The sequence below is a fragment of the Ornithorhynchus anatinus genome, chromosome 10 (assembly GCF_004115215.2).
Source record: "Ornithorhynchus anatinus isolate Pmale09 chromosome 10, mOrnAna1.pri.v4, whole genome shotgun sequence".
In the NCBI taxonomy this organism is placed as follows: Eukaryota; Metazoa; Chordata; class Mammalia; order Monotremata; family Ornithorhynchidae; genus Ornithorhynchus; species Ornithorhynchus anatinus.
The window spans coordinates 52,585,967-52,643,762 of NC_041737.1; the positions used below are offsets into that span (position 1 = coordinate 52,585,967).

The 57,796-nt window shown below is 60.2% G+C and overlaps 5 protein-coding genes across 10 annotated transcripts; 3 read left to right on the top strand and 2 right to left on the bottom strand.

The window, feature by feature from the left end:
- The first annotated feature begins 993 nt into the window (after positions 1 to 993).
- PPP1R12C (protein phosphatase 1 regulatory subunit 12C) lies at positions 994 to 14,965 on the top strand. The gene is made up of 23 exons (XM_029072884.2): positions 994 to 1,062; positions 4,638 to 5,087; positions 8,475 to 8,605; positions 8,696 to 8,814; positions 9,113 to 9,272; positions 9,390 to 9,534; positions 9,670 to 9,744; positions 9,976 to 10,049; positions 10,425 to 10,570; positions 10,652 to 10,731; positions 11,103 to 11,270; positions 11,400 to 11,482; positions 11,643 to 11,717; positions 11,879 to 11,969; positions 12,119 to 12,211; positions 12,309 to 12,390; positions 12,577 to 12,662; positions 12,795 to 12,862; positions 13,136 to 13,193; positions 13,411 to 13,515; positions 13,625 to 13,675; positions 13,820 to 13,870; positions 14,019 to 14,965. The coding sequence occupies exons 1-23, from the start codon at positions 994 to 996 to the stop codon at positions 14,103 to 14,105; spliced, it is 2,547 nt and encodes an 848-aa protein (XP_028928717.1). The 3' UTR covers positions 14,106 to 14,965.
- Positions 14,939 to 26,295, bottom strand: EPS8L1 (EPS8 like 1). Its single transcript, XM_039913283.1, has 21 exons — positions 26,096 to 26,295; positions 25,238 to 25,287; positions 25,001 to 25,041; positions 24,648 to 24,706; positions 24,368 to 24,529; positions 23,992 to 24,141; positions 23,360 to 23,442; positions 22,573 to 22,796; positions 22,488 to 22,537; positions 22,165 to 22,291; positions 20,961 to 21,049; positions 20,675 to 20,749; positions 20,181 to 20,329; positions 19,178 to 19,319; positions 18,602 to 18,630; positions 16,781 to 16,901; positions 16,533 to 16,679; positions 16,334 to 16,430; positions 15,927 to 16,104; positions 15,517 to 15,649; positions 14,939 to 15,416 (listed from the first exon to the last, which is right to left on the bottom strand). The coding sequence occupies exons 2-21, from the start codon at positions 25,252 to 25,254 to the stop codon at positions 15,324 to 15,326; spliced, it is 2,166 nt and encodes a 721-aa protein (XP_039769217.1). The 5' UTR covers positions 25,255 to 25,287; positions 26,096 to 26,295; the 3' UTR covers positions 14,939 to 15,323.
- A 9,495-nt stretch (positions 26,296 to 35,790) lies between these two features.
- CDC42EP5 (CDC42 effector protein 5) lies at positions 35,791 to 38,111 on the top strand. 3 transcript variants are annotated; one of them, XM_029073774.2, is made up of 3 exons: positions 35,792 to 36,023; positions 36,631 to 36,678; positions 37,534 to 38,111. In XM_029073774.2, exon 3 carries the CDS (start codon positions 37,537 to 37,539, stop codon positions 38,041 to 38,043), a length of 507 nt encoding a protein of 168 aa, XP_028929607.1. In that variant the 5' UTR covers positions 35,792 to 36,023; positions 36,631 to 36,678; positions 37,534 to 37,536; the 3' UTR covers positions 38,044 to 38,111. The 3 variants fall into 3 exon arrangements, with proteins under 3 accessions (XP_028929609.1, XP_028929607.1, XP_028929610.1); XM_029073776.2 differs by lacking the exon at positions 36,631 to 36,678 and having other exon boundaries at positions 35,791 to 36,023; XM_029073777.2 differs by lacking the exons at positions 35,792 to 36,023; positions 36,631 to 36,678 and adding an exon at positions 36,754 to 36,991.
- Positions 38,112 to 40,494: 2,383 nt separating this feature from the next.
- Positions 40,495 to 42,348, top strand: LENG9 (leukocyte receptor cluster member 9). The gene has a single exon (XM_029073641.1). It carries the CDS (start codon positions 40,590 to 40,592, stop codon positions 42,099 to 42,101), a length of 1,512 nt encoding a protein of 503 aa, XP_028929474.1. The 5' UTR covers positions 40,495 to 40,589; the 3' UTR covers positions 42,102 to 42,348.
- A 417-nt stretch (positions 42,349 to 42,765) lies between these two features.
- Positions 42,766 to 54,511, bottom strand: LENG8 (leukocyte receptor cluster member 8). 4 transcript variants are annotated; one of them, XM_029073640.2, is made up of 16 exons: positions 54,447 to 54,511; positions 53,584 to 53,681; positions 53,229 to 53,403; positions 52,435 to 52,539; positions 52,090 to 52,203; positions 51,589 to 51,841; positions 50,643 to 50,787; positions 50,238 to 50,441; positions 49,681 to 49,989; positions 49,458 to 49,595; positions 48,807 to 49,110; positions 48,237 to 48,338; positions 47,996 to 48,064; positions 47,761 to 47,890; positions 47,420 to 47,627; positions 42,766 to 43,577 (listed from the first exon to the last, which is right to left on the bottom strand). In XM_029073640.2, the coding sequence occupies exons 2-16, from the start codon at positions 53,619 to 53,621 to the stop codon at positions 43,502 to 43,504; spliced, it is 2,370 nt and encodes a 789-aa protein (XP_028929473.1). In that variant the 5' UTR covers positions 53,622 to 53,681; positions 54,447 to 54,511; the 3' UTR covers positions 42,766 to 43,501. The 4 variants fall into 4 exon arrangements, with proteins under 4 accessions (XP_028929473.1, XP_028929472.1, XP_028929471.1 ...); XM_029073639.2 differs by having other exon boundaries at positions 42,766 to 44,337; XM_029073638.2 differs by lacking the exon at positions 42,766 to 43,577 and having other exon boundaries at positions 47,079 to 47,627.
- Positions 54,512 to 57,796: the final 3,285 nt, after the last annotated feature.

Consider the following 57,796-nt stretch of genomic DNA (forward strand, 5'->3'; position numbering starts at 1 on the left):
TTATCAGTTCTTTCTCTCCTCACAATCTGCCCTTTGCTCCTTGCAAAACTGGAGCAGAGCACTAAAGACGTCGAGAAGCAGTGTGGCTTAGTAGATAGAGCACAGGCTTGTGAGTCCGAAGGACCTGGTTTCTAATGCCAGCTCTGTTTATAAGCTCTGTGACCTTGGGCAAATGACTTAACTTCTCTGTGCTCCAGTTATCTCATCTATAAAATGGGGATTAAGATTGTAACCCTCGTGTGGAAGAGGGCGTGTGTCCAACCTAGTTAATTCATTCAGTCATTCATTTAATCATATTTACTGAGCACTTACCGTGCTCAGACCACTGTACTCAACGCTTGGGAGAGTGCATTACAACAATAAACAGTCACATTTCCTGTCCACAATGAGTTTACAGACTAGAGGCAGGGAGACAGCCGTTAATAGAAATAAATAAAATAAAATTACAGGTAGGTATGTAAGTGCTGGGGGCCTGGGAGAGGGGAAGAGCAAAGGGAGCAAGTCAGGGTGATGTAGAAGGAAGTGGGAGATGAGGAAAAGTGGGGCTTAGCCTGGGAAGACCTCTGGAAGGAGATGTGCCTTCAATAAGGCTTTGAAGGGTGGGGAGTCTGTCGGACATGAGGAAGGAGGACGGTCCAGGCTAGAGACAGGATGTGGGCGAGAGGTTCGTGGCGAGATAGATGAGATCGAAGAAAAATGAGGTTAGCACTAGAAGAACAAAGTATGCGGGCTGAGTTGTAGAAGGAGAGAAATGAGGCGAGGGAGGAGTGGACAAGGTGATGGAGTGCTTTAAAGCTAATGGTGAGGAGTTTTTGTTTGATATGGAGGTGGATAGGCAAGCACTGGAGTATTTTGAGGAGCGGTGTGATATGTCCTGAATGTTTTTGTAGAAAAATGATCCGGGCAGCAGAGTGCAGTATGGACTGAAGTGGGGAGAGACAGGAGTCCAGGAGGTCAGCAAGAGGGCCGATGCAGTAATCGAGGCAGGGTAGGATGAGTGATTATATGAGTGGTACCAGTGTGGATGGAGAGGAAAAGGCAGATTTCGGCGATGTTGTGTGGGTGAGACCAACAGGATTTGGTGACCGATTGGATACGTGGGTTGAATGAGAGAGAGAGAGAGGAGTCAAGGCTCACGCCAAGTTTACAGGTTTGTGAAACAGGAAGGATGGTGGAGCCGTCTACAGTGATGGGAAAGTCACGGGGAGGACAGCATTTGGACGGGAAGATACGGAGCTCTGATTTGGACCTATCAAGTTTGAGGTGATGATGGGAGGACATCCAAGTAGAGATCTCTTGAAGGCAGGAGGAAATGCGAGACTGGAAAGAGGGAGAGAGATCAGGGCTGGAGATGCAGATTTGGGGATCATCCACGTAAAGGTGGTAGTTGACGCCATGGGAGCGAATGAGTTGTCTTGTATGGGAAGCAGCGTGGCTCAGTGGAAAGAGCCCAGGCTTGGGAGTCAGAGATCATGGGTTCGAATCCCGGCTCCCCACTCATCCGCTGTGTGACTGTGGGCAAGTCCCTTCACTTCTCTGTACCTCAGTTCCCTCATCTGTCAAATGGGGATGAAGACTGTGAGCCTCACGTGGGACAACCTGATGACCCTGTACCTCCCCAGCGCTTAGAACACTGCTCTGCACATAGTAAGCGCTTAACAAATACCAACATTATTATTACCGCAGCACTTAGTACAGGGCCAGATACATGGTAAGCACTTAACAGACACCATTAAAAAGCCAAAGCCCTCTCCCCATAAAAGGGTCCCCGGAGAATTTCTTCGCTCCCCCTCTTGCCCCTTGTGCGTGCGCATAGTAAGCGCTCAATAAGTACTATTGAATGAAGGAAGGAAGGATGGATGGATGGATGGATGGATGGATGGATGGATGGATGGATGGATGGATGAAAGGATGGATGAAAGGATGGATGGATGGATGGATGGATGGATGGATGGATGGATGGATGGATGGATGGATGGATGGATGGATGGATGGATGGATGGATGGATGGATGAATGAATGAATGAATGAATGAATGAGACCGCCGACCCGCCCATAGCCAGCGGTGCGGACTGCATTTCCCAGCATGCTTTACGGGTGACTGAGAGGGGGCACGGCGTGTGACGTCATGACGCAGCTTCCTTAAAAGAGCAGTTCCCCCTCACCCCCAGGAGGGGGCGGGAAGCGGTCGTGGGACCGCCCAGAGGTCACGACCCCTGAAGGGGGAGAAGAGAGCGACATAGTAATTGCTTAACAAATAGTGTAATTACTAATTATTATCATGATTAAAGCACTGCTCTAAAAGCACTGCTCTAATGTTGGTATTTGTTAAGTGCTTGCTATGTGCTGAGCACTATTCTAAGTGCTGGGGTAGATACAGGGGAATCAGGTTGTCCCACGTGAGGTTCACAGCCTTAATCTCCATTTTACAGATGAGGGAACTGAGGCCCAGAGAAGTGAAGGGACTTGTCCACCGTCACACAGCTGACGAATGGCAGAGCCGGCATTAGAACCCGTGACCTCTGACTCCCAAGCCTGTGCTCTTTCCACTGAGCCACGCTAAGTGCTGGGGGAGTGGGTAGAAGGTGATCAGGTGGTCTCACGTGGGGCTCACGACCTTAATCCCCCTTTGACAGTTGAGGTAACTGAGGCTCAGAGACGTAAAGTGAGTTGCCCAAAGTCACACAGTTGACAAGTGCCAGAGCCGGCATTAGAAGCCATGACCTCTGCCTCCTTCCCAAGCCCGGGATCTTTCCCCTGAGCCACACTGCTTCTCAGCTTGTCTAGACTGTAAGCTCATTGCGTGAAGACTGTGAGTCTCACGTGGGACAACCTGATTACCTTGTATCCCCCTTAGCGCTTAGAACAGTGCTTGGCACATAGTAAGTGCTTAACAAGTCCTAAGATTATTATTTATTATGGGCAGGGAAGTTGTCTGTTTATTGTTGTAGCGTCCTCTCCCAAGCGATCGGTACAGCGCTCTGCACACCGTAGGTGCTCAATAGATGCGATTCAGTGAGTGAGGAGAGAGGGTTCGAATCCTGGCTCTGCCATTTGTCAGCTGTGTGACTGTGGGCAAGTCACTTCACTTCTCTGGGCCTCAGTTCCCTCGTCTGTAAAATGGGGATGAAGACTGTGAACCTGATGACCCTGTATCTCCCCCAGTGCTTAGAACAGTGCTCTGCGCACGGTAAGCGCTTAACAAATACCAACATTATTATTATTATGTGTAAAATGGGGATGAAGACTGTGAGCCTCATGTGGGACAACCTGATGACCCCGTATCTCCCCCAGCGCTTAGAACAGGGCTCCGCGCATAGTAAGCGCTTAGCAAATACCAACATTATTATTATTATGTGTAAAATGGGGATGAAGACTATGAGCCCCACTTGGAGCAACTTGATGACCCTGTATCTCCCCCAGTGCTTAGAACAGGGCTCTGTGCATAGTAAGTGCTTAACAAATACCAACATTATTATTATTATCTGTAAAATGGGGGTGAAGACTGTGAACCACATTACCCCATATCTCCCCCAGCGCTTAGAACAGTGCTCTGCGCATAGTAAGCGCTTAACAAATACTAACATTATTATTATTATTGTGTGTAAAATGGGGATGAAGACTATGAGCCCCACTTGGGGCAACCTGATGACCCTGTATCCCCCCCAGCGCTTAGAACAGTGCTCTGCGCATAGTAAGCGCTTAACAAATACTAACATTATTATTATTATTGTGTGTAAAATGGGGATGAAGACTATGAGCCCCACTTGGGGCAACCTGATGACCCTGTATCCCCCCCAGCGCTTAGAACAGTGCTTGGCGCATAGTAAGCGCTTAACAAATACTAACATTATAATAATAATAATGTTGGTATTTGTTAAGCGCTTACTATGTGCCGAGCACCGTTCTAAGCGCTGGGGTAGACATAGGGGAATCAGGTTGTCCCACGTGGGGCTCACAGTCTTAATCCCCATTTTACAGATGAGGGAACTGAGGCACAGAGAAGTTAAGTGACTTGCCCACAGTCACACAGCCGACAAGTGGCAGAGCTGGGATTCATCATTATTATTATTGTGTGTAAAATGGGGATGAAGACTATGAGCCCCACTTAGGGCAACCTGATGACCCTGTATCCCCCCCAGCGCTTAGAACAGGGCTCCGCGCATAGTAAGCGCTTAACAAATACCAACATGATTATCAGCGTGGCTCAGTGGAAAGAGCACGGGCTTTGGAGTCAGAGGTCATGAGTTCGAATCCCAGCTCTGCCACTTGTCAGCTGTGTGACTGTGGGCGAGTCGCTTCACTTCTCTGTGCCTCAGTTCCCTCATCTGTGAAATGGGGATGCAGACTGTGAGCCCCACGTGGGACAACCTGATTCCCCTGTGTCTACCCCAGCGCTTAGAACGGTGCTCGGCACCTAGTAAGCGCTTAACAAATACCAACATTATTATTATTATTAGAGGCGGGGCCCGAGGCCGCCCGAAGGAGGGCGGCGGGACTACAACTCCCGGCCTGCTCCGGGGGGCGTGACGTCACGACGTCGGGACGTCGTCGGGGGGGTGTGGCGCGGCTGCCCGCGTCGGGCGGGACTACAACTCCCGGCATGCTCGGGGGAGAGAGGGTGCGCGTGACGTCAGGACGTCGCGACGTGGCGGCGGGGGGGGGGTGTGCGGCTGCCGGCGTCGGGCGGGACTGCAGTTCCCGGCGGCCCCCGCGGCGGCGGCGGCGGTCGGGGCTTGGGGCGGGCGGGAAGGCCGGGCCGGTCCTGGCCGGTCCTGGCCGGGATGTCGGGCCCCGGGGCGGACGGGGCGGCGGCGGCGGCGGCGGCCCGGGAGCGGCGGCGGGAGCAGCTGCGACAGTGGGCGCGGGCCGGGGGCGCGGGGGAGCCCGGGGCCCCGGAGCCGCCGCCGCGGGTCCGCACGGTGCGCTTCGAGCGGGCGGCCGAGTTCCTGGCGGCCTGCGCCGGGGGGGACCTGGACGAGGCGCGGCTCATGCTAAGGAGGGAGCCCGAAGGCCCGGCGGCGGCCCGGCCCGCGCCCGCCGTGCTGGACAGCACCAACGCCGACGGCATCAGCGCTCTGCACCAGGTCGGCGCCCTCCCCCCGCACCCCCGCTCCCCGCCGGTCCTTCCCCGACCCTCCTCGCCACCCTTTCCGCCGTGACACCCCGACATGGCACCCTCCCCACCTGCCCCCATCCCTCCTTGAACCCAACACCCCTCCCGTGCACCTGAGCCCCCCCCACATCCCCCCCCCCCCCCCCCGCGCATCTCTTCCCCCGCGGGCTTATTCTGGGGGGGGCCCCTCCGGCCTGGGAAGTCGGGAACCGGGGGGGCGGGGAGAGCGGAGACTCGCCGAGCCTGGGGGTCAGGAGGTAGAAATCTAATAATAATAATAATAATATTGGTGTTTGTTGAGCGCTTATTATGTGCCGAGCACTGTGCTAAGCGCCGGGGTAGACACAGGGGAACAAATCTCCTCTCCTTTCCACTCCCCCTGCCTCCCTGGCCCTTCCCCAGGGCCTGGGAAAGGGATCCGGACTGAGGAGGCCGGAGAAGGCGGAGTGGGGAGGGGGCAGGTCATCCTCGCACCCCCTAGACACACACACACACATACATATATCCTACCCCCCCCCGGGGCAAATCCTTGGACAGCCAGTCACTCCCTGGAAGAGGAGACAGTGACCATCCCCTGTCCCAAATCAGAATCCTCCCTGCGGAGCAGACCCCGGCACCCCCCAAGCCTAGAATTGGCACCCCACCCCACCCCAAAACCTTCCTCCTTCACCCCTGGGCACCTGCCCTGGACCCTTGCCCCCCTCCAACCCTCGCTCCCCGCAGCCCACCAGTCCCTGAGATCCCTCCCAGCCTCCGCTGCCTTTGGGAATTTAGGATTCCTATCCCCCAGCTGTCTGCCCCACCAGTCCCATCCCTGGGAACCAGTTTGGCTCTCCCCCCACCGGCCCCTCACTCCCCTTTATGGGACCGAGCTGATCCAGCCCCGGCCCCGGCCCCGTTCTGTCTCCCGAGCCGTTTTCAGTTCTCCCAGGGATCGGTTCCCTTGCATTCTGGGCTGCTTCTTCCCCCCAGTGACCCTCACCCACTCGACCCCTGGGGTTGGAGTTTGAGGGGAGAGAGAGAGACCACTGGACACCAGTTGGGCGCTCTCACCCAGCCCCTCCAGCTGCACCTGGGGACACCCCCACCCTCACCGCCTCTGGTGCCCCCCAACCTCCGGAGTGGCCCTGCCCGGGATCTCCTGGGGCAAATCAGGAGAGACTGAACCACCTGATGCGGACCGTTAAATGATGGAGAAAGGAGGGAGCCGGAGGGACCCGAGGGAGTAGAGCTGAGCGGCTTCCTCTTCCCCTGTCCCCCCTCCCCGCCCCTGGAGGAACCCGGGCCCCTGGTTCCCCAGCCCTTGGACTCTGTCCTGGGAAGAGGAATCCAGGGGAATCTCCAGGAGTGACCTCTGGACCCCACGTCGGTCACAGGCTTCTTCCCCGACGAGTACCGGGCCGAGAGGGTCCGGTCTGCCTCGCCCTGCTGGGATGGCGCCGAGGGCCGGACCCCCGGGTCCGAGGGGCCGGCGGGAGGGAAAGCGGGCAGGACGTGTGAGTCCGAGGGGCCACGAGGAGAGCGTCAGTCAGTGGTATTTATTGAGTACTTAACTGTGTGCGAAGCACTGTTCTGAGCGCTTGGGAGAGGACAGCGTATCAGTAAACAGATTCGTTCCCTGCCCGTGATGAGCTTTCGGTCTAGAGGGGGTGGCGGGAGAGGATTTCTGGGTCTTGGGGGCCAGAGTGGCCGAGAGGGACCAGGAAGGCCGTGGGTCAGGCCACCTGTGCTGTTGGGGCTTGGAGGAGAGGTGCCCGGGTCCTCCCTGCCTCCGTCGTCCCAGACCCGTGACCTCGCTCGGCTCCCGGGTCACGGGGCCGTCTCTCCCCTCCGTCCCTCTCCCGCCAGGGCGCACAGAACCCGTTCTGCTCCCACTCTGCTGGTGACCACTGGACCCACCCCCCGGTGCCCACAGAGCCCTCCCCGCTCCCCGCCCCCACCGCCCAGGCCCTCTCGGCTCCCACCAGCTCCAAACTGGGAAGCGACGGAGGTGGCCCCGGTCCCGGCCTCGGCCCCGCACCTTGTAGGGGAAGCCGCGGCCGCCCCCCGGCCCTCCCCTCGTTGCCTCGGCGACCGGGAGGAAATAAACGGAGCTGACGGTTCAGCCCGTTCCCAGGGTGGCAAAGAGCCCCAGTGTCCCCCCCCCGCCCCTCCCGACCCCGGGAGACACCGTCTCCCCCAAACCAGCCCTCCCAGGGGGCAGGGGGCTGGGCCCGCCCCCAACCTCCTCCAGGCCGCGGGTTTCCCAACGCTCCCTGAGATACCTCCCGGCCTCTGCTCCCTTTGGGGACTCGGGAGTCCTGTCCCCCAGCTCTCTCCTCTGCCCCACCAATCCTGTCCCTGGGAACCACTTCCTCCGGCTCCGTCCCGGCCGTCCCACCCCCGCCCTCCCTCCCCCGCCCACCCCCCTGCCCTCGGCACTCCGCGCCTCGCCCAGCGGCCCCCTGGCTCCGGGCACCCGTGTCCTCCCCTAGCCCAGCCTGTCCCCTCCCCACCCCGTCCCAGGCCTGCACCCCCTCCCCCCGCCACCCCCAGCCCCTGTTTTCCTCCCCTCCACCGCCTGGAGTTTCCATGACTTCATCCTCTTGGCCCAGGCTGCTTCCTTCCCTCCCCTCCTCCCGCTCCTTCCCCTGCTCTCCCTGGAGCCGCGGGGGGCTGGGGGCGGGGGATGAGCGGCCGGGGCCAGCGTCTCCCTCCCCCGGAGCCGGACGGACGGACAGTCGGACGCCGGGAGCCTGGAAGCCGGCGAGGGGCCGGAGGCGGGGGGGGGGGGGTCCCCCCGTGCCCGCCCCAGCTCCCTGCGTGACCTCCGCCTTACCCTGCTCCCCATCCCGCTTCCCCGCGGGGTCCGGACACACCACCCCCACCCCGGACCCAGGCACCCCCTCTCCCCAGCACTGCACCCCTGAACACAGGCAGCAGTGGGGGCGGCCGGGAATTGGGAGGCCGGTTCCTCCCCAGAAGAGCGCCTCACCATCCCCAGACGCCCAAGTTAGGGGCCCATCCGACCCCATTCCCTCCGTTCCCCCCAGCAGGGAGAGGCAGGAGAGGGGCGGAGCCTCTGAGCACAGTAGGAGCGGATCCCACATTGGGGCTATTTATACCCCCTGACCGCCCCCATCCCCCACCCCCAGGCCGGGGGCCAGATGTCTGGGTCCCAAGGGAGAGTGGGGGCTGGGGCCGGGGGGGGGGGAGCTGGGTCTCCTGGAGGAGGGTGGCGGGGCTGGGCGGGGGGCAGCCGGGGGAGGAGGGGTCCCCTTGGGGATCTAGGTGGGAGCGGGACCCGTCGGTGGAGCCGGTCTGCCTGACCCCCGCCCCGCTTGACCCTGACCCCGATCTGCCCGTCCCCCGGTGGCAGGCGTGCATCGACGAGAACCTGGAGGTCGTGCGGTTCCTGGTGGAGCAGGGAGCCACGGTCAACCAGGCGGACAACGAGGGCTGGACACCCTTGCACGTGGCCGCCTCCTGCGGATACACGGACATAGCCCAGTGAGCTCTCGCGCCCGGGCCCGGGGTGGGGGGGAGGCTTGGGGAGGGGTCGAGGGTGCGGCCCCTTGACCCTCGCCCTCGCTCGGGCAGGTACCTGCTGAGCCACGGCGCCGACATCGCCGCCGTCAACAGCGATGGGGACCTGCCGCTTGACCTGGCCGAGGCGGATGCCATGGAGAGCCTGCTCAGGGCCGAAGTGGCCCGCAGAGGTGACGGCCGGGGCGGGTGTGGGGGGCCGGGGCGGCTGGGGGAGGGGACGAGGACGCGGGCCTGGGGGCTGGGCCCCCAAGCCGCCTAGACTCCCCCCTCGTCCATCTCAACCCGCTCCCAGTCTGATCAGGGTCACGCTGGGGTTCGAGACCCCCCCCCCCCCCCCCCGCACTGGCAAACCCCTGGTTTAGGGCGTGGAAGGGGGTGCCAGCGATTCCTCACATGTGTGCCCACGCCCAGAGACCTGCGGGGCGGGCCGGGCCCCATGCTGATCACGTCCGCCCGCCCCGGTGCCAGGTGTGGACGTGGGGGCGGCCAAGAGGGCCGAGGAGGAGCTGCTCCTCCAAGACACGCGGCGCTGGCTGGACGGCGGGGCCATGCCCGACACCCGCCACCCCCGCACCGGCGCCTCCGCCCTGCACGTGGCCGCCGCCAAGGGCTACATCGAGGTCATGAGGTACTGTCCGTCCCCCGTACGTACACACCCGCACCCGCACACAGATTCCCCAGGACTGATTCCTGACCCCTTTCACCCTCCTCGTTCTGACTGCACACCTCCCCCCCGCCCCCCCAGGCTGCTCCTGCAGGCCGGCTACGACCCCAACGTGCGGGACAGGGACGGGTGGACCCCTCTGCACGCAGCCGCCCACTGGGGGGTGGAGGAGGCCTGCCGGCTCCTGGTGGAGCACGCCGGGGATATGGACACGCTCAACAACGTGGTGAGCCTGCCAGGGCTGGGCCGGAGGGTGACCGGGTGGGGGCCCGGGGATAACCGGGGGTGGCCGGGGAGGAGCTGGGGCTCCCTGTCCCACCGGGCCCCTTCTTCCCCCTCTCCCTCCCTTCTCCCCCTCCAGGGTCAGCGGCCCTGTGACCTGGCGGACGAGGATGTGCTGACCCTGCTGGAGGAGCTGCAAAAGAAACAGGAGGATGTGAGACCCCAGTGCGCCCCACAACCCGCCCCGCGGCATCCATCCCCAGGGGTTCGGCATCGTGCCCGCCCACCCGCCTCCCCGATTCTTATGCTCTCAAGTCCACGGCCGCGTCCCCCGTCCCCTTCCTCCAGCCGCCCCGGTCGTCTCAGAGACTCGGGGATCTTGGCTTCCCCCCGTCTCTCGGCTCCCGTCTTCCCGCCCCAATCTCTGTGACCCTCCCTCCCCCAGCTACGGAACCAGAAAGAAGCGTGTCAGGGTCGGGTGACGGAGCCGCAGCCGCTCTACAGCAGCAAGCACCGGAGGTGGGGGAGGACCCGGCCGGGCCCCCGGGGACGGTTGGGGTCGGGGGGCCGGAGCGGTCATGGGGGATTAGGCGGAGACCCTGGGGCTCGGAGGTGAGGGAGCAGAAGACGCCGGGTGGGGGAGAAGGCGGGGGACGAGCCCCTTGACGAGAGGGAAGGGGAGCAGTTGGCCGCTAACGACTTCAACCGGTCGATGGAGAGCACTGTCCCGAGCGCTTGGAAGAGGACAATAGAAGCGGTAGACGCATTCCCTGCCCTCCAACAGCTTACCACCCTGTCTACCACCATCCGGCTACCCCTCCCCGCCCCCCAGAGCTCCCTCCGTCTGCCCCTCCCCGCCCCCCAGGAGCTCCGTCTGCCCCTCCCCGCCCCCAGGAGCTCCGTCTGCCGCATGAGCAGCAAAGAGAAGATCTCTGTGCAGGATCTGTCCAAGGAGAGGAAGCCCCCGCCGGGAGGAGGACCCGGAGAGACCCCCGCCATCCGGGACGAGGACTCGGGAGACGAGGGCGGGGGCACCGGTGGTGAGAAGGGGGTGGGGGTGGGGGTGGGCGGGGTGGGGGCTCCGGGGCCCGAGCGCTGACTCCCGTCTCCTTCTTGCTTAGAACCGCCCCCCCACAGGCCCAGCGCCCTCAACGGGGTATCTTCGCCCCTCCTCGGCCCCCCCTCGCCCCTCTCCTCCACAGTAAGTCTCTCGGGGGGGCAGCGGGAAGCAGACACCCAGGGCCTAGAGGGGGAGAAGCCGGTGTCTTCTCCTTGATCCCCCCCTTAACTGTCTGTCGCCCCCCTCCTCTCCCCGTATCCCTCCTGTCGCTCCAGCTCCAGACAGGCCCCCCTGGGTGTCAGCGGTGAGGAGACTTGTGCTTGTGGTGTGGGTGTGGGTGTGTGTGTTTGCGTGTTCTTGCACGGTACCCAGGGAGTTGGGGGGCAGCGCCAGGGTCCCCGAGAGCGGCCCCGCTACCGGGGCTCCACCTGTCGGTCTCCCGTGGCCCACCGGGGTTCTGGCCGGCCCTCTCGCCCCGCCCGCCGACCCACCTTCTCCGTCTGTCCCCCCAGGCCCCGGCCCGCCCCGCCCCCGCCGAGCCCGGGGGCCCCTGGCGCTCCGGCCTCCGCAAGACAGGCAGCTCTGGGGCCCTGGGCCCCTCTGGGCGGCAGCGGCAGGAGCCCCCCGAGCTGGGCCTGCAGCGCTCGGCCTCCAGCTCCCGCCTGGAAGGAGGAGAGAAGGTCAGGCCCGGGGAGGGGTGGGCGGTGGGGCGGAGGGAGGATGAGCACCACCCAGAACTTGCGTGGGGCAGGCGCACTGGGCAGCTGCTCCTCCCCAACTCCGTCCCCGCTCCTTCTGTCTCCAACCAGAACCAGGAGCCCCGTCTGGCCCGAGTGCCCCCCACCCCCTCCCGACGGATGGTTTCCCTCCCCGAGAGCCGCCTGCCCGTCCCGTGAGTGTCCCGTCCCGTCCCCCCGCCCACCCCAAAAGTGGGGAGCCCAGGTCCCGGGGAGCCACGAGGTCCGAGCTCCAGGGAGCGGGAGGGGAGAGGACCCGCACGCTGGGCCGCGCCACCGTCCCCAAAAAAGACGGTTTCGGTTTCGGTTCCCCAGGCCCCCTCAGACGGCGGACACCTCCGATCCCCCAGCCCCTTCCATCGCCCCCTCCGACTCCAGGGACCGACGGAGGTGAGAGCCGGGGGTAGGGTGCCCGCGGTCCCCGGGCCGGGGGGAAGGGGCAGGCTTCCCGGACAGTGAGGCAGAACGCCCGGGTTCCTCGAGGGGAGCGGAGGCTGCTGGGGAAAATGGGGGTGGCAGTCCGCCTGGGTTCCCACCTCCGTCCTGCCCAGATCGTACCAGACCCCGGTGCGAGACGAGGAGTCGGAGTCTCAGCGTAAAGCCAGGTCCCGCCTCATGCGCCAGTCCCGGAGATCCACTCAGGTGCGGCGGGGACGACGGGCACCGGCTGGTCTGGCGCGTCCCCCGGGGCGGGGGCCTTGTCCGTCCCAGCGGCCAGAGGGTCGGCCAGAGCCCCGGTGGGCCAAGGGAGACCGACAGGCCGCTCCTCCCTCTCGGACCCCTCTCCCCAGGGCGTGACCCTCACAGATCTGAAGGAGGCCGAGAAGACCCTGGGCCGCTCTGTGGAGCCGGAGAAGGGAGAACCTCCCCCCGCCGACAGCCCGGTAGGCGGGGGATGCGGGGGGCAGGAGGTGGGGGCCGGGGGGCGGGGGGGCCTCGCCTCACAGCCCCGCCCCGGCTGATCGTCCCTGCCCCCCACAGGACACAGCCCATCCGGCCCGTGTGCCCGGGGTGGATGGATCAGACCCGGCCGGACCCCTCCTTGGGGCCCCTGCCCAAAGAGGTAACTGGAAGAGGGGGCGGGGGAGGGACCCAGCTCTGCCCCTCCCTCCACCCTCTGCCTCCTCCTACTAATCCCTGCTCCGCCCGCCCTCCAAACTCCCCCCTCCCCGTGGTTTCTTCGGTCAGGGGGCTGGAGGCCCAGGGCCTCGGCCTAATTTTGGTTCCTTTTCCCCTGCCCTCCGGCCAGAGGAGCCCGAGGGAGAGGGAGGCTGGAACCGGTTGTCTGGGCCGGACCGAAGGAAAGCCCGGAAGGAGAGGCGGGGGCTGGCTGAGGTGAGCGGGGGTCAGGGAGGGAGCGGGGGTGGTCGGTCTCCCGCGGAGGGGCAGGGCGGAGGCTTGGGGGGAGCTGGGCAGGAAGGGGGTAGGGGGAGCCCCCCCGGGGCGGCTCATTCTTGCCCCTTAAAGCTGCTGCGGTTCCAGGGGGAGGAAGAGCCCGTGGAGCCCCCCAACAGTGAGAGGAACCCCCAACCCAGGTAAATATGAAAACTTACACCAGTCCCTCCTCTCCCCTTTCCTCCAAGTCATTCATTCATTCAGTCGTATTTATTAAGCACTTACTGTGTGCAGAGCACTGTACTAAGCACCTGGGAAAGTACAATACAACAGTGACATTCCCTGCCCACAGTGAGTTTAGAGTCTCCCGTAGCCTCCTCCCACCTCCACACCCTCCCTGTTGGGGGGAGGGGCAATGGGAAAGGGGTTTCCTCGTCATCCTCAACGCTCACCCCCATCTGCTGGGCTCCCAGCTCCCCGCCCGCCTCCCGGAGTTCGGAGCGGGACCAGTCCGACGGTGGTTTCCGGAAGGTGAGCGGCCCCCACTCCCCGATGCGGCCCCCACCTCTGGCCCTCCTGCCCCCATTCCCCCCCCCCCCCCCCCCCGCTTCCACCATCTCTCCCCATCCCTCCAAAACCGCGCTTCTCTCCACCTGTGGGATGGACAGGTGGATGGGGACACGCACCCACTCCCACCCACACCATCTCCACCCCCGCACCTTCCCGTTGCCCCCTCCCCCGTCCCCAGCTGTACGAGGGGCTGCAAGCAGAGAACGCGACTCTGCGCGAGACCCTGCAGGAGACCCAGCTGCGCCTCACACAGCTCAAGGTGGAGCTGGAGCGGGCCACCCAGGTGAGGGGGTGGGCAGGGGGCGCCCCCCCCCCCCCCAGGGGGGGCAGGGATGGGGGCCAGTCATGAGGCGAGCGGGGCATTGCAGCCTGGTCCTCCCTCCTTCCCGCAGAGACAGGAGCGCCATGCAGAGAGACCCGCCCTCCTAGAGCTGGAGCGATTTGTGAGTTGGGGACACAATGGGGAGGAGGAAGGCAGCCCCCCACCCCACCCCCGTGCTCCCAGTATCTGTGCTCCAGCCCCTCGTAGGGGCCTACTCCCCCCCGGGGCTCCATCCTCACCCGCCCCCCTTCCCCTCCCTCCCCAGGAGCGCCGGGCACTGGAGCGGAAGGCTGTGGAGCTGGAGGAGGAACTGAAGGTGCCAACTTGGCAGGAGGGGTGGAGGGAAGGGGGGAGGGAGAGGAAAGGGAACAGTTGGGGTGACAAGAGACCTCAGCTTCATCCAGCAGCCCCCCACCCCTCCTCCCCAGCCCTGATTTCCTCTCTCCTCTCCGTCCGGCCCCCAGGCTCTCTCGGACCTCAGAGCCGACAACCAGCGTCTGAAGGACGAGAACGCAGCCCTGATTCGGGTCATCAGCAAACTTTCCAAGTGATACGTTTCCCCTCCACCCCCACCCCCTCCTCCATCGCCGCTGGGACTTCCGGGCCCTGCCCCACCCCTCACGCCCCCGGCCCCACCCCTATTTATGCAGCTGCTTCTGCCACGGTTTTCCTTCATGTGAGAGGTGTGGTGTGTGGGGGTGTGGGGGTTCCCCCAAGGTGTTGGGGGGGCGTGTTGCCTCCTGCACCCCCCCTAAAAAAAAAGCCATGACTCCATTTCCCCCCCTCCCCCAGTAGGCAGCAGTGGGAGAGTTCTGTAGGTTGGGGGGCGAGCAGGTTGAGGCCTGGCAAGAGAGGCTAGGTGGGCAGGGGGAAGCAGCAGGCTGGAGAAGAGGAAGACAGAAGGCCGGAGGAAGGTTCGGCTAGGAGGTCGTCCGTGGACCAGGGGCTACAGAAGGGACCAGGAGCCCGGACCAAAAAGGGTGAGATGGGCGGGGGGAGGCGGGGAGGAGGACCAGGGATGCTTATGAAGGAACCAACACCCTCTCCCCCACCCCCCCACCTCACGTGGCACTGCCTCTCCATCACACTCCCCTGCTCCCTCCCCCCACCCCCAGCTTTCAGGGGGCACAGAAGGTGCCAAGACCCTCCACCCCTGGAATTCAGGGGACGGTCAACCCTCCAGGGCACGGAGGGCCACTTGTACATAGGCAGGGCTGCGCGTTTTGTACTGAGGGGCCAGATCCAATGTGCAATAGGGTGTGGGGGGCGGGGAGGGGGAGGGTAGGACTTCTATTTTTGTTTCCAGGTGGTGGGGGTGAGGGGAGGCCCACCCCACCCCTCCTAGCGGGAGAAAGTATTTTACAGAGAAAACGTCACAGCCACAGACATTCAGAATAAAGACTTGACTTTGCTGCCGGCATCGGTGCCTGGACGAGGGGTGGGGGTGGTGGTCTCCCTCGCAGACGAGATTCGCGCCCGGATGTGTAGCCTCATCACCGGGAGGCAGCAGCGGTCTTGGCTTCCCCCACCCCAAACTGCCCCAACCCCCTCCTTTCCCAGCAGTATAACGTTCCAAGCCCTCTGTCCAATTCCAACACCTCCGAGGGTGGTGGTTAAGGGGTGAGGGCCTCAGGGTGGCTCAGCCCAATGGGAGAAGGAGCTGATGCCAAAGAGTCCATTTCTCTTTGTGGAGGGGCGGCTGCCGGTTTAAGAGCTCCAGGAGCAGTCCAGGCACCCCCCCCCCGCCGCCCGCCCATGGGTGGTGATGCTCACATGATGTCTCCATCCACAGGCCCTGGGCCCTCCACCTTCTTCTTTTGCTTTTCCATCGCAGCCTCGAGCTCTGACACCTTCTCAGAGTCCTGAGGACAGAGGATCAGTGGGTAGGGAGGGAGAGGATTGGGGTTTTGAGGGTCAGCGCCTCTCCCTCTGCCCCTCGGGCCCTGCCCCCCGAGTCCTTGCCTCCAGCAGTGCCCGCTGCACGGTGACCTGGCTGTAGAGTCGGGCCCCCTCCTCGGGACTCACGGCCTTGAACTCCTCCTTCTGCAGGGAGAAGAGCTGGGCTCCCGTCAGCACGCCCAGGGCGCTCACCGTCCTAAGCAGGGAAGACGGGGCAGGCGAGCCCCGGTCAATCAGGGCCAGCTGCTCCCCCAAGTACAGGCATTAGTTCTTCCCCGCCACCAGCCAATCCTGATGCTTTCCCCGCTCACCACTGGGTTGGTCCACCAGCTGGCCGGTCAGTCCACAGGTCTCCCGTCCTCCCCCCACACCTGCTTCAGAGATGGGGGGATTCCCCCACCCTACCCACCCAAGGAGGCTGCCCGAGTAGCCGCTTCCTCCGCCTGCCAGTTTATTAACCAGCGTCTACTCACTGTGGCCCAAAGCCCTTGTGCTCTAGCCAGACGCGGACCTCGGCCGCCCCCGAGCGAGGGCTGAGGTGGGGCTCGGGCGTCCGCGGGGAGGCCGGAGGGCGGGGGCCGCCCCCCGGACGGCCGTGGGCCAGCCGCTCCACCAGTTCCTCGTTGACGCTCAGCAGCTGGGAGAACTTCTCTGACAAGGGAATGGCAGACATGGGGTGAGTTGCGGTTGGGGGTCCAAGCCAGCCCCCCCCCGACAGGCTGACAGTGACCCTAAAGCTTAATCTTTCCCCGAGATTGGGGCCATGTCGATCGACCTCTGGGCGTACCGCTCGCCCCCTGCCCGGGTAAGCAAACATCTTTTCCAACCCCCTACTCTGACCGCCCCCAACCCCTGGCTCTCCGCTCTGCCCCAGTGTTACCCTTGTCAGCGGGATCCAGATAGATATTGTCGCTGCTGCCCCACCGGGGCCGAGATGGGGCAGGGGCCCGGGGAGGAGGTGGCGTCCCAATCTGAGGCTGGGAGGAAAGAAGGTTGGGAGCCTGGGGTGGGTGGGAGGACTTGGGCGCCCTTCAGTCCAGGCCCAATCCTTCCCTCTCCGCGCCCCGCCCTGCTCTCACCACGCTCCTGCCCGGGCTGGGGTTCTGGCCGTGCAGTCCATTGTGGGGGCGGGGGCCCGGGTGGGGGCTCAGGATGTTGTAGGGGACGAAGCCCTCCTTGCCCCACTGGTCCCGGACCTTCCACCACTTCCTGGAATCATCCAGCACCTGAAGAGGAGGAGGAAGATAGGGGGAGAGCCAAGGGGTGGGGAAGAGGTCGGGGAGGGAGGGGCAGGGGCGAGCCCGGTCCCTCCGGGGTCCCGTCTCACCTCCAGCACGTCACGGTGGCTCACGGAGAGTTCGCTGCTGTTCCTGGCCTGGAAGTCATAGTTGCAGCGGACCCACTTGCCCTCTGGCTGCTGCTCGGACCGAGGGTCGGAGTCCGTGTGGCTGGAGGGGGAGGGCGAGGACGGGGCTGGAAATCAGGGGCCACAGGCCCAGACCGCGGCCTGGACGCGGGGGTTGGGGGGGTGAGTGCAGAACTGGGTTAGGGCAGGTCCTGGCCCCAAGCCGGGTAAGGGGGACGGGCAGAGGGGTAAACCAGGGACAGAGGTGGGGAGAGAGAAATAGATGGAGGTCGCGGGCACCAAGGGGAATGGCAGAGGGAGATGAGGATGGGTGGAGGTGACCGACCGAGGCCCATAAGGGGGCGTGCCCCACGACTGGCCAGCAGGAGTGTTGGGGCTCCTGGCTCACCCCCGCACCACCCAGTCTTACCTGTGGAGGAGGAGGGGGAGTCTTCAGGGCCGCGGCGCCCCCTGATTGGGGGTCACAGCTCCACGGCTGGGGCGCGCTCTTCCTGCCAAGACCACCCCCCTCAACCCCGGGCTCTTCCCCAGACCTTGACTCATCCCATCCATCCCTCCTGTTACCTCGGCACCTTTTTCTGCCCTGTTCCTCACGCCCCAAACCCAGGCATCCTAGTCCTCAGGGTCCCAGGCAACCATCATTCCAAGAAGCCGCGTGGCCTAGTGGACGGAGGTCTGGCCCGGGAGTCAAAAGGACCTGGGTTCTAATCCCGGCTCCGCCACTTGTCTGTTTCGTGACCTTGGGCAATTCACTTCACTCTTCCGGGCCTCAATTCCCTCCTCTGGAAAAGGGGGATTGAGACTGAGAACCTCATGGTGGGACAGACTGTGTCCAACCTGATATGCCTGTACCCACCCCAGCGCTTAGTACAATGCCTGACACCTAGTTAAGTGCTTAACAAATACCCCAGTATTATTATCTCTACCCTCTCCCCCAACCCCAGGACCCTGGCATCCAGCTCCTCCATCTCTTATTCTCCTCTTGCCCAGCTCCTTCTCAACTCAAGGACCCAGGAGACAAAGCTTCCAGTCCTATAGCCAAAGGAGGCCAGGCCGGGCCACTCTATCCCCGTTTGATCCCGAGAGTCCACGGAGCCACCTCTCTCTGTGTGGACACAGAGTCTGTGTGTGTTTGGCACCTGGCTCCTGTCCAGGACGGCAGGTCAGGCTGGACAGTGAGCAGGCCCGCCCCAAACTCCGAGCTTGCAGGACTCCTCGGGAGGTCCTCTGTCCTGACTGAGGCCCTCTCAAAGATCCTAAGAGACCAACCCCTCACCTCTGGCTCTCCCCCTCCACAGCTTCCCCTTCCCCCACGTACCCCCCACCTCTCTTGTCTCCAGCTCTCCCCACTTTCCCAACCCTTCAGCCCGGCTTCTGTTGGGGACCCAGGCATCCTCTCTGCTAGCTTCTAGCTCTCTCCTAATTTATGCTCCACCACTGGCTGTTCTCAGCCTCCCCCCTTCTCCCATTCTTTCCCATCTCCCCCCCCCGCCTCCCTGCCCAGCTTCTCTATCCTCCCCCCTGCCCTGTCCTCAGCCCACCCCCCTCACCTCCCACCCAGGGCTCTGCCCTCACCACCGCACCCACCTGCCCGGGGAGAAAAAGAGAAACACAGAGAGGGGTTCAGAACACTTACCTTGTTGGTCCCTTGCCCCTTCTCCCTCTTAGCCCCCCACCACAAACCTCCCCTGGGTGCCCTGCCCTCAAGCCCCACCCCTGCAGCCCCCCAAAAGCCAAGCAACCCCACCCCGGGGGTCCAGGGCCGAGGGACAGCTCACATACCCGTTGGCTGCGATCTGAGGAGCCGATTGCTGATGGGAGAGGGGGTCGGGGGAGAAGGGATCGTGACAGGGTGGGACGAAGGAAAGAGCCAGAGGCGGAGGATGAGAAAGAGATGAAGAGACAGAGGAAGAAAGGGAGAGAAGAAGAGGCAGAGGAGAAGAGGAGGACGAGGAGAGGGGATAAGGGAAAAAGCCTTTAGCATCCCCCAAACTTTCTGATCTCTCTCCCTCCATCCCTGCCCTCCTTAGCTCCAGCCTCACTGCCGTCATCTCTCCCCCATCCTCTTTCCCCAGATTTCGGCCCTTGGACACCCCCCACCCTTCTCCCCCAATCCCATTCTCCCTCCTCCTGCACACCTCTCTCCTCCTCTGGCTCAAGCGAACCCCCTATAGAAGAAAGACCATGTCCATCCTGATTCTCTCTGACCCATCCCAGTGCTTAGTTCCCCAACAAATACCGTTAATTATTATTTTTCCTAGCCTTACCCCTAACTGCAGCCCCTCCCTTCTCTCGGGATCCTGATTCCGGGTGCCACTGTCCCCCAGGGGCCCACCCCCGGCTCCCCAACACACACACCTGGCTGCGCCTCCGCTCATGCTGATGCTGTTTCTCCACCGGATCTTCCCAGGGCTGGCCCTGGGGGTCAGTAGCTGGCGGCTGCCAGCCGCTGTAGAACACAGGGGTGTAGAGGGCGGCCTCCGACGCGGGCAGCTCCAGCCTGGAGGAGAGAATGGGTCGGGGCTTGCTTCCTTCTTGGGGATAAGCCCCCCTCCAACCCAGTCTGGGACCCGGATCGAACCCTAATCCATCGATAGCATTTGCTGAGTGCTTTCAGGGGGCCGAGCTCTGTACTGAGTGCCTACAGGGGTGAAGAGTTCTGTATTGAGTGCCTACAAGGAGCAGAGCTCTGTATCGAGTGCCTACAGGGAAGCGGCGTGGCGCAGTGGAAAGAGCACGGGCTTTGGAGTCAGGGCTCATGAGTTCGAATCCCAGCTCTGCCACTTGTCAGCTGTGTGACTGTGGGCAAGTCACTTAACTTCTCTGTGCCTCAGTTCCCTCATCTATAAAATGGGGATTAAGACTGTGAGCCCCACGTGGGACAACCTGATTCCCCTGTGTCTACCCCAGCGCTTAGAACAGTGCTCTGCACATAGTAAGCGCTTAACAAATAACAACATTATTACAGGGGGCAGAGCTCTATCCCTAGTGCCTAAAGGGTAGAGAACTCTGCACTGAGTGTCTTCAATCGATCACATTTATGAAGTGCTTACTGTGTGCAGAGCACTGTTGCATGTGAGAGTACCATATATTTGGTAGACATGTTCCCTGCCCATAATGATCTTAGAGTCTGGTGGGGGAGACTACAAGGGGCAGGGCTCTGTACTGAGCGCCTACAGTGGCAGAGCTCTGAACTGAGCACTAGGGAGAATTCAAGAGAGTAAGGAGACACGATCCTACTTTCAAGGAACTTCCAGCCTACCCAGGGAGGTAGATATTTAAATATAGCCCTTGGTTTCGGGGGCCCCGGGTCCCCACCCACTGTGACTCCACTCCCACCCAAGACCCCCACCGCTAATACCGGGATTTGGTCCAGAAATCTCCAAGGGAGGCCCAGAGGGCACTCTCCTGGGGGTTTAGGGTCTCCCGCAGCAGCGTCACCGCCTCCCCGGTCAGCTGAGGCCGCCGGATGTCCTCCGCAAATTTGGGACCCCCCGACGTGTCCACCATCTGTGGGGGAGGAGGTCACCGAAGGGATCTCCAGGCTGCCCCCCGGCACCCCCAGTTCCCAGAACTCCCTCGGGGTGGCTCGCCACAGCCGTTCTGCCTCCGTGCCAGCCCAGCCAGATGGGGTTTGCCCTCCCCTAAGATTTTGGTGCAAGAAGGGGCCCAGCTCCTCTCTCTCCACTGGGCCAAGGATTTCTGCTTCCCCTACCCCTACCACGCCCCCCAGCTTCTGCGACGTCACCCCACCCACCGCCCCGCTCTGGTCCTCCCTCCCGAGGGGCAGAACCAGAAGCCCCCCCCCCGCCTCAGACCTTCCCCAGCCCCAACCCCGCCCCGACTTTCCATTACCATTTGCAGGGGCCCGAACAGGAAGTGCAGCAGCTCCTGGGAGGAGGGGTTGGTGATGTTGGATCGGAGCCGAGCCTGAAACACGGGGGTTGTGGGAGACCCCAAGAGGTCAAGGGATCCCTAGTGGACGCTGCCCCCTGACTCCCGGGCCTGAAGGCTCCTTCCTACCCCCACCCCAACTTGAGGCAGGAGACTCCAGCCCTCTGGGTGGTGAACAAATGAGTAAGTCGTCGTGTCCCCTCGTCCTCCATCCCCGTCCCCCTCTCCTGGCCCTCGGTTTTCTCACCAGTAAGCTGAAAGAGTACTTGATCTTCTGCAGGATGTCTGTATACTCGCCCACAGAGGGGGGCTTGGAGCGCAGCGTGAGAAGACCCTCTGGGGGAAGGAGCAGCGGAAGGCACAATCAGGTGGGGAGAGGCAGGGGTGTGAAAGCCAAAGAAGACAAGAAGAGAGAGAGGGGAGGGCGAGGTGCCAGAGGAGCCAAGAGCTTAACAAATACCACACATTATTATTCTTGTAAAACCCAAGAGGCAACAAAGTAATAATAATGCTATTTGTTAAGTGCTAAGCAAATCAGGTTGGACACAGTCTCTGTCCCACAGTCTCACAGTCCCCTATTTACAGATGAGGGAACTGAGGCCCAGAGAAGTGAAGTGACTTTCCCAAGGTCACATAGACAAGAGAGAAGCAGCAGGGCCTACTGGCCAGGCTGGGGAGTCAGAGGTCGTGGGTTCCAATCCCGGCTCCGCCACTTGTCTGCCGAGGGAGCTTGGGTAAATCACTTCACTTCTCTGGGCCTCAGTCCCCTCATCTGTAAAATGGGGATTAAGACTCCGCGAGGGACAATCTGATGATTCATTCATTAGCATTTATTGAGCGCTTACTATGTGCAGAGCACTGTACTAAGCACTTGGAATGTGCAAATCGGTAACAGAGACAGTCCCTGCCCTTTGACGGGCTTACAGTCTAATTAGAGACAGACAAAAACAATAGCAATAAATAGAATCAAGGGGATGAACATCTCATTAAAACAATAGCATATAAATACCCCCCCCCAGCGCTTAGAACGGTGCTTGGCACATAGTAAATGCTAAAGCACATGGGTTTAGGAGTCAGAGGTCATAGGTTCTAATCCCGGCTCCACCACCTGTCAGCCGTATAACTCTGGGCCAGTCACTTCTCTGTGCCACAGTTCCCTCATCTGTAAAATGGGGATGAGGCCTGTGAGCCTCACGTGGGACAACCCGATGACCCTGCATCTCCCCCAGCGCTTAAGAACAGTGCTCGGCACACAGCAAGCGCTTAAATACCAACATTATTATTCCGAAATACCATCAGCATTATGACTACTAAGTGGCAGAGCTGGAATTAGACCCCATGACCTTGTGAGGCTCCATCCCCTGGGCCGTGCCGCTTCCAACGGTTGGGTCCTGGGGAGGAAGAGATTGGGGGGGAAAGCTGGTGGGGGGGTCCGGGCGGGCTTCCCTCACCTCCGGCCGTCCTCCGCCGGGCTCGCCGGCCCCGCTCGCGGTGCTCCAGGACCCGGGAGGCCTCGGCCGCCTTCTGCAGCTTGCCCACGAAGCTCTCCACGTCGTCGAACACGTGGTTGAGGAGGGCCTGGAGGGGGCGGGGCGGGGGCCGGTCGTGGGCGTGGTCACATTCAGGCCACGCCCCCTGGCGGTCACGCCCCCTGGCGGTCACGCCCCCTGGCGGTCACGCCCCCTGGCGGTCACGCCCCCTGGCGGTCACGCCCCCTGGCGGTCACGCCCCCTGGCGGTCACGCCCCCTGGCGGTCACGCCCCGCATCACTCACCACGTCCCTTTCGGCCTGCACACTGGCTGCGTCCGCCGCCGGCCGCGAGGCTCCTGCGGGAGGTGGGGCGGGGCTTAGAGACAACGCCCCGTTGATTGGCTGTCAGGATGAGCCGCCGCCCTCCTATTGGTCCGCCCTCCTGTCGCTCCCCCCTCCCCACCTGCTCTCTCACCCTCCTCCTCCAGGGGGCGCTCCGCGGGCTCCGCGGGCTGGCGGGCGAGGACCACGCGGGTGGAGGCCCGGCGGTGCAGAGGGGAGGCCTCGGCGCTGTGGGGCGCGGGCGGCCGGCTCAGCTCCTCCTCAGTGGCCCTAAGGAGGACGACAGAAGGCGAAGAATAATCATCATCATAATGATGATGGCACTTGTTAATAATGTCGGTATTTGTTAAGCGCTTACTATGTGCAGAGCAGTGGTCTAAGCGCTGGGGGAGATACAGGGTCATCAGGTCGTCCCACGTGAGGCTCACAGTTAATCCCCATTTTACAGATGAGGTCAGTGAGGCACAGAGAAGTGAGGTGACTTGCCCACAGTCACACAGCTGGGGAGTCGAACTCATGACCTCTGACTCCGAAGCCCAGGCTCTTTCCACTGAGCCATGTTGCTTCCCCGGCAGCTTGTTAAGCACCTACTATGTGCAAAGCACCGTTCTAAGCGCTGGGGAGGATACGAGGAGCCCCTGGGACTCCCGGTCTTCATGCCCATTTTCCAGATGAGGTCACCGAGGCCCAGAGAAGTGAGCGCTCAATAAATACTATTGAACGAAGGAAGCGACTTGCCCAAAGCCAGCCAGCTGACAAAAGACAGAGCCGGGATTTGAACCCATGATCAACAGAGAGCCGGAGGGAGACTGGGGCGGAGGGGGGGACCCTACCTGAGGGCGGCCGCTCTCCGGTCTCCGCTGCCGGAGCGGTAAGCCTGCAGGGCTCCGGTGATGTCCTCTCGGATCAGCTCCGCCTGTCGATCAGGCCCTTCAGGCCTCGCCCACCCGACCCTCCCCCGTGCTCAGCCCCACGGGTTTCCCGAGGGGACGCCCACCCCGGGCATCCGACCCTGGCATCCACCCCGTCCTACCCTTCTCTCCTCCCACTGGGTCCCGGGCCCGCCCTGAATACTAACATTGCTGGTATTTGTTAAGCGCTTTCTATGTGGCAAACACCATTCTAAGCGCTGGGGTGAACAAGTGGTTCCACATGGGGCTCACAATCTTCATCCCCATTTGACAGATGAGGGAACTGAGGCCCAGAGAAGTGAAGCGACTCGCCCAAAGTCCCCCAGCTGACCAGCGGCGGAGGCGGGATTGGAACCCGTGATCTCTGACTCCCAAGCCCGGGCTTTTTCCACTGAGCCACGTTGCTTCGCCCTTCACACCGACCTCACCCTCCGCCTCCTTCTCCGCTGCTCCTTCCCCCGTCCTGCCCCCTCTACCCCTTCAGGCCCCGCCCGTCCTCCTCCCCCTCCCCCCAGTCCCTGACCCCGGGGCCCTCCCGACCCCTGACCCCTGACCCCGAGGCTGAGGCACTGGAAGAAATGGACATCGGGCTGAAGCCGGTCGGGCTCCTGGCAGACGAGGAGCAGCAGGGAGCGGGTCTGGCCCGTGGGCAGGATGGTGTCGCAACGGACGATGGAGCTCAAGGCGTAAGACTCCAGCTCCTCCTGCGCCGGGCGGGGGAGGACGAGGTCAGGGGCAAGGAAGGGCCTCGTCGTCCACACCCTCACCCTCACAACAACCTCCTTCAGCGTGGGCGAAGCCAACAAACCCTTCCCTCTCCTCCTCCGTTGGGACACAGCCGCCCCCACCCCCCGAAGACGCCCTCCCGCCTCGGCCGTGCCCCCTTTCAGGCCGCCCCTCCTCACCCCACCCCCTCACCCTCATCCCCACCTTGGAGTCCACGTCCAGCAGTTTGACGTGCGCGCTGGACACCTGCAGCAGCATCTCCTGGGCCCAGACCCTGGCCTGGGCGTCCATGGCCGCCAGTTTCCGGGTGGCGTCCTCCACTGTGTGCACCCCATCATCCTCGCCCAAGCAGAACGTCACCAGATGCTGAGGGGCGGGAGGGGAGATGCGGTCGGAGGGCGACCCTCCCTCACCCACTCTCCCCAAGTGTGTTTCTTCTTGCGAACCCCACCCCCCGGCCCTTGTCATACACACACACACTCACGTTGACTGCGTACTGGGACACATCAGCCATGACCACGGTGGAATATTTCTTCCTCTGTTCTGTGAGGGCGAGGAGGGACGGTGACCCCAGGCAGCCGGGCTCCCCGGCCCACTGCCCCCCTCCCCTTTCCTCTCCTCCCCCGGCCCCCGGGAACGGTCTCGCAGCCAGATGTAGGCGCTGCCCGGGGACCGGTCCGACCAGAGCTTAGTGGTTACCGAGTCCAATTCCCACCTGTGTGTTCTCTCCCAGCGCTTAGTACAGTGCTCGGCACACAGTAAGCACTTCCAAAATACCATGACCTTTAAACTTGCAGGACCCACAGAGCTCCCCGGGGGGTGTAGGCCCACACTCACCGTAGATGGACTTGGCGCTGGGTTTGGGGGCCACATCCAGCCTGGAGGAGTTGGAGAAGAGGCGGGGATGAGCTGACCTGGGAACCCCGAGTGACCCGCTTCCCTCCCACCTCCTGGGTGAGGGAAAGAGTAAGTCTGCTTTGGTCTTTGGAGGGAAAATGCCAGGGATCTGGACCCGGACTTCTGGTGGTCTACAGGGAGTGGGGAGAAGGAGGGAGAAGGGGACAGACCACTCACCCATGTGTGGAGCTCATTCTGCTGTGACCCCAAGGGTCCTGGCTCCCCAGCTGTGGGACAGGGACAGGGTGGAGGAAGAGAAGGAGGAAGAGGAGGCAACGGCAGTGTATTCAGCTCTGCCCCACCCCCAAGTCTGAACCCAGCCTTCAGTTCCCCCCAAAACCCCTGACCCAAGCCCCCAACTTGCTTCTCTCAGAGGCCACAGCATCCTGTCCCTCAGGCCCCCCCACAGAAAACGGGGAGCCCTCCTCCCCTGCCTCAGTCCTCCCCACCCTCAGGGTCCATCTCCCTCACCCCCGCTCCTTGCCCACTCCGTCGCGGGACCGGGGCAGGGGGCGAGGGGAGGGGGACAACTAGGCAACTAACGGGGCAACTTCCCTCGGTCCTCAGAGATTCCAGGGACCCTGAAAGAGTTCTTGTTTCTCTGCTGAAGCAGCGGCCCCCGGGGCCAGGGGACGTGAAGGCCAGCGGCCGGAGGGTCTAGAGCCGGGGCCTGCTTTGGTCCCCACATTCCCTCCATCCTACTGAACCCGCTGAGCCGGAGGAAGAGAGGAAGAGGGACGGTCCCGCTCCCTCCTACTCATCCAGGCTCTGGGACTTCCGTTGCCCCCTTCCCCATTCTCCTGCCCCTGGGCCTGGCCCCGGTCGAGGAGTCTGGCCATTACAGAAGTGGCCAGATGCCCCTCTGTGCATGTTTGGTTGTTGGGAAAAGGACCAGCCTCACGGCAGGGATTGAGGAAGGGGACTGGTACGACCGCCAGCCTCATCCCACAGCCCACCATCCCCCCAGGGGAGCAAGACCCCCCAACGATGAGGGGGGAGGGTCCTCCCGTGTCGTGTCTCCGGCCCAGGACTCACCTGGGGGGTTTGGCGGGGTCCGGCTCAGCCCCTCTGCGGAGAGGCTGCGGGTGTGAGAAGAGGAGACTGGGTTCCTGGGCGTCCCCTGGCCGTTCGGGCCCCTCCCTCCGAGTGTCCGGGGATGTGGCCTCCTCCCTCACCAGTTTGAGGTTTGGGCTCCTGCTCGAAACCGCGTCATTGAGGAGCTGCGGGGCTCCACCCCCGCATACCTGAGCCCTCACCTGGCCGGGAGTGCCGCGGGTGGGGCGGGGGAAGGGGGGAAGCCCGGGTTCCGGGACTGCGGGCGGGGGTGGGGGGGGAGGCTGAGGGATCCGAGACCCCCCCAGCCCGGGGAGGAGGGGTCGGGGGACGGTTGGCTGGGAAGATGCCTGGGTCCTGAAAAGAGGGGACTAAGGGAGGCGAGCTGGGAAGTGGGGCCCGGACGCCTGGGTCCCGGGGGGGGGGGGGGGTGGAGGCTAGGACCGCTAAGAGAAGTAACGTGGCTTAATGGAAAGAGCATGGTCTCAGGTGTCAGAGGTCATGGGTTCTAATCCCAGCTCTGCCACTCGTCAGCTGGGTGACGGTAGGCAAGCTACTTAACTTCTCTGTGCCTCAGTGACCTCACCTGTTAAATGGGGATGAAGACTTGTGAGCCTCACGTGGGACGACCTGATGACCCGGTATCTCCCCCAGCGCTTAGAACAGTGCTCTGCACATAGGAAGCGCTTAACAAATACCAACATTATTATTATTGTTAAGAGCGGTGAGCCGGGAAGTGGGGCCGGACGCCTGGGTCCCAGGCGTTAATGGCTAAACAGGGAGAGCGAGTTGGGAGGGAGGTGGTGGGGACAAGCAAGGCCAAGGTAATTACGTGACCCAAACTGGTCCCCGCCCAGAATCCTGACCTACAACCAAAGAGTCACAACCCAGCGGGGTCAGAAACACACACCCTCCCCCCAATAACAACACACACACACAAACACACGTACGCATCTTCAAAACACACACCTCCTCATCCCAACACACAAACATAAACCCACCTTCACACCGACACACACACCCGCACCCCAAAACATATATAGAAGCAGCGAGGCTCGGTGACGAGGGCTTGGGCGTCGGAGGTTGTGGGTTCTAATTCCAACTCCGCCATTTATCGGCTGTGTGACTTCGGGCAAATCACTTCACTTCTCTGTGCCTCAATTACCTCATCTGTAAAATGGTGATGAAGACTGTGGGACACGTGGGACAACCTGATGAGCTTGTATCTACCCCAGCGCTTAGAACAGGGCTTGACACATAGTAAGCGCTTAACAAAATGCCATTATGTATACATATATATATATATATCTTCACACATACACAATCACACAACCTCACACACGTTCAGACTCGGAGCCACATGCAGATCCATGTCCTTACACAGACTTACTTACTATTGATTATGTTATTGATGCTATTGATCTACTGGTTTCCTTTTGTTGTCTGTCTCCCCCCATCTAGACGGTGAGCCCGTGGTGGGCAGGGATTGTCTCCATTTGAGGCTGAATTGTGCGGCCCCAGCGCTCAGCACAGTGCTCTGCCCACAGTGAGCGCTCAATAAATACGAATGAATGGGTGAACTTACTCCGGCTCGGAGTGCTGAGAAAGGCCCAGAAAATATTTCTCGTTTCCTCGAAGGAGACACCGAGGCGGGCGGGGGAGAGCGGGGCTGCCCCGGCGGTGTCAGCGGCCTTGGTTTCCCTCTCCGAGCGGGAGGAGGGGGCGGAGGGGCCCCCGGGACCCTGACCTCGTCCCGGAACCGGCTCCGGCCCCGCCCCGGCTCCTGTTTGGGCGGCCCGGGCTGCAGGTGGAGACCGAAACCTGGTCCTCTCCCGGCCTCATTCCTTCCGCCCCAGTTTCCTCCTTCCCTCTCCGCCCACTGCGGCCCGGGCCTCGGTGGCCCCGCTGGTCTCCCCCAACCCCTTTCCTGAGCACCCCCCCACCCCCCTTCCTGAGCACTCCCCACCCCTCCCACTCCCCAACCCCCGCAGCCGCACGGGACGGACCTGGGACGCGGCCCCTCCCCAATATCCGACGTCCTCAGCCCCTCCTGGGACCCAAGGTTCATCTGTATTCATGGAGCGCTTAGGGGGTGCAGAGCATTCATTCATTCAAACGTATTTACTGAGCGCTGATTGGGTGCAGATCACTGTACAAAGCGCTTGGAAAGTACAATTAGACTGAGAGAGAGACAGTCCCCGCCCAACAACGGGCTCGCAGTCTAGAAGGGGGGAGGTGGGCAACAAAACAAAGCAAAGAGGGAGCCACACCTCTCCCCACCCCCCGAGGTTCCCTGGACTGGGTTGGGGGCCGGGCCGGCGGCGCTGGGGAGGACTCCCCCGGGGCGGGGTGGACGCCCCTCGGGATGCCCGGGGAGGGCGGGGATAAGAGGGAAGGAAGGAATGCCGGAGTTCCACTTGTTTACTCAGACGGAGCAGGTGCACCGTGTCTCCGGTCCACCCGCCCTCCTATCCGCCCTCTTGTCCGCCCACACGCCCCGGCCCGGTCCCTAAAAGGAGGGAGGGGTCCCGGGGATGAGCCGGAAAGGAGGGGAGCTGATGGGTCCCAAGTTTCCCCAAGCGGACGCGTGGTCTGGGAATCGGGACTTGCGTTCTAATTCCCGCTCCACCACTCATCTGCTGTGTGACCTCGGGCAGCTCACTTCACCTCTCCGTGCCTCAGTTACCTCAACGGTAAAATGGGGACGAAGACTGTCGACCCCATGCGGGACGTGAACTGTGTCCCAACCGATTACCTGCTGTCGATTCCAACGCTTAGACTAGCGCCCGACACATAGTAAGCGCTTAACGCAAAAAAAAAAGGAGGGGGGGGGAGGGTCGGGATTGGAACCCAGCTCCTTCTGCCTTGCAGGCCCGTGCTCTATCCTGTAGGCCACGCCCCTTCTGCACAGTGCTCTGCATAAAGCAGCCGTTTGATACGATCTGTTACAGCGACTGCGCTTGGCCGGGGTCCCCGGGGGATGGTCCCCGGCAGGGGCAGCGGGTCAGGTGGGCACGGAGGCCCCCCTACGACCCCCTCCCCGGCTAAAAGCCCCCTTGGGCCGCGGCTGGGGGGAGGAGCGGGTCAACGGGGCGGGGAAGGACTGGACGGGGGGCGGGACGGGCCGGGGCGGGGGAGGATTGGACGGAGGAGGGGAAGGACTGGACGGGGAGGGGAAGAACCGGACGGGGAGGTGCTGGGCGGAGGGTTGTGGGTCTGGTCCGGTTGTTGTCCGGGGGCGGCAGAGCCCTGTCCTTCCCGCGGCCAGGCCAGGACGGGGTGCAGCGTGGGGAGAACAGCGGGGATGGGGATGGGGATGGGGATGGAGATGGGAATGGGATGGCGAGGGATTCGCGGGGCTCCGCCGAGCGAAGGGGACGGGCAGGGGGAGCCCAGGACCTGGCGCGAAAACCCACTCCACCCCCTGTTCTAATTACGGTACTTGGTAAGCGCTTACTAAGTGCCAGGCACTGTTTTGAGCACTGGAGTAGATAGGGAAGCAGCAGCCTGACTTAGTGGAAAGAGCATGGGGTTGGGAGTCAGAGGTCATGGGTTCTTCTCTGTGCCTCAGTTACCTCATCTGTAAAATGGGGATGAAGACTGTGAGCTCCATGTGGGACAACCTGATCACCTTATATCCCTCACCCCCCTTGTGCTTTGCACATAGTAGACACTCAACAAATATCATTATTATTATTATTATTCTAATCTCGACTCTGCCACTTGTCAGCTGTGTGACCCTGGGCTAGTCACTTCACTTCTCCGTGCCTCAGTTGCCTTGTCTGTAAAATGGGGATGAAGACTGTGAGCCCTACGTGGGATGACCTGATGCCCTTGTATCTATCCCAGCGCTTAGAACAGTGCTTGGCACATTGTAAGCGCTTAACCAATACCAACATTATTATTATTATGGGGGTTAATCAGGTTGGAGCCTCTCTCGGCCCTCGGCACCCCGGCGGGTCCGAGGGTCCAGGCCTGGCTGGACTCCCGGCCCGGGGGAAGCCGCGACCCTGAGCCTCGGGCCCGGACTCTCTGGGATCAGAGAATCACGACCTGTCGGCGACCGGGCCGGGCCGGGCCGGACCGGGGTCCCCGCACCCGTCCGGACCCTGGGTCTCCGTCCCCACCGAGGGAAATCTCGGGGGGAACAGCATCTCAGCTTCTAATTTCTAGCTCCCCTGCCTCCCCTCTCTTTTCTCTAACCTGTAAGCTCGTAGTGGGCAGGGAATGTGTCTGTTTTATCGTTCTATTGTTCCAGGGAAAACGTGGAAGAGGCAGACCAGCAGCTAGATGGATAGAGACCATAACAACCATAACGGAAGAACCGTTAGAGAGGTTGCGGATTATGGCGGAGGACGGGACGTTCTGGAGAAAGTATATCCATGGAGTCGCTATGAATCGGAAACGACTCGACGGCACTTTTATAATAATAAAAACCATATGCACATATTTGCTATTCTATTTATTGTATTAATATTATATAATTCTATTTAACATATTCTATTTTAATGCTATATACATAGTATATATAATTCATTGGGCAGGGATTGTCTACCTGTTGCCGAATTGTAAATTCCAAGCGCTTAGTACAGTGCTCTGCACATAGTAAGCGCTCAGTAAATACTATTGACTGGAATAATCTTATTTATTTATATGGATGCTATCGATACCTGTTGACTTGTTTTAATGTCTGCCTCCCCCCCTTCCAGACTGTGAGCCCGTTGTTAGGCATTGTCTCTGTGGCTGAACGGTACTTTCCAAGCGCTTAGTACAGTGCCCCGCACGCAGTAAGCGCTCAATAAATACGATCGAATGAGTGAATGAACGCAGTGTCTGGCACCTAGTAAGCGCTCAACAAAAACCATTTTGGGAGAAAAGAATGAAAAGATGTGGGAGGGCTGAGACAGGGTGGGTGACTAATGGGGCGGTGGGCCCGGGGGGGGGGGCATTGAGGAATCGTTTTCGGGGAGATGTACGAGCATCGGAGGGGAGGGAAAGAGGGAGGGAAAAGAGGGAGGGAAAGAGGGAGGGGAAGAGGAAGGGAGCCCCCTCCCCAATTCCCCCGAGCCCCGAGCAGGCTGCGCGGAGCTGTGGCTCCCTCTAGTGGCCACCAGCGCCAGGACCGCACCCCACCTGGCCTCTCTGTCGCCGCCTGGTGGCTCCCGGCAGCATTTCTCTGATAGTCCATCAGCGGCCTAACGAGAGTCCGAAAGGCCCCACCCCTTACGGCATCTGCTAAGCGCTTGCTAATAATTCATTCAATAATATTTATTGAGCGGCTACTATGTGCAGAGCACTCTACTAAGCGCTTGGAATATACCATCCCTGCCCAATGACGGGCTCACAGCCCTTTTCCGTCTGCTCCCTCTCTGCCCCCTCTTCACCTCCCCTCAGCTAAGCCTCCTTTCCCTCTGCTCCTCCCCCTTTTCCTTCCCCTCTGTGCTCATTTGTCTATATTTTTATTACCCTATTTATTTTGTTAATAATGTTGGTATTTGTTAAGCGCTTACTACGTGCAGAGCACTGTTCTAAGCGCTGGGGGAGATACAGGGTAATCAAGTTGTCCCACGGGAGGCTTACAGTCTTCATCCCCATTTTACAGATGAGGTAACTGAGGCCCAGAGAAGTCAAGTGACTTGCCCACAGTCACACAGCTGACAAGTGGCAGAACCGGGAGTCAAACCCATCACTTCTGACTCCGAAGCCCAGGCTCTTTCCACTGAGACATGCTGCTTCCCCTAATGAGGTGTCCATCCCCTTGATTCTATTTATCGTGATTAAGTTGTTTTGTTTTTGTCCGTCTGTCTCCCCCGATTAGACTGTGAGCCCGTCAATGGGCAGGGATGGTCTCTATCTGTTGCCGAATTGTACATTCCAAGCGCTTAGTACAGTGCTCTGCACATAGTAAGCGCTCAATAAATACTATTGAATGAATGAATGAATAATCACAGGCTTACACTCTAATAATAATAATGTTGGTATTTGTTAAGCGCTTACTATGTGCAGAGCACTGTTCTAAGTGCTGGGGTAGATGCAAGGTAATCGGGGTGTCCCACCTGGGGCTCACAGTCTTACTCCCCATTTTACAGATGAGGTAACTGAGGCACAGAGAAGTGAAGTGACTTGCCCAAAGTCACACAACTAAGTGGCAGAGCTGGGATTAGAACCCATGACCCCTGACTCCCAAGTCCGTGCTCCTTCCACTAAGCCATGCTGCTTCTTTAAGTCGAGTGATTTGTGCAAGGTCACATAGCAGGCACAATAATAATTAATAATTGTGGCATTCGTTAAGTGCTTATTATGTGCCAGGTACTGTTCTAAGCCCTGGGCAGAGCTGGAATTCTGAACTTTAACGGAGTCAAGTTCTCCGGCCCGAGAAAGCCCTGGACACCGCTCCTGGAATAATAATAATAATAATAATGGTATTTGTTAAGCACTTACTATGTGCCAGGCACTGTACTAAGCACTGGGATGGATACAAGCAAATGGGCAAATTGGGTTGGACACAGTCCCTGACCCACATGGGGCTCACAGTCTTGATCTCTAATTTATAGATGAAGTAACTGAGGCACTGAGAAGTGAAGTGACTTGCCCAAGTTCTTACAGCAAACAAGTGGCAGAGTCAGGATTAAAACCCATGACCTTCTGACTCCCAGGTCCATGCTACTTCCCTTTAACTGGAACTCTGGGATGTCATCCTGTCACCACCACAGCACAGCTCAGAAATGACCAAGCACTTAGTCTAGTGCTCTGCACCTAGTAAGTGCTCAATAGGTAACATTAATTGATTAATTGATCCCAAACAGATGGTCCTTGCAAGCAGCAAGTCTTGCTTCCAGATGCAGTGAGGTTGCCTATTAGAAAAATCACTGACTCAATCAATCGTAATTATTGAGTACTTACTGTGTGCAGAGCGCTTTATTAAGCACTTGGGAGAGTATGCTACAACAGAGTTGGTAGACACGTTCCCTGAACACAATAAGCTCACAGTGTAGAGGGGGAGAGGGACGTTAAAGACATTAATGTAAATAAATAAATTATGGTTATCTGGGGACACAGCCTGGCCCACATCTAGTTAAATGCTTTTTTTCGAGGGAAATGTGAGACTTTTTTTTTCTTAACGCAGGGGGGGCGGGGGTTAAGAATTGCTTCGAGGGGCCCTAGACCAGCCACTGCAGAATACCAAGAGGGTGAAGTCCAGCCCTCCCTCCAAGAATTAGAATAATTGTGGTATTTGTTAAGGGCTTTCCAGCCTGACCATTCCATCTGCCTCCTTGCTGACCTCCCTGCCCCCTGCCTTTCCCCGACTCCAGTCTGTACTTCATTTTGCTGCATGGATCATTTTTCTACAAAGAGTTCAGTCCCTTCCTCCCCCCCTCCTCAAGATCCTCGAAAGGTTGCCCATCCACGTCTACACTAAAGTATTCAATCATCCTCCTCCCTCTTCCTACCTCATCTCACTGTTTTAATAATAATTATAATTTATTATAATAATAATAATAATAGTGGTATTTGTTCAGCAGGGCTGGGCACTGTACTAAGCACTGGGGTGGGTAAGGGCAAACCAGGTTAGACACAGTCCCTGTCCCACACGGGGCTCACAGTCTCAATCCCCATTTTACAGATGAGATAACTGAGGCCCAGAGAAGTGAAGTGACTTGCCCAAGATCACCCAGTAGACAAGTGGCAGAGTCTGGATTTGAACCCATGACCGTCTGTCTCCCAGGCCCAAGCTCTCTCCACTAGCCCATGCTGCTTCTCTACAGCAGTTCTCCTACCCCCGTTTAGACTGTGAGCCCGTTGTTGGGCAGGGATTGTCTATCTGTTGCCGAATTGTACATTCCAAGCCCTTAGTACTGTGCTCTGCACATAGTAAGTGCTCAATAAATACGATTGAATGAATGTATGAATACTCTAGCCCAACCCATACACTTCACTCCAACGCCAGCTCACTTACTGTGTACCGATCTCGCCTATCCCGATGCCGACCCCTTTCCTACGTCCTCCCCCAAGCCTGGAACCCCCTCCCCTTCCACATGTGCCAGACCACCAACTCTCCCCGACTTCAAATCCTTGCTAAGGTCACGTCTCCTCCAGGAGCCTTTCCCTGATTAATCCCTTTTTTTCCCCAGCTCGCCCTCCCTTCTGCCTTGTCTTTGCACTTGGACCTGTGACCTTTGAGCATTTGCTATTCGCCCCACCCTCAACTGCACAACACTCACGTACCTATTTTTATACATTATTTATTGATATTAATGTCTGCTTTCCCTCTCTAGACAGAAAGCTCGTTATGAGCAGGGAATGTGACGTCGACTCTGTCATATTGTACTCTCCCTAGAGCTTAGTACAGTGCTCTGCGCACAGAAGCGCTCGATAAATACCATTGTTGATGATGACAGCTTACTCTGAACTGAAACACTGAACTGAGGGCTGGCTGAGGTGGCTACAAGATAATCAGATCCTGGCTCTGCCACTTATCTGAGGTGTGACCTTGGGCAAGTCACTTCACTTCTCTGGGCCTCAGTTCCCTCATCTGTAACATGGGGAATAAGAACGTGAACCCCATGTGAGATACGGACTGTGTTCAAGCTGATTTGCGCTTAAACCCCAGCGCTTAGAACAGTGTGTGGCACGTAGTAAGAGTTTAACTAATACTTGGCTTTGCACATAGTAAGGACTCAATCAATACGATTGAACCAATGAATAAAATACCACGACTATTATTAAGTCTTAGTACAGTGCTCTACACATGGTAAGCACTTAATAAATACTATCGATTGATTGATTGACTGGGGCACAGTGAGGACCCAGCCTTACGATGTCTGTCATTCCCTCTCCCAGGCTCCCTCAGGTCCCCTGACCCCCAAGATCCAGCGTTCAGGACGTCCAAGACATTTCCCTCTAGATTGGAAGCTCCTTGTGGACAGGGAATGTCTACCAACTCTTTTGGTGCGTATTCTCCCTAGCGCTTAGTACAGTCCTCTGCCCACAGCAAGCGCTAGGTAAATGCGATCGATTCCCTGTCCCCTAATAATCGTGATGGTATTTGTTAAGCGTTCATCATGTGCCAAGCCCCGAACTAAACACTGGGGTAGATACGGTAATTGGAGATGGGCCATAATCTGTTCCCTTCCCCTCCACCTCCCTAAACTTCTCTTTCTCACTTTAGACACTCTTTTTTACCCAATGATTTCTGTTTTTATCTCTTGGGTTCTCTTTCAGTGTCTCCCGGCTTCTCTGTATCTCTGTCTCTTTCCCTAACTCTGGCTGCTTCTGACTCTGCCTCACTGTCAATACTTTTCTCGCCCGCTGCTCCCTCTCTAGCTCTGTCTCTATCTCCTCAGACTCTCTGTCCCGTCTTTATCTCTGCCTCCTTTCCCTTTCCCTAATTCTGCCCCCGTGCCCCTCCCCTCCCCCGCCCCCCTCTCTCCCTTTCTCTCGGTCTTTCTCACATCCTTCCCGGGATCAGCTCAATCTGGAAGAAATTACTATTCCAGAAAAAAAAAAAAGCCAAACTTCCCTAGTTTCAGGAAATTCCAGGCCGGGGACGGGGGAGGGGAGAGCGGGGGGTGGGGGGGAGGGGTGGGAGATGACATTTCCCTTTCTTTGATCCCCCACAACTGCCCCAGCCCCGGTGCCCCGTCCCCCTCCCCACCCCCATCCCCCTTGCCGGGACTCTATGGGGCAGATGGGGGTTCGAGGGTTCCTCGCCCCCCCGGGCCCGGGCTGTCTGGCCCTTTAAATCCCAGAGCCAAAGTTTTTGGGGGATAAGGGAGGGGAGGGGCCGGCGCCTTAACCCTCCCAGTCCCGCACTGGGCCAGACTGGGCGGCGGCTCCGAATCCGGCTCTATCCCCCCTCCCACCATGCGCCCCTAACAAGGGGTGACCCCTCCCCCGCTTCTTGGACCAGGTAAAGTGGGTCCGGCCCTGGAGGGGTGGGCAGACGCCTGGGTCCCAAGGGGGGCGAAGGCGGGGAAGGAGGACCGGGCTTGGAAAGAGGACGCCTGGGACCTGGAAAGGGAGCTCGGGGCTGGGAGGCAGGACGTCTGGGTCCCTGGGACAGCACGGGGAAGGGGCTGGGTTTGAGGGAAGCGGGGCTGGTGGGGAAGGGGTCAGGGGGTGGAAGCCAAATCCTGACGGAGCAGAAGGCCCCCGGGGGGAAAGGGGTTGGAAGTTGGGAAGAGGCGGAGGGAGGCTAGGAGGCGACGGGGCCGGGGCTTCGGGCTCCCGGGAGGGGAGGCTGGGGCCCGGGCCCGGGTCCGCAGCCCCGAGGGGCTTTGCTCTCTGCCAGGTGTGGGAAGGGGGGGAAAAAGGGGAGAAAGGAGGAAGCGTCCGGAGAGAGCAGGAGCAGGAGGAAACGGATCCGGGGGGAGGAGAGAGGCAGGGAAGGAAGGAAGGAAGGAAGGAAGGAGGAGGGAGGGAGGGGGCCGGGGCGGAGGAGGAACGCCCCCTCCCCCTTTTCCTCCCCCTCCCCCGGCCGAGCGGCCACCGTCGGGGTTCCCATTCCGCCCTCCCAGCCCCCCGACCCTTGCCCCCGGACCCGGAGCCCCGCAGAAGGCCGCAGAGTGAGTGGGGGCGTCGGGGAGGGCGGGGGGCATCCGCCTTGGGGGTTGGGGGGCCGGGAGGGGGGTGGTCTCCTCCCGGGGACCGACGGCTCAGAGCCCGAGGGGACCCAGGCGTCCCCAGGCCCAGCCACGTGGAGCTGCTGGGCCCGCAGGAGGAGGAGGAGGAGGCTGCCGCCCCCCGGGATGGTCCTGCCGCGCCCCGGGAGCTGGGGGCGGGAGTGGGGGAGCCGGGACCCCCGAGGTCCCCAACCTTCCTCCCTCCGCCCCGCCCCCCGGACAGAGAGAACCGGTCAGACCTGATCCAGACCCGCCGGTGATTTCCGCCAGGGAGGGGCGAGGAAGCGGGGGGGGGGGGGTCCGAGGGACACGTGGGAAGGAAGGGGGCCCAGCTGCCGGGGGAGGGGTTAGGACGCCTGGGACCCTTGCAAATCCCCGCCCCCTCCCCCTCCCCCATCATTTCGGGCTCTCGGAGTCCCCGGTCTCCCGCCGGACCCCCGACCCAGGCCTCCCCCCACCCCTCCGCCCTGAGCAGGAAACGAATTTCCTGCCGTCGGGAGCGGGAAGCGGGAGGGCGAGGAAGGGGATGCCTTCAGTCCATCGTATCTACTGAGCGCTTACGGTGGGCAGAGCGCTGTAGTAAGCGCTTGGAATGGACAATTCGGCCACAGTTAGAGACCACCCCTGCCCAATAACGGGCTCACCGTCTAAAAGGGGGTGACGGGCAGCAAAGCAAAACAGAACAAAACAAGACAAGGGGATGGGATGGGAAAGGATGGGATGGGAAGGGGAAGCGGAGTGTGTGTGGGTGGGGGGGGTCCTCCGGACGCCCCCCTGAAGTTGGTCCCCGCCCCGTAGACCATGCCGGTCCTGAAGCAGCTGGGCCCGGCGCTGCCCAAGAAGCGGATCGAGCGGGGGGCCATCTCGGCCCCGCTGGGGGACTTTCGCCACACCATGCACGTGGGCCGCGGCGGCGACGCTTTCGGGGACACCTCCTTCCTCAGCCGCCACGGGGGGCCCCCCTCGCCCGCCCCCTCCAACGGCCGGGGACCCCCGCAGCCCCCTCAGCCCCCACCGCCCCCGCCCCGCCCGGGGCTCCCGCCGCCCCGCAGCCCCGCCCCCGCCCACCCCGGGCCCGACCCCGACCCCGACCCCGACCCCGGGCCGCCCCCGGGGGACCCCGCCGAGCCCTTCCTGTCCTTCCAGCTGGACTTGGGGCCCTCCATCCTGGACGAGGTGCTGGGAGTCATGGAGCGGGGGGAGCGGGACCGGGCCGGGCCGGGGGCCCCCGAGGGCGGGGGGCTGCGGAGGGGACCCCGGCTGGGCTTCGGCTCCGAGGAGGAACTGGATGACGTCATCGGCCTGTAGCCCCCCCCCTCCCCAGGGCGAGAGACCCTCCCCCCTATGGGGGCGACGGCCGCCTCCCTCCCCCCTCCCCACCCTCCACCTCAGCTCCTACTGAGCTCCGGCCTCTCCTCTTCTCTCCCCATGCCCTCGCCAGTGGTTTTTCTTTTTTATACGGATGTCCCCTGTATAGCGCCCTCCCCCCCTCCGCGCGTCTCTTCAAATCTTTATATATAAATAAATATCAAAGTTTTATTTCAGTCGCGACTCCCTGTGCCCGTCCCGGAGGCCCTGCGGCGCAGCAGAGAACCAAGAGGCCTTCCGCGCTCTTAGGGACCCCGATGTCCCGCACCCCCCCTCCTCCTCTCTCCTTGTTTTGGTCGTATTTGTTAAAGGTCTGGGGTAGATCCCCGCAAATCCGGTTGGATTTCATTCGTTCATTCAATCCTATTTATTAAGCGCTTAGTCTGTGCAGGGCGTTGGATTAAGCGCTTGGGAAAGTACACCACCACAATAAACAGTGACATTCCCTGCCCACCACGAGCTCACCGTCTAGAGGGGGGCAGAGAGACATCATTCATTCAAAAGTATTTATTGAGCGCTTATTATGTGCAGAGCACTGTACTAAACGCTTGGAATGGACAATTCGGCAACAGATAGAGACAATCCCTGCCCATTGACGGGCTTACAGTCTAACTGGGGGAGACAGACAGACAAAAACAATAGCAATAAATAGAATCAAGGGGATGTACATCTCATTAACAAAATAAATAGGGTAATAAAAATATATACAAATGAGCGGACAAGCACAGTGCTGAGGGGAGGGGAAGGGAGAGGGGGAGGAGCAGAGGGAAAGGGGTGCTGAGGGGAGGTGAAAGGGGGGGCAGAGAGGGAGCAGGGGGAAAAGGGGAAGCTCAGTCTGGGAAGGCCTTTTGGAGGAGGTGAGCTCTCAGTAGGGCTTTGAAGAGGGGAAGAGAGTTTGGCGGAGGTGAGGAGGGAGGGCATTCCAGGACAGCGGGAGGACGTGGGCCAGGGGTTGATGGCGGGACAGGTGAGAACAGGGGATGGTGAGGAGGTGGGCGGCAGAGGAGCGGAGCCTACGAGGTGGGCAGTAGAAAGGGAGAAGGGAGGGGGCAAGCTGATGGAGAGCCTTGAAGCCTAGAGTAAGAAGTTTTTGTTTCGTGCAGAGGTTGGTAGGCAACCACTGGAAGTTTTTAAGAAAGGGAGTGACATGCCCAGAGCATTTCTGCAGGAAGATGAGCCGGGCAGAGGAATGAAGAATAGACTGGAGTGGGGAGAGACAGGAGGAAGGGAGATCAGAGAGAAGGCTGACACAATAATTACAGATAAATAAAATTACAGATATGTACATAAGTTCTGTGAGCCTGGGGGGCGGGGGGGGTGAGCAAAGGGAGTAAGTCAGGGTGACGCAGGAGGAAGTGGGTGATGAGCAAAATTGGGTTTTAGTCTGGGAAGTCCTCTTGGAGGAGATGGGCCTTCAATAGGGCTTTGAAGAGGGTGAGAGTCATTGGTGGATTTGATACAGCCTAGGTCCCACGTGGGGCTCACGGTCTTTATCCCCATTTTACAGATGAGGTAACAGAGGCACTGAGAAGTGAACTGACTTGTCCAGGGTCACATAGCAAGCAAGTGGTGAAGTCAGAATTAGAACCCTGCTCCTTCTGACTCCTAGGCCCGGGTTCTATCCACTAGACCATTCTGCTTCTTTCTTGTTCTCTGCCTCTCTTAACAATAATTATTATTATGGTATTCGTTAAGTGCCAACTATGTGCCAGGGACTGTACTAAACACTGGGGTGGCTACGGTGGGTTGGACACACACCCTGTCCCACCCTGTCACAGTCTCCATCCCCCTTTTACAGAGGAGGGAACTGAGGCCCAGAGAAGTGACTTTCCCTGGGGCCAGAGAGCGGCCAGGCCTCTTGGCTCGGGACCCCGGCGGCCCGAATCCCCTCCCGCCCTGTGAACGAGGCCCAACCTGCCCGGTGTGACCCTTGTCCGGTCCCGCGGCCTGCCCCGCTGGCTCAGGAGGGTAGATCCTGATTATTTCGTGAATGAAATGTACATCGCCTTGATTCTATTTAGTTGCCATTGTTTTTACGAGATGTTCTTCCCCTTGACTCTATTTATTGCCATTGTTCTTGTCCGTCTGTCTCCCCCGATTAGACTGTAAGCCCGCCAAAGGGCAGGGACTGTCTCTATCTGTTGCCGACCTTGTTCATTCCAAGCGCTTAGTACAGTGCTCTGCACATAGTAAGCGCTCAATAAATACTATTGAATGAATGAATGAATCCGCCCCCGCCCGGGGTCCAGCCCGGGTCCCTCCCGAGGTTGGCGGAGCCGGGAAGGGCCGGAGGCCCGGGGGAGCAGCAGGGCCACGGGGAGGGGCCGCGGGGCGGAGCGGGGGGCGGAGCGGGGGGCGGAGAACCGGAACCCAGGACCGGAACAGGCCGGATCACGGGGAAGTCCAGAAGTCACTGACCAAATAGGCGGCGCCTGCGGGTCCCGGGGCCTTCTCCTCCTACACCTCCCGGCCCCCCGGCAGCGGCCATGGAGGATCCCGCCCCGGTCCCGGTGGCGGTCCCGGCCCCCTGCCGCTTCTTCCTCGAGGGCCGCTGCCGCTTCGGGGCCCGCTGCCGGCAGCCCCATCCCGGAGCCCCCGGGACCCCCGACCGCCCCCCGGCCCCGGAGCCGGAGCCGGGCTCCAAGAAGCCTCCCATGAAGACGGCGGCGGCCGTGATCCACCGGATCCGCTGGGACCCGCTCCTGGACCCGGCCGACTTCTCGGTGGGCTACCTGGACCGCTTCCTGGGGGTGGTGGAGGAACCGTTCGACGCCTTCTGCTGGGACGAGGAGCTGGGGGCGCTGGGCCCGGGGGTGCTGGCCGTACCCCAACACCGCATCCGCTACTTCCGACATCGCGGCGCGCTCGTCTGGGACCGCCACGCCCGCATCGACCACGTCTTCGGCTCGGCCGGCGCGGGGCGAACCATCCGGGACCGGCACCGGGAGCCGGACGGGGAGCAGGATCTGCAGCAGGAGCAGGAGCTGGAGCAGGATCTGAAGCTGGAGCTGAAGCAGGAGCTGGAGCAGGATCTGAAGCAGAAGCTGGAGCGGGAGCAGGATTTGAAACAGGAGCTGGAGCACGATTTGAAGCTGGAGCAGGATCTGGAGCAGAAGCTGGAGCTGGAGCAGGATCTGAAGCTGGAGCTAGAGCAGGAGGCCACGCAGGAGCGAGAGGAGGCCGCCAGGAAGCGTGGAGGCTGCGGGGCTGATGGAGAGAGGGGGGCCTCGCTGGAGGTCCTACCCCCGGGGCCGGGGCCGGGACAGGCCCAAGGGTCGGAGCCTCGGCGCTCCCCGGCTGCTGCGGCGGGAGGGAGGAGGCCGGAGCCAGAGCTGGACTGGGGGCTGGCCCAGCAGGCTGCAGAAAACCACCTCAGATTGGGACCAGGGAGCTGGCCCGGGGAGGAGGAGAGAGCCGTCGAGCTGCCCCGCTCCGCCCGCCCACCCCGCCCCACGCACTTTGTGGCCTTGCCCGTGACAGACCCCAGGCTGCGGGCCTCGGTGGCTGAGGTCCAGGACCACCTCGTGGGGCAGGACCCGGATGTGGCGGCCGGCCTGGTGCCCCCGGCCGGCCTCCACCTCACGCTCTGCCTCCTGCGCCTGGCCGGCCCCAGAGAGGTGGCAGAGGCCACGGCGGCCCTCAAGCAGCTGGCGAGGGACCCAGGCGTCCGATACCCCCAACGCCTCCGTTTAGGCGGCCTGGCTCGCTTTGGTTCCGGGGTCCTCTATGCCACCCCCTCCCCGGACCTAGGGGACCTAGCCCAGGCACTAGCCCACGGGCTGGAGTCGAGGGGTCTGCGGGTGGTCCAAGCCCCGGCCGCCCCCCATCTCACCCTGGCCAAGTTGCCCCGGGGGTCCGGTGGCAGCCTGCCCGCCCCGGAGCCCGGGGGCCGGGAGCTGGGCCACCAGGAAGTGCGGCACCTCCAGCTATGCCGGGTCGGGGGACCCCGAGGGGAAGAGGGGGGCTATGAAACCGTGGCCCAAGTGTCTCTGCGATGACGAGGACCTGTCGACACCCCCTGCTCCTTCGGGGTGCAGCTCTCAACATTTGCACAATCACCACTCCGGAGCTCAGCCACCGCGGGCTGGGTGCGACTTGCACTTTCCATTAAAATCGAAATCTTTAAAAAGCTTTCCCAATGTGTCTCAGGAACCCTCAGAATGAGGGTAGGCACTGGGGGTTGGAGGGGTCTACCATACCAGGCCCGCACTGCTGGGGGCTTCCCCCCATCCTACCACAACATCCCCCTTTACTTATTCGACATAACCCCTGCCCCTCTTCACTCAGAGACAGAGTCACCATCTGACCTCTACCCATCCACCGTAACACCGACTGCCACGACCCCCCACTACCTCAGCCTCCCTCTGACCTGTAACCCCTTCCCCTCCCGGGTCAGGGGACCTGGGATCAGTCGCATCCCTCCCGGCCTGCTCGTCCAGTGCCTTGGAACAGTCCAAGTTCAACTTTCAAGACCTCAGTAGCAAGGCTGCAGCCTTGGGACCGGAGTGGACGACCCTGGCCAACCCCCCCCCCCCCCCAAAACCTTCAGGTCTCTACCGCTACGGAGAGGGAGAGAACAGGGGCCACCTCCAGCCCCCACGAGAGCCAAACCCCATGGTACAAGCCAAGAAAGATAGGTTAGGGCATCGGATCCACAGAATGTTTATGAGTCTCTCTCTCTCTTTTTTTATTTCTTTTCCAAACCATTTCAGGGCCCAGGAAGGTAGTGGAGGGAAGAAACCATCTGGAAAGGAAAGGCGGCCTGACAGTCCAGCTGTTTATACCATTTTACATTATTGAATTACAGTGGGGAGGGGGGAGGGTGGGGGGGAGGGAAGGAGCTCAAAGGAAAAAAAAGGTTGAGAAGGGAAAGAAAAGAACCAAAAAATTAAACGAAAAAGGGGAAAACACGATGTGAACCGGTGAACTGGGAAGAAGGAAACAGGGAGGGGAGGATGTTACCACTTTTACCTGTGCAGAACCAGGGAGGGAGGGGGGCGGGGAGGAGGAGAGGAGGAGAGGGAGAAATCAAAACAGACACTGGAGGGGGGTGGAGGGTAGGAGTGGGGGAGAGGGGTAAAAACACAGAGGAGGCAACTTAAGGCGTGGTCTGTGGTCTCGGGGACGCGGCAGACGGCAGGCAGGCTCCCTCGTTGGCCCCGGCTCCTCTGATGTCATTGCTCTCATCTCCGGGGGTGGGGTGGGGGGGGTGGCGAGGGGGGTATTAAAGTCTCTCATCTTATGCAGCGTTCCCCCCCCACCCTAAAAAAAACACGTATACTCAAGGCAACCCCGAGCAGCTGTAACAGTCTCTGGAGGGAGCTCGGTCGGGGGGCTCTGAAGGGGAGTTCACCGGTCTCCCCCATGCTGGTTGCCCCCCATCTTTTCCTCCTCTCCCTCACCCCCTCGGCATGGGGGGTGAGGGGGTCAGTGCCAGGCGCCTGGGTCGGAAAACTCGAGAGAGAGAGAAAACACTGAGAGAGCGTTAGTGTCAGGTGGGGGATGGAAGTGATCGATTCTCCCCTCCCCCAGACCCCCAACCCCCCCACTCAGCCCCAGCAGGCCCTTCCTGCCCCTTTTCAAGCCCATTGGGAAAATAAAAACATAGAAAAAATTCTGTACAAAACCCCCAAAGGGGGCTGAGGTGCTTCTGTACACATTGGGGGGGGGGGGGGTAATGGGGGAGGGAAATCTCTGGAAACACAAACATCTTACTCTCCCCAAGGAGAAAAAAATAAATGTACAACTGAGTCCACTGCTCCAGGAAACCAGTTAAACCAGTGTAAGCTGCACTGTGGCTGGGGGGGGGGTGGTGTTGGTGCCTCTGGAGGGAAGAAGACTATAGCACCCACCCCCCCGCTGCCCTTCGTCTTCCTCGTCACCAGAAGCCGCCCTCACAGAGGCGGCCCTCCCCCCCGCCTCCCCTTGTCCCCATCCCCACGGGGGCCTTCTCCCCCTGCCCCCGTTTCTCCCCGTCTTCTGCGCCGGCTCTGGGCGGAGGAGCTATGCTGTGGGGAAGAGGGGAGTGGGGGAAGGAAGAAAAACTGGATTTTATTGGGGGTGTCAGAGGTCTAGAAGTTGGGTAGCAGCGCCAGGCTGAGGCGGCAGTCGATGTGGCCGGCGTCGGGCCCCGTGTAGGCCAGGCCCAGGGGAGCCAGGAACGCCTGGCAGGCCTCCTCACTGTCCAATGCTAGCGCCCCCCGCACGTACGACACCGGCAGCGCCGGCCGGAAGCTAAGGAGACAAGAGAAGGGGGATGGAGGCTGGAACACACGGAAGTGGGACGGTCCCACCGGACGGGGTGTGCGCACACACCACCGTGGGGAGATCAGACCCCTCCCGCCCCTCTCCCACCTCCCGCGGCCCCGTCCGCCCCATCTCCAGCCCCCGTCCCCCCGCCCACCCGAAGGGGTCTGTCTGAGGCCCACCCCCGTCCCCGCCTTCTCAACCCCCTTGCCCCCACTCTTAGCTTGTTTTCCAAACTCCCCGACTCTTCCCTCTGGAACCTGGGGGCCCAACCTCTCAGTTATGTGCCTGTCACCCCACCCCTGGCTCCCCCAGAAGCTCCTACTTACCTGCACGTTGCATGGGGTGGGGGGGAAGGTTTGGGGAGGGAAGGGAAACAGGGTGGAGGGCTCAGTACCTAAGGGGCGGCTCTCCAGCTGGCACCGGCCCACTGGCTGCTGTTTGGTACTGACGGAGTAAGGGGGTGGCCCCGGAAAAAAGACAGAGTAGGGAGAGAGGGAGAAGGGAGAGAGAGAAAAGGGAGAGAAAGAAGGTGGAGAGGAAGGAAGGAAGACGGGATCCAAAAGAACTCCAAAAGAAAAGGGAGGAGAAGCGGGTGAGAGCCAGTCAGTCTCTCTCCCCAGAGAGAGAGAGGAAAACCTGAGGGATCCCGGACAGGTGATGGCGCGGTGGGGAGAAGGAGAGGAATCCAAAGAAAGGTGGGAGCAAGAGAAATCCAGAGGAAGGAAAGAGACTAAGACAGTACGAGTTAAGGGACTGAGAGGCAAAGGAGTTTGAAACCACGGAATGTAGTCAACTGGGCTCGCCTACTGACAGAGGGAAGGAGGAGGAGAAAGGTGGGAGGAAGCAGCAGAGGGGCAGAGGCAAGAAAGCAAAGGAGGAGAGGAGGGAGCTGGGGAAGGGGATGAGGAGGGAGAGACGGGTGGGTGGACAGGATGGGGAGGTGGTATGAGTGGAAGATGGAGAGGGAAACAAAAAGGAATAAAAAAGAAATGGGGGGGGAGGAGGAGGAGGAGAGAGAAGGGACAAGGCAAGAGAATGAGCTGAGAGGTGGTGAGGAAAGAAGAGGGAGAGAAAGGATTTATTCACATTTATGTCTGTCTCCCCCACTAGACTGCAAGTTCCTTATGGGCGGGGGACGTTCCTGCCAACTCTGTTGTACTGTACTCTCCTGGGTGGTTAATATTAATGTCCGCACACCGTAAACGCTCAATAAATACCTCGGTTTGGAAGATGGGTGTAAATAAATGCCAAAAGGCAAGGGGCAGCTGGCATTTATAAAAAACCGTAAACTACGAGGGCAGGGACAGTGTGTTGTCTTCTTTTGCTATTGCACTGAACCACAATCTGGTGGAAAGGGCACAAGACTGGGGGTCAGGAGACCTGGTTTCTAATCCCAGCTCTGCCACTGGCCGGCTCACTTAGCTTCTCTGGGCCTGTTTCCCAATCTATAAGATGGGGAATACTGTTCTCCCCCGACTACCCTCTCTAAACGTCACCGGCAACCTCCTTCTAACCCAATCCAATGGCCTCTGGACTGCACCCCAATCCTCCCCAACCTGTCAGCTGCCTTCCTTCTCAGGAAATGCAATCTACCTTTGGCTTCACAGATCACTGGTGGTCCTCCTCCTCCTCCACTGGCCGCTCCTTCTCAGTCTCTTTCACCAGCTCCTCCCTCACTTCCCATCCCCTAACAGTGGGAGTCTCTCAGGGCTCAGTTCTGGTTCCCCTTTCTATTCTCCACCTACACCCACTCCCTTGAGAGAATGCATGCACTCTCACAGCTTCAATTACCATCTATGCGCGGATGATTCCCAAATCTACCTCTCCAGCCCTGACCTCCCTCTCCATTTCCGCAGCCTCGTATTTCCTCCTGCCTTCAGGACATCTCTACCTGGATGTCCCACTGACAACTCAAACTTAATCGCTCCAAAGCAGGACTCTTCATCTTCCCACCCAGAACCTGTCCTCCCTGAGACTTCCCTACAACACCTTCATCCTCCCTGTCTCACAAGTCCTTTAAACCTTGGCATGATTCCTGACTCACTTCTCTCACAACCAGCACATTCAGTCTGTCACTAAATCCTGTCCATTCTACCTTCAAAATATCTCTAGAATCCACCTTTTTTGCTCCAAACTTAATTCTCCCAAGAGCTTAGTACAGCGCTCTGTACACAGTAAGTGCTCAATAAATATGACTGACTGACTCCCCAGCAGGCCCCACCCCCACCCTACTCCGGCCAACGAGCCGCCTTCTCACCGCTTCCCCCTCAGCCCCAACCTCGGCTGCCCCCCTGCCAAGGACCGGTCTCCTTCCTTGGCGCTGTGCCTTAGTCCTCTGGGGGACTCCCTCCTCCTCCTCACTAGCCCAGTCTCATCCTTAGCTCTCCCTCATCCTCACTGTCCCCACCCCCAGGGACGAGGGGCTTGCAGTTGCCCGCCCCATCTCCGACCGGATTATCTTGCATCTACCATAGTGCTTGGCGCATAGTCGGCGCTGAACCCACACCAACAGAGAGGGAGCCCGCCCTGACACCACCACCGCTCGCTGAGGCGGGACTCAGAGAACCCGAGTTCTAATCCCAGCTCGGCCACTTGCCTGTCGGGTGACGTGGGCCAAGTCACAACTTCTCTGTGCCTTAGTTTCCTCATCTGCAAAATGGGGATCTAATACTTTACAATGGGAGTTCCCATGAGAGACAGGGATCGTGCCCCAGCTGATTACCTTGTCTCTAACCCAGCACTAAGTACAGTGCTTGACATATAGTAAGCACTTAAATATCATTTAAAAAAACAAAAACCTTTCATCTCCTATCCTCAGATGATAATTCTAAGGCCTCTCTCTGGTCCCCATGAGCACAGAGATGAGTTAATGCCCTGACTAGTTGGGAGGAGGGAAACTGGAAGGAGAGAGAGGATGACAGAAAAGACGACAGTAGGGAAAGCGACAAAACAAGAGATGGGACGGAAAGGTGCCAAGATGCCGGGGTGGCCGAGAGGGGCGGAGAGGCGCGGCGGGAGGGTAGAGCGAGGGCGGGAGGGGATGGGGGCCTGGGCAGTCCGCACATACGTTTTGATCATGGCCTTGAGGGCTGCTTTCCTCTCCCTCTCGGCAAACTTGTCCACCAGGTAGCCAGACATGCGGGGGGCCGTGCGGTACAGACGGAAGAAGCGGTGGAAGTTGCCCAGGGCCCAGGCTGCTCTGAGCGCCAGGGCGTGGGCCACACAGGGGTCAGTCTTCAGCTCCTTCGTCAGGTAGGCCAGCTCTGTGGTGATGTCTGAGAGAGGGGGAGGACCGGTGAAGGGGGGACGAGGCTCCGGCCGGCCCCCCTTCCTCCTCTCCCTGGGGATGGCCACGCCCCTCCCCCTTCTGCCCTCCCCTCCCTCCTGCCCGGCTCTGCCCACTCCCACCTCCTGAGTTTTTGGTGAAGATGTAGTAGAGGATCCTATAGGCTGTGAACTCGCCCACGTTGCCGGGCAAGCTCTCTGCATACAGGGATTTGAGCTGGGTCTGGCACTGGTTAAACTCCTCGTGGTCTCCCTGCAAGGGCCGGGGGGAGGAGGGAGCGGAAAAGAGATGTCAGGTTGGGGACGGGGGAGCTCACGATCCCACTCGCTTCTCCCCCGGGGACGGGGGCCCTCTCACCTTCTCGAGGGCGATGCGGGCGTGCGTCTCGTACACCTCTACGGTAAATTCCGTCCGGACACCCTGAACCTGGTTGGGTGGAGAGTGGCTGCTCACTGTCCTTCTCCAGCGCCCATTGCGACCCTCCCACAGCTTCATACTTATTTCCTCCCCGCCAGCCTCCAACCCCTCCTATTTCCACCCCAGCCATCTCGGCCCTGGCCCCGGGCCCCCCGCCACCCCTCAGGGGCCCCAAACTCACAGTCAGGTCCTGGCGAATGCTCTTCATCTGCTCACAGGCAAATGCGTAATCTTGCTTCTCCTTCCAGTGACCCTTCACCATGACCAAGGATTTCTTCAGTACCTGGAGGGGATGGGGGCGAGGCGGGGAGGCTATCAGCTTCCATGGTGGCTCCATGCTCCAGCTCGGAGGTGAGTGTTTCATCACGGATTTAGGTACTCATCCGTGTCTTTCCATTCCCTGGCTACCACCAGCCAGGAGGCCCCAGGACTCATAAACAGTTTGGGGTTTGCCTGTCTCCCCCACGGCTTGGAAGCGCTTTGAAGACCCGGGCTAGGGCGGCTCCGAGACCAACTACAGCATGCCCCCATCAGTAGGCACTCAGTAAATCTTACTGAGGACAGGGATGACAAGGAGACAGAGAACCGGAGATTTCTTTTTTCGCCCCAGAGTGTCCCCCCACCGGCCCTCTGGGCTCCCGCCAGTTCCTTGGCCTGTTCCCCAAAAGAAGGAGTAGCCCTGCGGGGATGACGACGACAAGCGTCCTCCCAGCCCCCACCCTAGGCTTGGTCCCCCAGGGCCCACACTCACTGCCACAGGGCGCACGGTGGAAGGGTCTGGGGCACAGGTGAGGCGGAGGTAGTGCTTGGTGATGTCAGGGCAGGTGCCCACGATCTTCAGCTCGTTCCAGTCGGGGTCGGCGGGCCCCGGCTCCAGGCTGCTCATGTGCAGCACCAGGGGCTCCAGCCGCAGCCGCTTCGTGTGGCCGTGGCCGTGGCCGTGGCCGGGCTGGAACCGCGCCGCCCGCTTCTGCTTCTTCAGCTCCCGCTCGGGGTCCTCGTAGTCCATGGCGGCCGGCTTTTTCCGGTTTCGCTTGGCCGAGCCCAGCTCGTGCCTGGGGAGACAGGGCCGGGGGCGGTGGAGGGAAGGAAGGGCAAGGAGGAGGACCAGGTGGGGAAAGAAGTGAGGAAAAAAACCCAAAACAATAGTATCTGTTAAGTGCTTACGATGTGCCAGGCACTGTACTAAATGCTGGGATGGATACAAGCAAATTGAGTTGGACATAGTGTCTGTCCCACCTGGGGCTCACCGTCTCAACCCCCATTTTACAGATAAGGGAACTGAGGCACAGAAAATCTAAGAGAACGCAGGCTTCCAGCCCGTTCTCCAGGGGAACCCAGGGATCCCTGTTCTCCCGCTCCCCTAAGGGGCCCCCTCCCACCGGAACCAGGCCACCCTCACCTCTTGCCCCTCTGCATGCGGCCCCGGCCCCGGTCCATGTGCGCCCCGCGGCCGCCCCGGCCTTTGGGGATGTTCCTACGCCCCCCCGGGGGACACTCGCTGCCCGAGTATGAGCTGTCGGAGTCCGAGTGCGAGTCACTGCGGGAAGAAGCGGGAGGAGGTCAGCCCGGCCCAAGTCAGGATCGGGAAAACCCTGTCCCCTGCCCCCCGCCCACCCCTCTACCTGCGGCGGAAGTGGCGGGAGGGGGAGCGCGAGGACGAGCGGGAGCGGGAGTCGCTGCTGGACGACGAGCTGTTCTCCTTCATGAACACATTGCGGTTGCCAAACTTGGTGGGGAAGCTGCTGCCCCGGCCCCTCCCCCCGCTCCCAGTCCCCCGTTGGGACTGGGCTGCCCCGCCCCCGCCCCCACCCCTCCCCGTGGTCCCTCCTGCTCCACCCCGGGACGGGTGCAGGGCGGGAGAGCCCTCCCAGCGTGGCGGTGGTGGCGGCGGCTTCTTCTTGGGGCTCTCGGCCACGGGCTCCCGACCCAGCCTGCGCAGGGGAGAGGGTGGAAGCCGGGGTCACCGGGGTCGTCCCCCGTCGTCTCCCCTCCGCACCCGGGCCAGCCGACAGATGCTCGGACCCGGCGCTCTCTTCCCACCACCCCCTCCCATCCGCCGCTCGCTGCTACCCAGTGCATCGGCTGAGGGAGGACAACTGAGGAACGGGCTCCCAGCCTCCTCCCCTCGGCCTGTCGTCACCCCCGGGGGGGTCCCCTGCCCCGACCCCTCCCGCCGTACCCGGGCAGCGGCTCCCGACTCCAGTCGATGGTGTAGGCGGTCCCGTCCTGGAGCCGAGCCTGCAGCACCTCTTTGAGCAGCTTCTCCGTGCGGTCCTTGTCCTCCTCCGACTCGCAGGCGGTGAAGCAGCGTTGGACGTACTCCTTCATGTCCTGCGGCCAGTCCTCCGGCTTTCCCGAGGTCGAGCCCCGCGTTGGGGGCAGGCTGCCGCGGGCACGGGGAGCGAGGAAAACGGGCGTTTGACCCTGCCGGTCACGGGGACCGCGGCGGAGGACCAGGGCAGACAGGACGGGGGCCGGCGGCAGGGAGGGACGGGGGACAGAGGAGCTGGAGGAGGAGGAGCGGAAGGATGGGTAGGTGGAAGGAGAGGACTGAGCGCATCCAAAAAACCACCATGCGTCCCACCTGTGATTCTGGGCCTTTTCAGAACTGGGCTGAGTCCCAAAGTTGCCGTGCGGCTGCCCTTCGCTGCTGGAGCCGAAATTCTGATTGGTCACCACAAATGGCCGCTTCTGGATGTTGAACTTGAGGCCTCCTGCCCCGGGGGCTTCTAGAAGAAGAGAATAACCCACGGTTTAGCCCGAGAAATCCTCCCCCCTACCCCTCTCAAGAGAGGAATGGGCCGAGGAAACCCAGATTAGGAGGCAAAGCGCAGAACTGTCCCCTCCCAAGTACTTAGTACAGTGCTCTGCACACCGTAAACACTCAATAAATACAACTGAATGAATGAAGGAATGAAGGAATGAACTGGTCACAAATGCACTTTGTGGAGGCAGAACCCAAGACAGCAATGAGGGAAAGTCTGTGAGCTAGAAAGCCCAGGGTCACTCATCTGGATCCCCATTTGGACCAGAAGCAGTGTGGTTTAATGGCTAGAGCACAGGTCTGGGAGTCAGAAGGACCTGAGTTTTAATCCCAGCTCCGCCACATGTCTACTGTGTGACCCTGACCGAGTCACCTCACTTCTCTACGCCTTAGTTACCTTATGTGTAAAATAGGCATTAAGAGTGTGAGCCCCAAGTGGGATGGGGACTGTGTCTGACCTGATTAACTTGTATCTACCCCAGCACCTAAAACAGTGCTTGGCATGTAGTAAGCACCTAATGAGTTCCATAATTATTACTATTACCTATTTCCGTCACATCTTTGGGTCTCAGGGGCCTGCCCATGCTCCCTCCACCCACTGGCCCAGGAAGAAACGGATGTTTTGGGCGAGGGAAATAGCTGTCATCCCTTTGGGGCTCGGGGGGGATGTGGGCAGAAACACTGGGTGAGGTAGAACCAGAGGGCCTGGTGGGCAGGGGATAGTTCAGGACTGTGAAACTGGGGGCCGGGCCGGGAGGCAACTCACGTTTCATCCGGTTCCACAGCTGCTGACCCTTCTTTGGCTTGGCGGGCTCGGAATAGACGTGGGGCCCGTAGGTGGAGCCGGCTGGACCCGACTGGCTGTGCTGCTGGGCACCGGAGGAGGCCCCCGGCTGGCTCCCGCTGCCCAGGGAGTGGCCGGGGTGTGGAGGTGGTGGCGGCTGGGGGGGTTGCGCCGCCGGAAGGGGTTGCGGGGGGGCCGGGTAGGCAAGGCCATCGTCCATGCTGGGTAGTGGAGGCTGCAGGGGGTCAAAGAAGAGACAGATGACCTCAGTAGGAGGCATGAGAAACAAAATAGGAAAGGGACCAGGAGAGAAGTGGAAAGGATGGCCCAGACCCGAGAAACGCCCAAGAAGAGATGAGAAGGAGGACCAGATGAGTTTATGCTGGGGAGACAGGCTCCTTTTCCCTTCCACCCCAGCCCAGCCTCTCCCTCGGGGTACAGCCCCAGGCGGGACAGGGACAGGAGGGGCAGTTCGGCGGTTACCTGACTGAGGCTGCCCTGGTGCTGCCCGGGTGTAGCTGGCTGCTGAGGGGTGGTGGAGGCGTAGGAGCCGGCCATGCTGTACTGCCCCGGTGAACTGTAGCCCTGGTACATGTTCTGCAGAGAGCCGGGGCTCAGCAGGGGCAGGGGAAGTACCCGACGAGCAGGGGACGCGTTCCCTGCCCACAGGGGGCTTACGCTCTAACGGGGGGAGGGACAGACGCCAAAATGTGTCCAGAGGGAGTCACCCGAGAAAGAAATGGAGCTGCATATGTCTGAAGCCTCCCCACCCGCCCCCGACCCATCCCCCATGTCCCAGGGCCCCTGCACCGACCACCCGATCCTCACCATGGGGTAGTAATAGTTGTACGGATAGGCATAGTTATACTGCTGGTACCACTGATAATACTGCTGCTGCTGGAGGGCCGTGGCATCCGCCTGCTGAGCTGTGTACTAGGGGAGAACCGGGGGGAGGGGGACGGTGAATGTACGGATGGAGAACCCCTCGTCCCGCCTCCTCCCAAATCCTGGAAAGCAAGTTGGGCTACCCCCCAGTTCCTCAAGCGGGATTACCAAGGCCCTGGGAGCCGGGTGAGGTTTCGGCATAGGGAGAGGTGAGGGTGTGAGGGGATGAGGTTCCCTCTAGATAATGAAAATCCCCCCGAGCTGGGGGAGCCACAGTCCCATTGGTGCTCACTCCAGGGCGTGGACAAAACCGGGTAGCTTCTAATCGGGACTGAAGAGACCAAAAATGGCGGCCTACTAGCTCTTTGAAGGCTGCCCCCTCCCAGGCTCTAGAATCTCAGCGCCACCCCACCTTCATCCCTGCACTCAGGATGAAAAGTTGGTCCCTTTGGCCCTTCATCACGTCCTGACCCTGGCTTCCCCCTTCTTGCTTCCAGCCATCCTCTAAGCAGCTATGACATCACCAGAAGGCTGCTTCTGGCCTGCTATGAGCCAAGCACTGGGCTGAGCCCTAGGAAGGCACAGGTCCTGGCCCCACGTGGGGCTCGCCCACTTAAGAGGGAGGGAAGACCCGGGATTTTATGCCCTAGCAAGAACCCACAGCAGCCCAAACCCGGGCCGAGCTCCCTGGTGTCCCGACCCAGCCCCGTGGCCTTTGCGGCGGGCCGGCCCCTCACCTGAGCGCCGGCGCTGGGGCCGTTACTGGAACTTTTGCTGGAACTGGTAGCAGCATTGGCTTTGCTGATGCTGGCCAGGGCCTGCCGCGCTTTCTCCCACTCGGGGTTCTCGTGCATCGGGGCCTCCATGCCGTTCTCCCGGGCCGGCCCCGTCCCCAGATTATACTGTGGGGCCCTGCAGTGCAAGGGACGGGAGCGACTTAGCCGGTCGCTCCACCAATCCTGTCCTCCGCTCCCCGCTTACCAACCGGTCGGTGGTAGTTACAGAGCCCTCCCTGTGTACAGAGAGCTGTACTAAGAGCCTGGGGAGGGGCGTACACTGAAACCCAACGTCCCCTCGGCCCCCGATCCTTACCACTCGGCGCTCCGCTGGTCTCCCACGTTGGCCGCCATCTGGCCGCTCAGGGTCTCGGAGGGGTCACCCCTTGGAGCCAGGCTATTTCCGTGGAGCCTCTGGGAAAAAGATGACAAGAAGAGGTTCAGTCCGACCCGTGGGCTGGCTGGGGTTTGGAGGGAGCTGAGGGGGCTCGCGCGTGGAGTAAGGGTGAGGGGAGCCCTGAGTACATAGTATTGGTATTTGATAAGCGCCTACTATGTGCCAAGCACTGTTCTGGGCGCTGAAGTCGGGGCAGGGGGATGACGAGGCCGTGGGGCGGATTTGGGAGGGTTTGAGTGACAGTAAGGGGGAAGTCAAAGGGGACGAAACGAGTCATGGGGGGTGGGTGGAGGTGGCGCCTCCTTCCTCTTTACTTTTTCATTCCTTTCAGTCGCCCCCTCCTTTGCGCCTGCGCAAGGAGCGGAGGATGGGAGGTCATTCGGAGCCTCCCCCACCCCGATGGGGCCCCGACGCCCGTTGCCGGGGCAACCAGCCCCCTCCCCCCCCCGCCCTTCAATGGGGGCGCGAGCCCCGCGTTGACACAGAGGGCGGCGCGAGACCCCGGCGCCGGGGGGGGCGGGGAGGGGGAGGACGGCGCATGCGCGCTGGCGACCGGGCCTCCGCCCGCCTCGCTTGTTGACGTGCCTCGAAGGCGGCGTCCGTTTGACACGGGGCTCTGCCTCACGCCCCACGGCGACGGCGGGGACCCCACCACTGGCCCCTCGGGGGGGGGGGATGTGTGTGTCCGCGCGCCGCACGCCCCCCGACTACCGTACAAAATGGCGGCGAACTCTCGCCCGTTCGGCCCCCCCCCTCGGTCCCCCCCCCCCTTCCCGCCTCACCTGGCTCCTTCTCTTCCTTCTCTGGTCTCGATGCGCCAAGCGGCGACGACGTCGGCGGCGTGATGACGCACGACGCCCCCCCCCCAACGCGGCCAATCAGCGGCGCGGACGGGCGGGCCGAGCTTGGTGGAGCCCAAGTGGGGCCTCCCTAATGGCTGGGGCCGAGGGGGGAGGAAGGACTGGGTTTTCCTCAGTGCCGGGCTTGGAAAAGTTCCTCGGATTTGCCCATCCACCCCAGAGTCGTGTGCGGGGGAGATTCAGGGTCATCAGGTTGCCCACATGAGGCTCCCAGTCTTCAACCCCATTTTACAGATGAGGGAACTGAGGCCCAGAGAAGGGACTTGCCCACAGTCACCCAGCTGACAAGGGGCGGAGTCGGGATTCGAACCCATGACCTCTGACTCCCAAGCCCGGGCTCTTTCCACTGAGCCACATTACTTAATAATGTTGGTATTTGTTAAGCGCTTACTATGTGCAGAGCACCGTTCTAAGCGCTGGGGGAGATACAGGGTCATCAGGTTGTCCCATATGAGGCTCACAGTTAATCCCCATTTTACAGATGAGGTAACTGAGGCACAGAGAAGTGAAGTGACTTGCCCACAGTCACACAGCTGACAAGTGGCAGAGCTGGGATTCAAATCCATGACTTCTGACTCCAAAGCCCGGGCTCTTTCCACTGAGCCACATTGCTTTTTTAGATGCTCCCCACATCCTCAGATCCCACGAGGACCATGGCAGGAGGATGGAGGGGCTGGGAAGCCCCCTGTTGGGTCCATGAGTAGGGAATAGGATCCATCGGGGGTATAATAATAATGTTGGTATTTGTTAAGCGCTTACTATGTGCAGAGCACTGTTCTAAGCACTGGGGTAGATACAGGGGAATGAGGTTGTCCCACATGAGGCTCACAGTCTTCATCCCCATTTTACAGAGGAGGGAACCGAGGCCCAGAGAAGTGAAGTGACCTGCCCACAGTCACACAGCTGACAAGGGGCAGATCAATCGTATTTATTGAGTGCTTATTCCACACAGAGCACTGTAATAATTGGGGTATTCGGTAAGCGCTTACTATGTGTCAAGCACCATACTAAACGCCGGGGTGGAGACGAGCAAAAAGGGTCGGACACAGTCCATGTCCCATGTGGGGCTCACAGTCTCAGTCCCCAATTTACAGATGAGGTAACCGAAACACAGAGAAGTAAAGTGACTTGCCCAAGGTCACACAGACAAGAGGCAGAGCCGGGATTAGGATAATAATAATTGTGCTATTGTTAAGCATTTAGTATGTTCTAGGCACTGTACTAAGCACTGGGGTGGATATAATAATAATAAAATAATAATTGTTAAGCGCTTAACTGTGTGCCAAGCAGTGTTCATTCATTCATTCTTTCAATAGTATTCAATAGTATGTGCAGAGCACTGTACTAAGCGCTTGGAATGTACAATTGGGCAACAGAGAGAGACAATCCCTGCCCATTGATGGGCTTGCAGTCTAATCGGGGGAGACAGACGGACAAAAACGAGACAACTTAATCACGAAATCAGTGTTCTAAGCACTGGGGTAGGTACAAGGTGATCAGGTTGTCCCACGTGGGACTCACAGTCTTAATCCCCCTTTTACAGATGAGGGAACAGAGGCACAGAGAAGTTAAGTGACTTGCCCAAAGTCATACAGCTGATAAGCGACGGAGCCGGGATTAGAAGCCGTAACCTCTAACTCCCAAGCCCGTGCTCTTTCCACTAAGCCTCGCTGCTTCTCAAATCCAGCTGGGACACAGTTCCTGTCCCACGTTGGGCTCACAATCTCAATCCCCATTTTACAGATGAGGGAACTGAGGCCCAGAGAAGTGACGTGACTTGCCCAAGACCACTCAGCAGACATGGCAGAGCTGGGAATAGAACCCATGACCTTCTGACTCCCAGGCCCATGCTCCATCCAATACGCCAGCCTGGTTCTAAGCGCTTGGGAGAAGACAACACAACAAATTTGGAAGCTGTGTTCTCTGCCCACAAAGAGGAAGAAATGGGGACAGTACTGGGGCAACGTAGCTGAGAGTCCTTCCCTTCTTCATCCTGATCAATTTAGCAATCAAAGGTATCTGTGAGCCCTTACTGTGTGCAGAGCACTGTACTAAGCGCTTGGGAGAGTTCAAAACAACGGAATTGGTAGACATTTTCCTTGCCCTTCCAGAGCTTGCAGACTAGAGGGGGAGACGGACATTAAAATAAATTATGTATGTGGACAGAAGTGATGGGAGACTAAGGGTGGGGTGAATATAAAATGCTTAAAGGGTGTAAATCGAAGTGCGTAGGTGATGCAGAGGCAGCAGGGATGATGAGTGCTCAGGGAAGGTCTCATGGAGGAACTATGATTTTAATAAGGCTTTGAAAATGGAGAGAGGGGTGGTCAGATATGAAGGGGGAGTTCCAGGCCAGATGGAAGACTTAAGCAGGGGGTTGGCCTTCAGATAGATGAGTTTGAAGTACAATGAGTACGTTGGCATTGGAGGAGTGAAGTGTGCGGGCTGGGCGGTATTGAAAAAATCAGGAGAGGGGAGCGAGCCGATTGAATGCTTTAAAACCAATGATAAAGAGTTCCTGTTTGATGCAGAGATGGATGGGCAAACCGTTGCAGGTTTTTGAGGAGCGGGGAGGCGTGAACCGAATTGTCTTAGAGACGTGAACCGAATTGTCTTAGATGATCCGAGTAGCAGAGTGAAGTAAGGACTGGAGTGGAGAGGGCCAGGAGGCAGGACGGTCAGGGAGGAGGCTGATGCAGTAGTCAAGGCGGGGATGTGATAAGTGCCTGGAGCAACATAGTAGCAGTAGGGATGGAGAGGAAAGGGCGGATTTTCACGATGTTGTGAAGGTAGAACCAAAAAGATGTGGCAACAGATTGAATACGTGGGTTGAACGAGAGAGATGAGGCGAGGAAAGTGCCAAGGTTATGGGCTTGTGAGACAGGGACCTTCCCTCCCCCTCATTTCAGCTGGGTGAACCACGGCTCCCGGTTAAAATGGCAGCAGTTGGCACATGCACGATATGTTCCCACCTTCACAACGTCGCTAAAATCCGCCTCTCCATCCAAACTGCTACCACGTTAATGCAATCACTCACCCTATCCCCCCTAGATGATTCCATCAACCTCCTTGTTGACTCCCAACCTCCTGCCTCTCCCCATCACAGTACCTACTTCACTCCGCTGCCCGGATCATCTTTCTACTGAAGCGATCGGGACATGTTACCTCCGCCTTCCTCAAAAGTCGCCAGTGGTTGCCCATCTACCTCCGCATCAGAGAAAAACTCCTCACCACCATTCACTTTAAATCACTCCATCACCTTGCCCCCTCCT

Excerpts from the sequence above, each read along its gene's own strand:
- EPS8L1 (XM_039913283.1), bottom strand. Across the intron at positions 16,902-18,601 it reads CCTCAGATCGCAGCCAACGG|CCACACGGACTCCGACCCTC; the intron begins GTATGTGAGCTG and ends CTCCCCCTCCAG. Across the intron at positions 16,105-16,333 it reads TCTGGATCCCGCTGACAAGG|AGAAGTTCTCCCAGCTGCTG; the intron begins GTAACACTGGGG and ends TTCCCTTGTCAG.
- LENG9 (XM_029073641.1), top strand. The coding sequence starts at position 40,590 with ATGGAGGATCCCGCCCCGGTCCCGGTGGCGGTCCCGGCCCCCTGCCGC.
- LENG8 (XM_029073638.2), bottom strand. The coding sequence starts at position 53,621 with ATGGCGGCCAACGTGGGAGACCAGCGGAGCGCCGAGTG. Across the intron at positions 53,404-53,583 it reads GACCAGCGGAGCGCCGAGTG|GGCCCCACAGTATAATCTGG; the intron begins GTAAGGATCGGG and ends CTTGCACTGCAG. Across the intron at positions 52,204-52,434 it reads ACAACTATTACTACCCCATG|AACATGTACCAGGGCTACAG; the intron begins GTGAGGATCGGG and ends GGCTCTCTGCAG.
- CDC42EP5 (XM_029073776.2), top strand. The coding sequence starts at position 37,537 with ATGCCGGTCCTGAAGCAGCTGGGCCCGGCGCTGCCCAAGAAGCGGATC.
- PPP1R12C (XM_029072884.2), top strand. The coding sequence starts at position 994 with ATGAGTGATTATATGAGTGGTACCAGTGTGGATGGAGAGGAAAAGGCA. Across the intron at positions 8,606-8,695 it reads GGATACACGGACATAGCCCA|GTACCTGCTGAGCCACGGCG; the intron begins GTGAGCTCTCGC and ends TCGCTCGGGCAG. Across the intron at positions 12,212-12,308 it reads CTCCCCCCGCCGACAGCCCG|GACACAGCCCATCCGGCCCG; the intron begins GTAGGCGGGGGA and ends TGCCCCCCACAG.